We start from the raw sequence: 72,089 nt of genomic DNA on the forward strand, positions 1-72,089 counted from the left end.
GGTTGATCAGGTCCATAAGACACATCTTGATCATCATATGGATGGTCATCTCGATGGGACACGTGTTCTCCCTCATGTTCTTGTTCAATTTCCATCCCTGCATAGTGGAATACAAAATATACTTGTAAGTCAAGTGAATTATCATCATAAGACAAGAGAATAGTAAATATACATATTTTTATTTAAGAAATCACCATAGGTGGAAGGTCATCATATGATTTGATAGTAGGCAACTAAGTAGCAGAAGTTGACATGGACCAAGGGTTATAAGCTTAAACATGAAAAGAAAATGGTTCCAATGTCAAGGAAATATGGGTTGAAGAAGAGTGTAGCAGTAAAGGTATCAGTTCCTATATCAACAAAAAGGGTGATTTAGAATATGATGAAAGCTAAAATAATTCCTCCTCACTCACAAAAATCAATTTGGAAACCCTATGTTTCTAGTCACAAACCATAGGGAAAGGTTAAATGAAAAATAAGTTGACAGTTGGAAACTAGGTAGCAGAAGTTGACATGGACCAAGGGTTATAAGTTGAAACATGGAAATAAAAGGGCTCCAATCTTAGGGAAATATGGGTCGAGGAAGAGCACACTGATAAAGGTGTCGATCCCCATGTCAACAAAAATGGTGATTCAGACTATGATGAAAGGTAAAAGAATTCCTCCTCACCCAACAAAAATCAATTTGGAAACCCTAGGGTTCTAGTCACATGGACCAAGGGTTCTAAGTTGAAACATGAAAATAAAAGGTTTTTGACCTCAAGGAAAGATGGGTCGAGCAAGGGAGTAGGTCAGTAAAAGTATTGGTCCTTGTGTCAACAAAAAGGGTGATTCTAAATATGATGAAAGGTAAAATCTTCAAAATGTATGAAAGGTAAAATAATTTTCATGATAATGCGAATTATATGTAGGAGGCTCCTGAAGATGATATAATCCTTATGAAACATGTAATTAATGACAAGAATTATATTATGAGAAATGAATCATTTCGAAAGAAAGGAAATAAATCAACAACACTCAATACTGTTGCATTTGTAAAGACATCTGAAAACATACATTTTATTTAGGAAAATCAAATGAATCACATACGTAAGACAAAGTGAGAAATATATGGTTAATTTTCCCTTTAATTCAAATGTGTGAAAAAATCAACAAAAAGGGTTTATCTGAGGTTTTGCATATGAGAAAAATTCCAAAAAATACCTAATGCTTTTCTTCTTTAGTAGTAACTAGGCCTTGTGAATATTTTAGAATAGAGTACTCAAGCCACATCATAAATGTCATTGATGATTCTTCTTCTAGTGTACAAAAAACAACCCAACGTATGGAGAGGGTTATAATGGCTAAACATGTTAGGGCTAGGTCTCGAAAGAGTTGGTGATGCTTCCAATAACCTGACCAAGATAACCATAGGTCTAAGTTCTCTCACACCTCAACCTATAGTGAAATATGCCCTAAGATTCGGCCACTAAGTTACCTGTGTCTGGTGGGAATGGTTGAATCTCAGCTTTTGGTTGTCAGTTTTGGACCCAGAACCCCTACCACGTGTCAAGAGACAACACGAAGGTCTATGATAATCTGCCACCAAGGCCTCACCCCCTTCACATGTTTCTCTCCATGTACTGGATTTGTCACTGGATGATGAAGGATTTTAAGATCTCTAAAAGACAACTTTCTATGTTTCAATATGAAAAAAAGGCATGACGACTTATGTGTTGCCTGTCTCCATGTTCTTAGCCTAAACTATAAATTATCTTGAGGCCTCTATTGGTAATTTAGTGTGTTCATGTTAACATTTTTTTTACAAAGTCTTTGCTTCAGTTAGGGTGTGCAACAAAATATAAGCTCGATTAAATTAGGTACAAAGATTCCAGAAAAAGGATACCCTTTATAAAAAATTTAAGTGAGCTTAGTGTGTGGGGTGAATTTGAACTATGTGATGTTTGTTCCTTGAAAAAAAAATGATATATGGATGTTGGGCCACTTACTTCTTTCCTAGTTATACTATGTGAACATATGTTTGTGTGAAAAAATTCAAAGTAAAATATAAGAAATTACTCTACTTGTAATGGTTAGTAAACCAAATTTGTTAGTAGTGATGGTGTGTGCAAGGTGAATCTAGTGAACAAAGTGTTTGAATTGTAAGTATGTGGATATGTGGTTCATGATCCTTTAATACAATTCCCTTAATTACACTATGTGATGTTTCTTCCTTGCAAGAAAAGAAATGATTTGTGGATGATGGGCCATTTACTTCTTTCCTTATTATGCTATGTGAGCATATGTTTGTGTGCAAAATTCCGAAGTAAAATATAAGCCTTAACTACTCTACTTGTAATTCTTATTATAGAAATTTGGTTACTAGTGATGGTGTGTGCAAGGTGAATCTAGAGCACATACAAAGTGTTTGAATTGCAAGTATGTGTGAAATATGTATTATATACTTATAATGTGTTGTTAAATATATTTCTATAAAGGTTAATAAAATGAAATATTCTCAATTCTTTTAAAAATTAATTTGATAGATCATAAGAATATTGTCTCCATTTATTAAGTGAAGCATTTGACCTTTTCAAAATTAGTCCTCCTTAGCAACAATTTTTTATTTGTTCAAAATACTATCCCAAACTAAAAGTGATCCCTGTTGTAACAAGGAAAGTATTATGATACCAAACATTTTAATTATTTAAATCCAATGTCAAATATTTAAATCTATGCATTTGTATACTAATTTGCAAGGTCGTTGAACTAAAGACTAATAGAAATTAAGTTTAACATCTTATATAGGAAACTTCTAAACGTACATATTTTAGAGGGAATTATTAATTAAAGAACTTAATGATGTGGTGAATCCTTTGAATTTTTGAAAATGAGAGATTCTTCTAAAATCAAGCTAGTGATTACCAAATTCAAGGGAAAAATTTATTTCATAAGATAAAACACAATTTGTATCTATAAATTCATACAAATTTAATCAACTATAAGATAAATTGTGACTAATAAAACATACAATACATAAATACACACTCCATGATACAATAAGGAACCTTCTCAACTAATTTTTAAAGTATGTTAATACTTGAAAGCCTACTATACAATATCAAATAAGTTGGAAAAAATTGTCTTAATTAGAAGCACCATATCGCTTAATGTTTTAAAATGAGTAACTAAAATTAACATAAAACAGTAGTAAGAATATCTTTCTTAAAGGAATAACTTATCATAGCTATGATAATTTCACAATTCCAAATAAAAAGTGGAAGAAATGTAGGATGAGAAGGACAATGAAATTGTTGATAACCAAACAAACTGAAATCAAGAGATAGAGATTTTAGTGGATTTAGAGAACAAGGAAGATGCTTCAAGGTCTTATCAACAATGAATGTACATTTTTATCATTTGTGGTGAAGAGGGGAACAAACTATTTCATTGTTTTTTTGCGAGAATGTACATGGAAATTTTAGCATAACAATCAAGTAGGGCACAAGGATGGGTAAGAGGATTTAAAAAATTGTATGTTTCTACAAGGAACCTTTTTTTATGCACTTGCAAATGGATATATAATGTATTTTATGTTTTCAATTATTTTCATCAAATATTGGCAAAGTTTAAAATAAAGAAATATTTTTACTTTTGAACCATATTTTGCAATATATTTTATGATTACATATGTTGAGAAACAACTATATAAATTTAATCGACATTATATTGCCACAATATAAGAAGATTAACATTGTAAACATTTCTACCATATCATCAATATAAGGATGCTAATTTATTTTTTTTTCATTTATTATTTATGAATTAATAGTGACTAATAACTTATGTTATCACTTAGGGAAAACCTTAGCTATAGGGAAAAACCCTAAGGTAACCTCAGAACCTTTATTAGGTTGAAGATGGCACTTTAACCTGAAGAGGGATATCTCCGTAAAACTCAACCACCCTATGGTTGCTGTAGTAAAAGGTTTTGTGCAATTGAGTTCAAGTGGCCAGATTTAGGTCTAGGGATAAATTGTTTGGGTGATCTTCAAAAACATTGGGCATGGAGTCCAACTATTGAACAAATGAGATCACAACTCCAGTGAGCAGGTTGTACAAAGCATGGAAAGTCACAAGTCCTTTGACTGTTTAGTAGATTTGGAAGAAAGAGGACTGAAGGAAAACATTGTTTATGGATGACTAAAATAATAAATATTAATGACTGATAATTTAAGAGAGGAAGATTAATGAAATGCAATATCATAAACTATTGTTCTCATACATGGAAGAAAACAATTATATAACATAGTAATATTGACAGGGAGAAGTAACACATGGATTTCCTACTAACTTCTCATTAAACACTGTGAATAAATTCAATATTGCTCAAATATATTGGGACTACAAGTGTTTTTCCAATAAAAGGCAACCTCATTTGCATATTCATAAATTATTTTTATAGTGATTTACATAACAATTTGCAAAACAATAGTCAATACATAATTACAGAAACTAAGATATCTTAAATATATTTTAATTTCATGTATGCAAAGATAAACTTAAAAATATTCTATATTTCCTAGAATAACTATAGGAAAATATATTTGTATTTAGGAAAAAATTAATATCTATCAACTGCCTCCCTTGAAAGTAGAACAGGTCCCCAAACTATAGTTTAGCATTTCTGCTATTAGAACAAGTCCCTCTGCAACAATCCATCAAAATTTCTCCTTCGATCTTCTTCTCTTCGATTCTACAGAAAAATCTTTAACCTTTAAATCTAGAAATTGGTTTATTAATATTGATCCTCTTCTTTAGAATCTAGAGTGGTTGTAGTTGTTTTCGTAAAAAATTGTCAACTGTCCATTCCAAACTACCATTCCCCGCTTTTCTTGTGATTCAACAATTGCTGACCCATCCATCTGCTAACACTTATGCATGTTCTTATCGTAGAAGTTTCTGCTTTATTGTTTCATAGATAACCTTCAGCCCCTTATGTTTTGTACCTTTTGCCTTTATTTTGTTAGATAATTGGGCTAGTGATTATTGGCTTAATGCCATAAGATACCCTTTATAATGTAACATACATGAATGCCGATTTTATCCTAGCACCCTTTTCTTTAGCCCTTCCTGCATTTTTTTACCATAGGACTGAGGGTTGTGACCACCGGCTTAACCTTGAGGTGGTATGCATTTTTTTCACTGTCGAGGGTTATTTTTCCTTTATAAACTATTTAGCACCCGAGTTTCTTTAAATCTTAATTACCATGTGCTAGCCCCAATATCAGAGCCCCCTCTCATCAGAACTTTCCAATCGAATGATTTACTTTGGAGCTACGATGTTCCTCATCATACAATATGTGATCTCTGATATGACATCATCACTGCCACATGGCACCTCATGAGTGGTGACATGTGTCACCCTAATCTTCCCCCTTAGGACAACTCAAAACACCAAAAATTATTTCCACATGTCCTTATGTACCTCCACGTCATGATGACATCAGATGCCACGTAACTTTATCAGAACCAATCATATACTACCACGTGTCCCACTAGAGGAGAGAGAAAAGGCTTGTCCACCCCTAGTTTTGCAATGAAAATCTTTTGTTAACTTGTTTCGGCTTTCACCATTGGTTTAATGCTATTGGCACTTTCCTGAAAATTTTAACACTATTGACACTTGCGTATCGCCACATTCTCTGATTCGTCGATTTCTGATTATCGATTATCGATATGCCATATGTCATGGATCTGTGATCATCGATATATAGGACCTGTCGATGTGGTGATCACTAGTTCGTCGATTCACCAAGGACCTCCGATATGCTCTGGTTCGCCGATATGCAACCATCAATGTGCCCTGGATCTTTGATATTCCTTCCTTTCAAATGATTTCGAACCCTTAAACTTCAACAAGCCATATCTTTTGATCCAAGAGTCCATTTTTCGACTTCCACATATCATTGGAAAGCTCGTTCAAAGCACTTTCCAATGGAGAGGGTATGATGTAGATTTTGATTCCTTCTGGTGCTTTGAAAATGACTACAATATTCTCTTCTTATTTACTCAGTTTCCAAAAAATGTTTCCCTATTTATTAAAATTTTAAATACTGACACTACAACTCTGAGTATTTTCCAAAAAAGATTAAAAACTGTGAAATTTTTATTGTGATAACAACTGACTCCACGGGGATGTTGTCAATCAATGATGGTAGCAAGAACCCCCCATAGACCATTTGCCTCATCCATTACAAGATTTCGCTAAAAGAAAAACTAACTGAGAAATAGAACTTCATCTTTTTAAGAGATGATTTTACAAACTCTAAACTTGAAATTAGAAAATAAAATTGTTTCTAAAAAACTTCTGATTTTTCTGATGAATATCAACGGAACCTTAGGGCCTTCTCTTCGGGCTTCAAGTTTATTAGAAAATCCATCCATACCTACAAGATACTTTTCAAAAGATATGGATATGTACAATGGAACTTGAAAATCATCATGTGTTTAAGAAATATGGTTCTTCAGGAAACTTCCATTGACCACCTCTTGGTAAAGATTCCAAGATGAAACTATATTTTCCTCGAAAAGTTGCAAGTCTATATGGCCCTTTCCAAATATTCTCAAACTTCTCATGTTTACCTTTATCCTCAATGCACGCATCCCAGTTTAGACCCAAGTCTTGGCATTTGAAGTCGTCCTCTTTGGTTTTTTTCTCAAAAACCTTTTTTATTTGATCTTTTATTTCCTAAGATTTTTCATACACCCTTTCTATGGTTTCCTACACTTCGATTATCTGATTTATCCTTGTTTGTGGTTGATTTGTTTCTTCTTTTAACTCTTTCAAATACTACATAACATGCATTCCAATTAAATTAGGAAAGAATGCATCAACACAATATGCCAACTGGAAAGGAGAAGTATTGATTGACATTTTAGTGCTGACTCTATCCACCCATAAGGCAAATTTAAGCTTTGTGTGCCAAGCCTTTTTTTATCTTCTAACAACTTTTTAATAATTTTGACTAAACTCTTATTGGAGGATTTTGCAAGTCCATTACCTTGAGGGTAATAGGTTGTGGAATGGTTGAGTATGATATGGTAGTCTTCACAGAATTTTACTAACTTCTTAGACTTGAAACACTATGCATTATCAGTAATTATCCTCTTTGGGCAACCAAACCTAGAAAGAATATTTTCTAAGAATTAAATAACCACAATATCAATAGATTTCCTGCTTGGAAGTGCCTCAATCCATTTTTTAAAGTAATATGTCCCTGTCAAAGATCCATCGGTGATGTTTTGATGATGTCGAATGAATTTCACCTATAAAGTCAAGGCCCCATTGTTAGAAAGGTGCCTCTATAGAGATAGGTTTCAGAGGTAAAGGAATTAGTTTTGACTTACCCTCAAATAACTAACATTTGTGACAAGATGCTACTTATTTTCTAACATCGGAAAATAAAGTAGGTCATTAAAAACTATCTCTCAAGATTTTATATGTTGTGGCCTTCCAATAATGATGTCCTCCACATGCGCCTTCATGAAATTCTTTACTCATTTTCTTAGCTTCGTCTTCAAGCAGGTAGTTCAACAAAATACCCTAAGGATCATTCCAATATAGATAAGCATTCAAAATATAATAATTAATGGATTTCAATCTAAAAAAAATATCCCATGTCTTATCTATTCCTGATGGTACCTGTAAGCTCTGCAAAATGTAAACAACATCAACATACCATGGACATTGTTTAAAACAATCTTTAGCTTCAACCGCTGATTCTTCATCTGGAAAATCTGATAATTCAAAAAAAGAATTTATGCCAACAACATCAAGATTTGATTCATTCATTAGACTAGCTAGACTTTTTCCTTTAATCAACTTAGTAGGTTTGATTTCAATGTTGTACTCCAACATTTTAGCAATCCATGTCCCTCTTCTGCCATCACTGACTAGAGTACTAAAATAATCTTTATCGTAGCATCTGGTACATACGTAATCAAATGAGAATGAAAAATAAGCACTCTAAAATATTTTAGTGATTTGGTCAATGCATATTCCTATTTGTCTAGAATATTGTATTTTGGTTCAACATCCCTCGATGCCCTACTAAAAAATGAGATGGTTTGTTCTTGTTCTGCATCATTCTTCTGAAGCAACACACCAAACATAGTGTGTTCGGAAGAAAAAGAAAAAATTATGAAATATTTTGAAAAATATGGATAATGAGTAGAGGTTCTTGGTCTAAGGCTCTCTTGATATCATTAAAATAATTCTTCGCTTGTTCAATCCACTTAATTTCGCTCCGTTTCTTAATAATTCCTGTAATTACTTTTAATATTTCTTCAAAATTCGGAATAAAAAGACACAAAAAAGTTTAATTTACCTAAGAAATATTGCACTTCCTTTTTACTTCTTGGTTTTTCAATATTTTAGAATTTTCACTATGCTGAGGTTTATCTTGATGTCATCCTTTGACACTATATGTCCCAACAGCTTTCCCTCTCTCATGGAAAAATGGATTTCTTCGGATTAAGAGAAATTATGAATTTCCTACACTTACTAAAAATTGTTCTAAGATGCTTCAGATGGGAAAATTCAAAATTTTCGAAAATAATAATATCATCTAAATAAATCACCATAAACATATTTCTTTCGTTAGCAAAGGAGATGTCCATTGCACACTGAAAAGTATCTCTTGCGTTCATTTGCCTAAATGGCATCTTAGAATACATGAATGTACCCCATGGTGTGGTGAAGGCAGTCTTCTCTTAACCTTTTGTGTCAACCAGGATCAAATTGTATCGTAAAAACCCATCTAGCATGGAAATCCTCTCTGAACCAACCACCTCCTAGAGAATGTGATCCATTTTCGATAAAGGATAATTATCCTTCATTGAGACTTTATTTAAATTTCTGAAATCCATAGAAAGAAAAATTTACCCAGTTTCTTTCTTACTGGCACTAAGTTTGCTACCCAATTGGAAAAACTGAGTGGAATGGTAATTTTTGCAGCCAGCAACCTCTTTACTTCTTTCTCAATCAGTGGTCGTAGTTTCCAATTTATCCTTCTTAACTTGTGTTTGAATGGTTTCTCATTTTCCTTAAGTTGTATAGTATGTTGGCTAATGAATTGGTCATAAATCTTTAAATATTTGTACCTCCAGGTGAATATATCAGCAAATTCTTTCAATAATTTTGTGTACTGTGTTTTCTTCTCGTTTTTCAAAGTTCTAGAAACTTTGACAACTTTTGGGTCACTTTCGGTTCCCAAATTGTAATCCTCTATCTCCCCCTCAATTGGTAGAATTCTTCGTTTCAATTCTACATCATTAGAATCAAATAATATTTCTAAAGGTACTAAGCCTCTAGGAATCAACTTATTACTAGGCTAAATAATTTCCTTTCTTGCTACAGGATTTAAATAGACTCTTGTTTCAAAATTTTCATCTGCAATTTCATCTTCATGCCTTTCTATCAGAATGCTAAGGAATTCATTTGTTCTCTCCATAAATCTTCTGATTTGATGATCATCTTCAAAAACTTGCCAATTATTTTTATTATCTGGAACTGAAGGTCGATGTCTAACATTTATCTCATATTTTTCATTTGAATACAACGGAGCTCTGAATGTACTAGCAGCCTTTGCCAGAGCATCTACAATTCCATTCTTCTCTCTTGGTATCAATGAGATTTCATGTTCAACAAAGAAGTTAGAAAATAAATCCCAAATTTCATTTCTGTAAGCTCTCATTCTTGGATGCCTAGTTTGATAGACATATTTAACTTGGTTCAAAACTAGCTCTGAATCTCCAAAAATATGAACCTTTTGTGCCTTTTTCTCTCGTAACATATTTAAACCAATAACGAGAGCTTCATACTCCGCTATGTTATTTTTACACTCAAACAACAATTTAAAAGAATGAAATTGACTTATACAATCTGGTGGATAAATCCACATACCTGCTCCCGAACCCTTTTCACATGTAGATCCATCAAAGTATAATTTCCAGACTTCCCCTGAAGAAATTTGAACCTGTTCTTGTTGAATATCAGTTTCATTTGTTGTTGATGTTTCTCCCTCAAAACAACAATCATTGAAAAATATTTGTCATCCTAGTCCTGTGTCTACTGCATATCTTGGAGGATTATTCGGTTGCGTCTTGTTGCTCACCATATAGGCCATTTGAACTTCTCGGTATAGCCTTTTCATTTCACCAAATAATGATATATAAGCATACATCATGTCCATCTATAAAGTTCCTCCCAATATTTCTACCCAAGATAAAGATAAAAACATGCCAAATATAGCAGGCATGTCTGCTACTACTATATCGATCAAAACACTTTTAGTGGAAATTTAACCTAAGGTGAAAATTAAATCCTTAATCAGCCCTAAGCATTTTACTTTTGTGAAATCAAAGGAGAAAAAAACCTTATAGGGTGTAGTAATTTGAATTCCTAGATGGTCCATCATTGATTTGCTGATGAGATTATGTGAGGCTCCAGAGTCTAACATTGCATTATGAAGAATCATATCATATACATTTATAATTACATAAAATAGTTCCAGTTCATCATTTGCAGTTGTGTCGTGTGGGCCAAATACAAATTCAGGAGCATCATCATCTAGGTTCAAAGAATCTTGTGAGACTATGTTGACTTCATCACTTTCTGAATTTTTAATCATAGTAGAAATTATTTTCCTATATTACTTATTTCTTAAAAGTTCAACAAAAGGAATGGACACTTTCAACTTACTGATTTCAGACTCTGGATTAAAAGTTGAATGTAATTTTTCTGCATCTTTGATCTCCTTTCTTGGCTCTTTCAGATTGTCCTTCTTTCTCATCTAGCCTCTTCAATATCATTTTTTTGGGTTCATCTTGTAGTTTAGCTGATGTCTTTTGTGGCGGAGCTTTGACAGGAACATTCTAGTTTCTGAGGTTGAATGTCTTTTAAAGTCTTCCAATGCATTCTTGTACCCCTACTGATAAACAAATGAATCATAGAGATGAACACTATCTTTTTCTCCCAAGCATCTAGCAGAAAGGTCATGCTCTTCTTTGATGGAAAAAAATTGGGTCTCCTCGTCATCGAAGCACCCAATCTGATGGTCTTCTTCTTCATTAGTATCCTCATCTATAAATGATTCTTGAAAAGGAGGTCAAACAACATTTTGTTGTTCTTTAGGAGCTTTCTGCTCCCTCAGACGATTTTGAGCAATGTGGGGCCTCCTAAATTTCAGATTTTTGACTTGAAGTTGATTCTCACCTCGGGGAGGGGTCAATTTATCCACTAGTTTTTACTTAGTTTTCAAAATTACATCAAATTTCAAGTCGGGTGATGAAGATGACTCTTCTTTGAAACCTACTCTTCTTTCAACCTTCATTTTTGCCTTCTTTGCCAATAAATTGACCTCCACTCTAATTGCATTACTCTACATTTGCTCCAAAGTAGTAGGGTTTCCTTCATGGAGTTGATAAGCCAACTCAACATCAAAGAAGTAAGGATAATGTAACAAAGATAAACCGGGAGGGGGTTTGATTTTAGTTGGAATAGAATTATAAATCTTATTAAATCTGACTGAGAATTCTTGTACAGATTCTCCTATGTTTCTTTTGAGTGCATTATACTTAGCTAAAATCTGTAATGGGTTTTTATTCACTTCCCATCTAGCGAGAAACAACCATTAAAACTCATGGAAATTATTAATATTGGATGCAGGAAAATATCTGAACCATTTCTTTAACTCACCATACAAACTTTGTGCAAAAAGCTTCAATTTTATGTCGTCATGGTCAACTTCTTCTAGATCTATGAAATAGTTGAGTTTGTCTAGATGTTGTTGAGCAGTATAATATCCAGTCTCATCAAACTAAATAAGACATTGTCCATAATTCTATGGGAGATCATGAACCTGTTGTGGAAGATTTAAAGGTGCATATCAACCAACCATAGGTCTACAATGTGAATTTGTACTAACAACTAGAGTAAAGACAACATATGTTATAGGTACTAAGATTATTGGAATGGAAGTTGATGGAATAGGCTTTTGAAAACCTCCAGATGATAGCTGAGTAGTTGGGGTAAACAAAGATGGGATGAAATAAGGATAAGTTAGATATTTAGTAACAACTTCTTGAAGTTCCTGTACTTTTTATTCCAATTTCTGAAAGTGAGCCCAAATCTCAAAATCTTGGGGTAAAAGCTCTAGTTTCAAGATAGAGGGCCTAGAGGTAAAGGTCTTAAGATATATTGGATCTAAAACAGTGTCTGAAAAATTACTCTCGGACTTAGATCTTAGTAAGCTACTTTCAAATTTAATATATAGCACTAAGTCTTCAAAGGTTTCAAGTTTGATAGGTAGAGAGAAATATCTTTCTAAATCAACCATACATGTTTCCTTGGGACTCCTTTTCTTGAATAAATTTTCTGAGCATGAAAAAATATGAGTTAGATTTGGATTCAGGTTCCTCTAAGTGTGAACACCTGTATGAGTCTGAACTATGTTAATAAAAACCCTTTAGATCATAGTATGGAGTCGACAAAGAAAACATCTTGCAACCAATCTGGAAAGAAAATCTTTGTCTTACCTCAGAGATATCATCTTCAACAATAAAATAGTTAGGGGAGAAATATGCTTTTCATTCCCTGGCAACGACACCAAAATGTTATTAGTCAGAGAAAACCTTTGCTACATCAGAAAACACTAAGGTAACCTCAGAACCGCTTTTAGGTTGAAGCTATCCCTTGAACCAAGAGAGGGATCTTTCCATAAAACTCAACTTGTTGGCATTATGATATAGTTATGACACAAGTGTTGTCCTTGATGGCAACTCTCTCAGATGAAAGATCACAGTATAGCAGGTAAATAGCGAGAACGAAGAAAGACGCAGGTTCACTATATACCAAGCCGCGTATACACGCAAGTTCACTTTATACAAAGTCGCGTATACGAAAATGTATACGTATGTTCACTATATACCAAGTCGCGTATACACGTAGGTTAACTATATACAAAGGCACGTATATTGTACACATGCACTTTCACAGAAGGAAAGGCGCGTACATGTTGGAAAACTAAGTTTTGGTCTGTGGTATTTGGTCCGTGGTATTTGGTCCATGGTATTTTGATATTGGTCCATGGTATTTGGTCCGAGGTATTGACCCCAGGTATTGGGTCCAAGGTATTGGTCCTACGTGTTTTTGGACCATGGTATTGAGAGAGGCCTAAACCTATATAAGGAGAAGAAGATCATTAGGCCAAGGTGCAAGTGTGCAAGTGATGAATATCTGATGAAGTGTGAGATCTAGTATGCAGGTTATGGGTATGTGATGCTTTGTTAAGGATGCACTTATGTGGCGAATGAAGGTTGATGGACCAGGATCATGAAGACTAAAATGCATTATCATTATATGGTATGATCATGAATAGTTCATATATGAATACTGATGCATGTCTTATCCTTTATATCTTATGATCTGGGTATATCTAATGTAGAAAATTGTAGTGAAGGTATAAGTAATTATTTTCAGACCTATACGCTGGTTCCCTTTGGGGAAAGTGCATATACATGTCGTTTCAACACAACCAAGTAGCGTATACATTATGAGATTTGATATTTGAGGTTGTTGTTGGTTCTAGTGGTTGTCGTAGGGTTCTCGGTTCTCCTATGTGATCTGGTGACTGTGTTTTGATAACAGGGTTTCAGTGATTCAATGTTGGGTGATTCAGAGATTGATGATGCAGATATAGTTGATGGTTGTATTGCAATGGTGATTGATTTTGTGCTTTGATGTTATTGATCGATCCATTTTGAAAATTTATGAAACATGGTCCCTGGAAGAAAAGAGAAGGTTGTAGCCTTCTGTACGCTGGCGCCTACGTACTAGTAAATATATCGGCTAGTATAAGAGCTACGAGGTTGTAGCTCCCTTCCAGTAGACGCTGGAGAATGAGAGAAGGTTGTAGCCTTCTGCAGGTGGGTGCCTGCATACTGGTATGAGTCTGCGCCACTACAAGATTATAAACAGGTTTTTCTTATCTTAAAGAAAACAGTAGCAGGTGGTTTTTGTCTCGCATTGGATTTCCACCTTATATCATCGTGTTCATATGTGTCTCTTATGTGTGATGATCTATTCTATTTTTACTGCACCTGGTTACTGTTTCTATGGTTAATGATGTTCTGATGCACTGATTAAAGATCAACATATGATCAATTAACTGAATCATAAGTTTGTTGGATATTAGCTAGTTGCATTAAACACAGTTGTGTGTACACGCGAGTTCCCTTAACTGAAGTAGCATATATGAATCTGATTATGGAAATGAAAAGGTTATTGATTTTCTAATATTGATTCACCCTCCCCCCCTCTCAGTATTATTTCCAACACAACTACCCTATAGTCATTGTAGTAGAAGGTTTTATGCAATTAAGTTCAGGTGGCCAGATTTAGGTCTAGGGATAAATTGGTTGGGTGATCTTTAAAACCATTGGGCATGGAGTCTAGCTATTAAACAAATTAGATCATAGCTCTAATGACAAGGTTGTACAAAGCATGAAAAATCACAAGTCCTTTGACTATTTGGGAGATTTAGAAGAAAGAGGACTGAAGGAAAAAAAAAATTATAGATGTCCAAAATAACAAATATTAATGACTGATAATTTAAGAGAGGAGGATCAATGAAATCCAATCTCATAAACTAACATTCTCAGACATGGAAGAAAACAATTATATAATAGAGAAACACTGAGAGGGAGAAGTAACACGTGGATTTCCTACTAACTGCTCATTAAACACTGTGAATACATTTAAGATTACTCAAGTATATTGGGACTACAAGTATTTTTCCAATAAAAGGAAACCTCATTTACATATTCATAAATTATTTTTATAGTGCTTTAATAATAGTTTACAAAATAATAATCATCACATAATTACAGACACTTTGATATTTTTAATATCTTTCAATTTCATGTATGCAAAGATAAACTTAAAAATATTCTATACATCCTTTAATAACTATAGGAAAATGTATTTGTATTTAGGAAAAAATAAATATTTGTCAACTGCCTCACTTGAAACTAGAACATGTCCCTAAACTACAGTTTAGCATATATGTTATCATAACAGGTCCCTCTGCAACAATCCATCAAAACTTCTCCTTTGTTCTTCTTCAATTCTACTAAAAAACCTTTAGCCTTCAAATCTGGAAATTGGTTTACTAATACTAATCCTCTGCCTTGGAATCTAGAGTGGTTGTAGTTATTTTCATAAAAACTTGTTGACTATCCATTTCAAACTACCATTCCCCTCTTTTCATGTGATTCAACAACTGCCAACCCATCTATCTATTAACACTTCTATATGTTCTTATCGGAGAATATTCTGCTTTATTGTTTCACCAATACTCCTTAGCCCCTTATGATTTGTTCCTTTGGCCTTTATTTTGCTATACAACTGAGCTAGTGATTATTGGCTTAATTCTTGAAGAGCCCCTTTATAACATAACTTATGCGATTTTTGATTTTATCCTAGCTCCCTTTTCTTTAGCCCTTCCTGCATTTTTATACCATAGGACCGAGGTTTGTGACCACTAACTTAGCCTTGAGGTGTTAGGTGTTTTTTCCACTGCGAGGGCTATTTTCCTTTATAAATTGCTTAGTGCCCGATTTTCTTTAAATATTAATGACCATGTGCCAACCCCAATATCGGATCCTCCTCTCATTGAAATTTCCAATCAAAGGATTTATTTTGGAGCTCCGATATTCCTCATCCTCTGATATGCGATACTCGATATGATTTCATCACTGCCACATGGCACCTCGTGAGTGGTGCCACGTGTCACCTTGAGTTTCCCCCTTATGGCCCCTCAAAATGCAAAAATTTCCTGCCACGTGTCCTTCCATATCGCCACATCATGCTGACGTCAGAGTCCACGTAGCTTTATCGGAACCAATCATATACCACCATGTGTCTGACTAGAGGAGAGAGAAAAGACTCATCCACCTCTGGTTTTACGAAGAAAATCCTTTATTAACCTATTTCGGTGTTCCCCGGTGATTTAACACTATCGGCTTTTTCTAGACAATTTTAACATTATCGGCACTCACAAATCACAACTTTTAAAGGTTTTCACATTCTGTGATTTTGCGATTGTCAATTGTGGATTGCTGATATGCCATCTGCCATGGATATGTGACCGTTGATGTCTGATGTGTGATCGTCGATATATAGGACCTATAGATGTGTCGATCACCAATTCACCACGGACTTCTAATATGCTCTGGTTCACTGATATGTGATCACCGATGTGCCCCGAACCTCTCATATTCCTTCCTTTCAAAGGCTTTCGAACCCTTCAACTTCAACATGTCATATCTTTTGATCCAGGAGTCCATTTTTGGACTTCCACATATCATTAGAAAGCTTGTTCATAGCAATTTCCAATGGAGAGGGTCTGATGTAGAATTTGTGTCCTTCTACTTCTTGGAAAATTACTGCAAGCTTATTTTCTTATTTACTCAGATTTCGAAAAAATGTTGAGAGCCCTACTATCAAATTTTTTTTTCCTATTTCTTACAATTTTAAACACTGACACTACAACCTCTCAGCATTTTCCAAAAGAGATCAAAAGTGTGAAACATTTAATGTGATAAAATATTCCATGGATCATTATAGTTATATGAAATAATACTCTCATTTTTGTGCAAGCACGGATCTACACTACACTTTGTGTGTTTTTAAAAAATGTGTTCTTCTTAAAAAATTCTCATAACATTGATGTGAGAATTGAAAGAAGAAACTTGTGAGGTTTTCAAAGGTAGGGATAATCATTTAGGATTCAAAGAACCATTAAATGTTATATATAATGATGAATGTTATGAAAGTTTAATGTTGTTAAATATATGATTAACAGAGATTGTCTTCTCAGTTCATGCACATTGGAAGTAGGAATATTCTTACTCCTTGTAGACCTTGCCACAATTTCTCTCTTTTAACTCCTATTTTAAATATCAAACATTAATCAAACTAATGTTTATAGTTTTTGGAGCACTTATGTGACAACCATTTTTTCTAATCCCTCTTGTAAATAAATTTCCATGAATTGTAATTCATGTAAATAATATATGGAAATTAGTTTTCCAATGGTTTTCTTTGGTTAAATCACATCCTTAGTTTTTGTGGGTTATCTTAAACCGTTAAAATTCAATGGTGTTTCATAATTTTCATGAATCCAATAGGTTTCAAAAATTTCTAATAAACTATGGTTTCAAGTAGTTTTCAATCATTTTCATGGTTTCAAGTGGTTTTCAATAATTTTCATGGTTTCAAGTGGTTTTCAATAATTTTCATGGTTTCAAGTGGTTTTCTTTAGGTGTGGTTACATCTCATTTCTTAACTACATGGTATTACTTTCAATGCTTATGTTTTCTTAGTTTTATTGTTTCATTCTCCATTTGTTTCTAGTTTTCAATCATATTTCTTAATGCATACAATATGGAGCAAGTAAAATGAGAAGTGAGACAATTTGAATTACTTGTATTTGCATGAACTTTTTGTTCTCTCAGTGTCTGGTGTACTTTTCTCATCCTTTATCTAGCTCTCACGTATTTCCTTTGTGGATGGAAATTTCTTTCTTTTTCTAGATCCAAATCTCCAATTTCCCATGTTTGTTGTGAATCTTTGTGTAATTTCCACACTATGATATTTCTCTATGAAATAATGTTTGTTGTTTTTTTTGCACAATCAAATTTAAACACTAAGCTATTTGTTGACAGGAGATGCTCGATTAATCCCTTGATCCATATGGTTCACCATTAATACCATTAATAAAATTTTGTAAGGGCGCTTCCGAGTTAGCTTTTTAATGGCTTGATCGAGCCTTTGAGATTGATCAAGCCTTTGAGCTCGATCGAGCCACTGGTTAACCACATATGTCGCTCAATCAAGCAATTTGACTTTTGAATTTAAACGCTCAATCGACCTCTTGAGGTCCAAAAAATTATAGTTTCTGCACCTCTTCTGCAGATTTCTTTGCAACCCCATTTTGTACCCTATTAGATTTAGGGAAGAATTTGTCCTTAAATGGTGGAGATGATCACATTGGATTTGTGTAAGAATCCTCTATCCAATAGCATATGAATTTGACACTTTTGAATTCATATAATAGGTTTCATCTAATTTCTCTTAAACATGACACTTGAATTTTTTTTGAATAGTTTCAAAGGGGCTTAATAAAAAATCAATAACATAAAATATACACAAGAAAAGATTTTCAAAAAATGCCACTATCTTCGTTTACAAGTCCTCTTCAAAATGGTACTCTTGGTTTTTAATTTATTTAAATGGTTACAAAAATATTACATGAACACGTGTCTCCAAAATGAAATTGAAATATTACTTTGCCAACTTCGAAAAATAATAATAAATATTATTTTTCATAAAAAAATATATTTTTAATACGAAAAGCTTATCTCTCTCTATGTAGATCATGCTCATATATATATCTTTTAAAAATTACATATTTTACACAAGGTTATTATATGTGTACACACACATACGTCTTAAGTTTTGTGAAAAAAATGCAAGGACATATATTGCATTTAATGGAAAATTGAAAGATTATGCGACACTAATTTTTTTTTTTAATATCATTAGGACAACAACATAATTCTCCACATATTGTTGTTTTACTCTAAATCAAAATTCATAATTCTGATATGATTTTTGAGGGGGGTAATTCAATAAAAGAGGAAAAACTTGAAATTTTATCGCCACATTTGGCCCAAAAGTGTAACGATCTTCATGCATTCACCCACACACACACACACATATATATATATATATATATATATATATATATATATATAGATATATCATGTGTTTTCTTTATCTATCTAATTTTTTTTTGTAGTTTTTATTCCCTCATAGCACTTCTTCAAATTGTATCTACACATTGATGTTAGTTTTAGACACTAATGTTGCAATCAATACCACATATTCATTCTATTACCACCCTTCCCTCTTATAAACATTATTATAAATTGTAAGCTTTGCAATTAAAATGAAAAAGGACTAGCTAATATCAAGGGACACAAGCTCAAATCTTTGGGGAGGAAGTTTCCTGGGAAAATTGGACAGGATATATATTAAATTCCTAATATGGGGCTGACTGGTATGCCTTAATGGGTTAACCACACATTTACATATTGGGGAGGAAGTGTATGGGGTCCCCCAAAATGGAGGAAAATCCCATAGTCATCTTAGGACAAACCAACAAGGAAAAAAGGATTGTGTGTTAAGTGGAAGAGACAACGCTGACAGAGGGGACCTCCCAAAAATCAAGGGTAGTAATCCAAATCAGGGAAAAGAATTAGACAAAGAGTTATGGGACTAACAAAGGCACGATTGAGGAAGAGTCATGATTGGGGAGCTAGCATGACATCGCACCACCACCATACAATTACAATTGTGATAATGGGTAGGGGCGGCGCAAGGGGGATTCCTTAAGTCACCTCATGGGATGATGATTTCCATGACATGGAAGAAAATGGGAAAAAAGAATAAGAAAGACCACCAAAGAGGGGATAGGAGAGAGGGGATCAGTAGTGGAAGAAAGGCCACAATAGGGAACAATGCATAGGATCCAAGGAGAACAATGTGAGAGTTGCACATGAAAGTTGAAGGAGTAATAGGACTAGAGGACAACATGACAATGTGAAAGCGAGGGAATATTTGAGTGGGTATATCTTAAGTGAAGGACAAAGGTTCTATGAATTCCTGGTTTGTGGGGGTAGGCCATGTTTCTTTGATTTTGATCCATATAGAACCATTGGTGTCATCCTTGCTTCATTGAAGGAATGCCATTTATCCTTGTGAGTTCTAGATTCTCGTTTTAGGGTGGAGCCCTTAAAGGAAATTGTTTCCTAGATAGATAGGTGGATATGGACATATCTTCGAACCCTTGTGTTAGTAGACTGATTGGTTTATTTCCTTGGTGCACTCCTCCTCAAGTTCTGAGCCTGGCTTGGGGGTGATTAACTAAATAAATGCTACATTGTAGTCAATCTAAGGTTGGTTGGAGAGTTGGAGTCTCATTATCAGTTGGCAATTTCATCTACAATGCAAAATAAGTGGTTTTTTTATGTTGTTGTGAATGTTATTTCCTAAAATGCTTGTATTTTTGTTATATAGTATGTATGGTGAATGAAAATGCCATGCACAATGTGAAAATATATGAATGCTTTGATGCTTTGGCATTATATGTGTTACCATCTTGTATTTTAAAGGCCTGGGTAGCCTATTACTATGGCCTTGGATGCAAATCCTTTCTTTAATAATTGTAGGACTTCCTATGTGGTTGTGTGTTTAGTCACTTGTGGTATGCTAGACTATTGGTTGAATGGCGTGCTTTTATGTACTTCAAATAAGATGTGCATGTGGGTGTTCATTTGATATAATAAATTTGGGAAATCGTTGTGTTGATTATATCTATGTAGCATTATAGGATCTAGTTGAATGTTAAATGTAGATAAAAATATGTTGTTTTTGGTGTGGAATAGCATGGTATGTATTTCATAAATGTGGCAAGATCCTTTGTGGGTTAGAGTCTGATAGTTCAATATGATGATTATTTATTAACATGTTTCCTTGGTTTTCTCACCATGGATGGTTAGTTCCTTCTTGCTCATGGCATATAGTGCACAAGGTAGGCTAGTTTAAGTTTATAGTGGTTGTGATATCAGTGTGACCTTTTTTTGTTTTTGTTTCCTAGCATGATCATCCAATAAGAGTTTTTTGTCCCTTGTATGTATTAAATGATTGCTTGAATGGGAAATGTTCAAGAAATGGGAGCTTGAGACTCCTTGTAATCTATGCTACACTTATGAAATGGCTTCCTGGATGGTTTTATGCTTTTTTATGATAGTTAAGGGCACCCATATGTATAAATAATTATATAAGTGTGTTTGTGTTTATTTGTGTTAAATCTCAAGACGAATAATTCAATGAGGCTAAGTGTTGAGGATCTTACACTTAATAAAAACACACACACAAGTGTGTGTGTGTGTTTTGTCTAAGCTCAAAAGGGATAGCCCATATTCAACTAGGAGTCGAGGGTGTCCCTGTTAACATATACATATGCATATAAGCTTAGGAGGGACTTGCAGCAGTCTAAGATATATATATGTATGTATGTATGTATGTATGTATGTATGTATGTTTATGAATATATCTTAAGAGGAATAGGAACATTTTCCAAGGGATGGAAGAGGCACTTGCAAAATGGAAAAATCCTCTAAGTGTCGGGAATGGTGCTTACAAAGATTGGGGAGATAATTATAAATACATCTATATGAATATGAATGTTGAGTTGAGTTCTTCATTAATATCATGAGAGATAGGACAAAAGGAAATGTGAAGAGGGGCCTCAACGTTTATGTGTATAAGTTAAATCTCAAGAGGGATCGCTACCTCAACGAAACAAAGCCGAGAGATAGAGAATTATACACAAAAGATGAGAGAAACTTTGTCTCATCATGGCCTTGCAAAGTCAGCTCCTATAGGAAATGTGCACTTATATATCAAGCAAAGGTGAGAGACATTAATTAGATGTCATCTTCGTAGCTTTGGGTGTCATGTGTTGTGCAAGTCACAAAGGTCCAAGACTAATGGTTGAGGGTGACAGGAACATCTCTAATATATAATGACAATGGATATATGTCATGGACCACTAGGTCTGCCTTCAATCTTGTCCATTAGTTGCTAAATCACCATATCTATTGGATTGGAGAGGACTCTCAGGGAAAATTATTCCATGTTAAGTCTACAAGGGGGAGGGGGGGGGGGGGGGAGGGGGAGCCAAGTTAGATGGAGATTAATGATCAGAACCACCTAAACAGGCTAAAAAAAATATAAGGGAAAATTTTATTTTACACTAAGTGTCAGGAACATTGGGTCTTAGGCTAGGTGGCACAGTAACGTAGATTTGTGTTATCATGGTGCCTCAATCGCATGTCACATGGCAACCAAAATTGACCACATCAGAGGATTAAGGGGTCCAAAAATTGGTGACATGTTGCACTCTTGGAGGAGGCCACATGGATGGGATAACATCAGCATGATGTCATATCAGGACTTCAAATAGGTTGGTAATGTGCCTACCAAGACAGGGGTGATATTTACAAGCAAGATAGATAGAGACTTATCCTTGCAAATGATGGAAAAATGCACGTCTCAGGACACTGGGGACTCGTACCTTGGGGAAATCACGTCACAATGATATAATGTTGTGATGTGGGCAATATTGACGATACCGAATATTTTGAAGTATCCCATTTATTGATGTGAAGTCAAGTATATTTTGCCTTGGTATGTTTAGTGAGGTTCCATATGTAGAAAGCCAAGGAGAATGAACTAAGGGCCAAGATCATTTATAATATAAAAAGGCATCAAAATATATTGTAGATTTTGTCTTGTGGGACCACCCAAGGTATGATGTGACTCATGCCATGAGGAGCATAGCAATGATGAGATGTAATGACATGAAATGTCATAAGACATGGGGTTTCCATGTGGGCACCATGTGGGAGCCATATGGTAGTGCCCTACAGACATCGCAAGGTTTTATTGGTCAACCATTTGAACATCCATAACTTTTGATCAGTAGCGTGAATCAGGATGAAACTTATATCATTAGAAATCTCTCAATGAGTTGGACACAAAGGTGGTGTTAATTTTTAGATTTGAGGAAGTTGAAAAAACAGGAATTTTGTGACCCCATTTCCATGAAAGGACTATGGCGGTCACATTAAAAGAAAGTAACACCTTTCAGTTCCCAAGTAAGGTATAAGGGGGTGGTTGTGGGTGTTACAAAGTGGTATCAGAGAAGAAGGTTCAACATTGGAGCTCTAGAGATAGAATGTTTAGACATTAGGATAGTATAATAGCATATTAATATTTTATTACAAGGTAAAGGTAGAGCATCCAGGTTCAATTATTGGACTAGATGGGCTTAGGGGAAAAGGTTTTGTGCTAGTCCTTTAGGGCATAAAGTGCATATGTCTAATGACTACTTGCTTGAGCAAGTGGGCGTTGTTTGTAACACTGTGATTGATGGATATATATTTATTGCAGACTATGTATTGCGTGCATGTCCAAAATTATTTTATGAATGTGAAATAAAACATGATGGATACTAATGTCTTATATGGTTTTCTAACTCACCTTTCTAGATTGCAGATGTCATGACTTCTAGCCTTGCTAAAGAGGCTGAATTTAATTTTTGGTTGTTGTCCTAGGCAAAGAGGTTGAAATTAAATTGTTGTGTTGATATTGGTGAAGAATCTTGATCAAATTTACTGTTGTTGTCCTATAAAATAAGCATTATTTAATTGCTATTGTTGGCCAAGTTGGCAGAGAGGCTAATTTTTACTTAATGATGCTAGTCATGGTAAAGATGATTATATTTTCTCTCTAAAATTAAATAATGTCAATAAAATGGTTGATTCCTAAATCTTGTAATGGTGAGATTGAATGAAATTTGAGGCACATGCACACAAACACACACACACATTCTCAACATGACTGTAAATAAGTATATGTATACGTGTATGTAAATTTTGATTTTTGAAAGCATGTTGAGATATATAAATGTTCTTATTTATGTCGTAGGTTTTGAGAAATATCCCTTATCAGACAGTTGAGATGTGTGTGCAGATGCAAGTCAACATGCTTGGTATAGCATGGTAAGGTGATAGCTAGTATTTATTTTACATCGGTGTGACTAACAACTATTTGTACATGGAAGCATATGGGAATATTTGGTACAACAAAAGAAATGTAGCTCATGAGAGCTCTTAGGAACTTGAAATGGCAACATATAATGTTGGAGGAGAGGGGGAGAGGAGGGGGGATCCCTTCAAAGCCCTCTGATAAGCATTGGAGGATCCCTCTGTGGATAAATTGGAGGGGCACTACAATTTTTAAGGGCTTCCATGAAAAACCTGGAAAAGAATCGGTATGAGTATTTATACACATATGTTGGGGAAAAGAGAACAATTGAAAACACTAGAACTCATGGGATTAGGTTGATGTGGATGTATTGAATGTTTATATGTTTTACATTTTTGTTGTTGGCATAAAATTGGGAAGATTTCTAAAACTTAACACTACACGGCTGATCATTTACAATTTAAAACTACCATTTCAATTTTGTGCATGTTTTGCATAAATACAGGAGGTTTTCTTAACCTTTATTATATTTGGCATTTTTGAATGTGCATTATAACAATGGAAATGTTGATTATTGAATGAATGTATGAAAAATCCATTATGATTGACACTGTTTTGTTATGGATCATTATTGATAGTGTTTTTTTATGGATCATTATTGTAAAATAATGCATGAACTTAATGCACGTATGAATGGCATGTTTAGATAACATAGTGAATTAATCCAATGGGTTTACCTAGGTCATGTGAGGAATTCATTGGGAAAGAGGAATTTATTTTTGTTTTATGATTTTATTATCATGTGATTATGACATTCATGTTTATGTCATGGTTGTGAACAGGGAATGTTGAAGGTTATGTTAGCAAGTACCCTAACTGAAAAATTGAATCCTTAGTAAAAGGATGAGGCACATATGTCACTTTTGGATAGGTAGACCACCTGATATTGTGGGTTTCCTAGGCTTGTTAGTATAGTGATATGTGACATTGGGATAACCATGGACATGTTGAAGAAACCACAGATCGGGCTTTGGGTTGTGGGTGCACACGGTATAATGAGGATAATGGATACAGGTGGAGTATGTAATGTAAACCTTTCTTATGTAGCAGGTGGAGCTCAAATAGAGTTTTTGATTCATATTTATTTTGCTAATAGGTGGAGGCCAACTCTCTAGACTCCCATCGAGGACATCAAGTGGAATGACTAATGCACTCTCGATTCTTGTAGGAGATAGATGGAGCACTGGGTTTTGGATTCCTGATGTGCAAAGTAGGTCGAGACTATTGGGCCTCTGTATTCCTGTAGTTGGGTGGAGCACCATAATTTTTGGATTCCCTAAACGGATTGTGGGGTGGAGCTACAACAATTTTGGATTGCCTGATTCAGTTGTAGGGTGGAATTATAGGTGTTCTGGACTCCCAAAATTGATTGTGCTTGGGCAGAGACAGGGTAGTCTCTATATTCCCAGTGATAGTGGTTGTAAGCTTTGCAGTGGTATATCAATTTTATATGGATTCCCAGTACGGGTGGAGATATTGGAGGCGGTATTTCTTGGTTTTGATGGGTGGAGATGAGGCAGTCTCTGGATTTCCAACAATGGTTGATAAGTTTGATTTTAATTACCTTGAGAATTGTCGAGTGTTTTTTGCAATGAAGGAAAAGAAGGAAAGGTTGTGCTGAGTAGTATGAGTAGAACTAGGTGCTAATCTGGCTTGGAAAATAACTCAGTGTGTGTGGATAAAAGACGAAAAAAGAAAACTAATGCTAAGTATCATCTATTTAATTTATTGGAAATTCTAACTATGACCATGCTTTAGTTTTGTTTAAAGTTTTGAATTGCAATGATTTGAAATTATGAACTAATATGACTTCTTGTGATCTGAATTGAATCAAAATAATAAGGTAAAACTTGTGCATAAATCTACTAATGGGGTATGTTTTAAATTTGTTGCAATTTATTGATGATGAATCTTATAAAATTTGTATGCTTATGTTGTAGGAAGGGCATTGAACTGCCTGGTATTGGTGTGTGAAGCTAGCTGCAATTCAAACAACGGAAACTTTATTGAAAATTAGAGTACACAACAACATACAAGAGCTGAAAAAATCAAGAACAAGGCCATTGTGGTGACACTGGAACGTAGTATATTGGGTCCTTCCTGAGAAGGAATGAGCCATATTGTTTGGTGAAATAGAAATGAGTGTAGTGGACAACATCGTTGGGATTGGAGGTGGAAAACACTTCGAAAAACAAGTACAAAGACACTATGAACTGTAAGAGCCAAATGGTTTATTTAATGGGATGTTATATCCATTAGGTTGCTAAGTTGGCGATTGTGAAGGTACATATATTTTTAATTGAGTTGTATTATAAATATCATGGTTAAATTCATGTTTAGGAGAAGAACATCAAGGACAATGTTACTCCAAGTGGGTGGGGTTTGTGACAACCCTTTTTAATAAATCCCTCTTGTAAACACTATAAATTGAAATATTTGTAAATAAAATGAAAAAGGACTAGCTGAGATCAAGGGACATAGGCTCAAAGCTTTGGGAAGGAGGTTTCTTAGGAAAATTGGATGGGATAGACATTTAATGCTAGTCATGGGGCTAATTGGTGTGCCTTAATGGGATGAACGAACATTTATGAGCATTGAGGACGTCATGGTTACTATATATATATATATATATATATATATATATATATATATATAGATAGAGATCCCATATTCAACTAAGATTCGTGGGCATCTCAGTTAACATATAAATATGAATATAAGCTCAGGAGGGACTCACAACACTCTAAGTATTGAGGGCATTGATAATTGTATATAGATATAAATATATGTGTGTGAATAATACTTCAGAGGAATAGGAACACTTTCCAAGTGCTAGACGAGGCACCTGACAGAAGAGAAAAATCATCCAAGTGTTGGGAAGGGTTCTTACCAAGCTCGGAACAGATAGTTTTAATTACATGTATATGTATATGAAGGTTGATTTGAGTGCTTAATTAAGTTGAAGGGAGATAGGTTGAAAGGAAGTGTCAAGTGAGGCCTTGAGGGAACATAGCCTAGAGATGGAGAAATGTATGTAAAATGACAAGAGAAAGTTTGTCTTGTCGCAAACTTACGGAGTCAGCTCCCAAAGGAAATGTAAGATTATATATTAGGGTGAGGCAAGAGAAGTTAGTTAGACATCATCTTGGTACCTTTGGGTCTCAAACCATAGGGTAGCATGTGTTTCTCAAGTCTCAAAGGACCAACGCTAACGGTCAAGGATGATGGGAATATCTATGGTATATAATAGAAACGGAAATATGGCATTGACCACATGGTCTATGTTTAATCATTTTTGTTAGTTGTTATATCATCATAGCCATTAGATTGGAGATGACCCTCGAGGAAAATTATGCCATGTAAAGTCTATAAATGGGGGGCTAATCTAAGTTACATGTAGGCTAAGGCCAGGAACCACCCAAAAGGGCTAAAATAAATACAAGGGGAAAGTTAATTTTGCACTAAGTTTTGGAACTAGTGTGTTTAAGGCCAAGTGGCATAGTAACGTGGATTTATGTTAACATGCTACTATGGTGGCATGCCATGTGCTAGCCATAATTGAAAATATAGAAGGATTAAGGGGCCAAAAAATGGGTGACATGTGGTGCTCTCAGAGGAGGCCACATGGACAAGATAACCTCAGCATGATATAATCCTGGGTTGATGTTGCCTTAAGCTAACATCATCTTTGGACCTAAGTGGGGTTTGTAATGTGTCTACCAATATATGGGTGAGATTGACGGGCAAGATAGAAAAAGATTATCTCAGTAAATTATGGAAAATTGCACTTTTTAAGTCCTTGGGGTCTCAAACCTTCAAGAACTCAAATCGTAATGATGTAATGTTGTGAAGAGGTGAGATTGATGGGATTGAGCAATCGAAACTCTCTCATCAATTAACATGAATTCAAGCATGTCTCACCTCGTTGTTTTTGGAAAGTTGTTATATGCAGTAGGCCTAGGAGAATAAAAATAACAATATAAAAATAACACAAAATATGTTATGGATTTGGTTCGGTGGACCCAAGCGAGGTATGATGTGGCTTGTGCCACGAGGAGCATACCAAAGACCATACATGATGACATGGGCATTCTAGATGATGTGGGGTTGCCACATGGGAACCACATGGGAGCTGTGTGGCAATGCCCTGAATACCTAGTAAGGGCTTATTAATCAATGATTTGAGAAACCATAACTTTTGATCCATAACTTGGATCGGGATAAAATTTATATTTCTCGAAAGCTTTCAATGAGCCAGATCCAATGGTTTTGTTGTTTTTTATATTTATGGAAGGTGTAAAATGAGGAATGTTGTGACCGCATTTCCATGAAAGGACTATGGAGGTCGGGTTAAAATAAAGTAACACCTTCCAGTTCCCAAGTAAGGACTAAGGGGGTGTTTAGGGGTGTTACAAAGTGGTATCAGAGAAGAAGGTTTAGCGTTGGATCTCTAGAGATAAACATTTTAGACTCTAAGGCGGTATAATAGCATATTAAGTGTTTGTTACAAGGTTAAGGAAAAGCGTACATGTTTAATTCTCAGGCTGGATCGACTCAACGAAAAAAGTTCTGTGTTGGACCTTTGGGGCATTAAGTGTGTATGCCTAATGACTGCTTCCTCGAACAAGTCGGTGCTAGTTGTATCATTGTGATTTATGGTTATATATTAATTGCAGACTATGTATTGCATGTATTTCCAAGATGGTTTTATTAATGTGAAATAAAAGATGACATATGCTAATAATTTAGATGGTTTTATAATTGACTTTTTTAGATTGCAGATATCATGATTGCTAGCCATGGTAAAGAGGCTCAGTTTAATTTTGTGTTGTCGGCCTGGGCAAAGTAGTAGAAATTAAATTGTTATTGTTGATCTTAGTGAAGAAGTTGGATCTATTTTTTTATTGCAGGCTTGGAAAAGAGGCATAATTTTATTGCTATTATTGACCTTGGGAGGAAGGCCAATTTTTACTTAATGATGTTGGTCTATGTAAAGAGGCTAATATATTTTTTTTACATTCTCGGCGTGACTTTAAATATGTTGATATATACATGTGTGAAAATTTTTATTTTTGAAAACATGTTGAGATATATATATATATATAGATATATATATATATGTACTTATTTATGTCTTGGGTTTTGAGACATATTATTGATAAGAAACTTGAGATGTGTGTGCAGCTACAAGGAAACATGCTTGATATAGCATGGAGGGGTGGGAGTTGGTATTTTGTTTAGACCATGCTATTAATAGTTGTGTGTACATGGAAACATATGGGAAGATATGATACAACAAAACAAGAGTAGATCGTGAGAGCTCTTAGACACCTGAACCAGTAACATACAATGTTGGAGGAAAGGGGGAGAGGAGGGGGCATCCCCTCAAGGCCCTATGATAACATTGAAGGATCCCTCCTTGGATAAATTGAGGGGGCACTGGAAATTTTAGAGACTACCATGAAAAACATGTAAAAGACTCAGTCATAGTATTTATACACATATGGTAGTGAAAAAAATATATTAAAAACACTGGCACCCATGGTACTACTACTTTGCCTGTTGCTTTTGTATTGTTTTCATGGACTTCGAAATTTTTTTCATTTTATTCTTATCATTTCATTCTCTCTTTTGGGTCTTGGTAATTTTTGGGTATGGAGGAAGCAACGAAGCTCTGAGAAGAGATGATAGGAACCCAACATGGATTATAAGTCTTGGATGAATCTAAATGCATGAAAAAAATGGGGCAGTTGAAGGCAAGAAGGAAGGGAGTGATAGCCAAGTGGACTGGCTGGGTCCATGGAGTAAGTGGGCAGAAATATGAGAGGAAAATGGGTTGGTTGAGTACATGGGAATAAATGGATAGAAAAATGACAGCCATGTGAATGGCATGAGAGAGAGGGACAAACAGAGAGAATTGCATTCTCTGTATTATGTTGCAATGAAGAAATAAAGATGTTTTTTGGTATGAGAGGATTTTTGTAGATAACCATCATAGTAGTAAGACAAGTTTATTTATCTTTAAAATATTATGACTATGTGGATGGAAAGAAAACAATAATTGTAATTTCCATGTTTAGGTAACATGGTAAAGTTACTTAATGGGCTCCATGCAACATGGAATTCCATTGGGAAAATAAGAAGGAAAGTCCATTGCTGGAAACCATGAGTATTGGTGCTCCTGAGAGTTACAGTGGGCATGAATGAAGAAAAATATATGTGGGTTAAAAATTGACTGTGTGGATAGCATGAGAAAATAAATGTTTAGTTTAATAAGATGATTATTATTGCAATGGAAATAATATCATTTGATGGTGTTGATCATGGCTACAAGGTAAAATGTAAAAGGAATGGAATTGAGGAGAAAATTTCCTTTGGCTAAATTTTAAATTCAAACCATTACAATTCATAAAGAAAATTACAATGCACAACAACAAAGTAGAGCTGAAAAACTTAAGAACAAGGCCATTTTCATGACATTGGAACTCAGTATATTGGATATCTCGTTAAGAAATGAATCAGACTATTTGGTGAAAGAGAAATGATCACAGGGGACAATATCATTGGGCATTAGAGTCAGACAACCCTTTAGGAGACAAGCTATCAATTTGGACAAGTGTGCCAAAGGAACTATCAACTTTAAGAGCCAAATGGATAATTTAATGGGATATTATACCAATCAATTTGTTGGATTAGAGACTGTGAAGGTAAATGTATTTGTAATGAGATATATTATAAATATCATGGTTAAATTTATGTTTAGGATAAGAACACCAAGGATGGTGTTCCTCCAACTGGCCACCATCATACATTTAGAACTGTGATGATGGGTAGGGGTAGCACCGAGGCAAGGGTTCCTCAAGTTCCTCAGGGGAGAATGATTTCCACCACATTAAAGAAAAGGAAAACAAATTTAATAAAAAAAACCACCAAGGAGGGGACAAGTGAAAAGGGAGCAACAGTCAGAAAAAAGTTGCAATAGGGAACAACACATAGGAGCCAAGGCAAATAACTCAAGAGTTTCACAAGAAATTTGAAGGAGAAATATGCTAGTGGACATCATGACAATGTACAAGCGGAGGAATATTTTAGTGGGCATCTCTCATGTGAAGGGAAAAGGTTCTTCGGACTCCCATTTCTTTTTCGTGGTGGGGGGGTGGGGCCTTGTGCCTTGGATTCCTGGACATAATGCACATATTATTCCTGGATCCACTAAAGGAAATTGTTTCCTAGATAGATGGGTAGAGATGGTGATATCTTTGGAATCCCTGTGTTGACAGACTGATTGGATTATTTCCTTGGTGCGCTCCTCCTCAAGTTTTGAGACTAGAACTGGGGTGATTAACTACAAGAAATACCACAATGTATTCAATCTAAATTTTTGTGGATAATTAAAGTCTCAATCTTAGTTTCCATTTTCATCTACAATACAAGATAGTGAATGTTATTTCACTAAAATGATTCTATTGATGTTATATAGTATGTATGGTGAATGAAAGCATCCATGTGAAACGTGAAAATATATGAATTCTTAGATTCTTTGACATTATATGTGTTACCATACTGTATTTTAAATTCGTGGGTAGTCTATTACTATGGCCTTAAATGCACACTCTTTCTCTAATAATTGCGGGACTACCTATATGTCTATGTGTTTGGTCACTTGTAGTATGCCAACAAAGTTGATTGAATGGTGTTCCTTTATACATTTGGAATAATATGTGCATGTGGGTGTTAACCATCTAATCTAAATGATTTGGGAAATACATGTGTTGTTTGTATCTACATAGAATTGTAGGATATAGTTGAATGTTAAGTGTAGATACACATATGTTGTTTGGGGTGTGAAATCACATGGTATGTATGTAATAAATGTGGCAAGAGAATGTGTGGGTTGGAGGTTAACAATTCAATGTGATGATTATTTGTTAATATGTTTCCTTGGTTTGATTACCATGGATGGTGAGTGCTTTATTGCCCATGGAATGGCATATAGTGTGTAGGGAAGGCTAGTTAAGTATGTAATGGTTATGATATTAGTGTAATTGTTTTATGTCGTTAGTGCCCTACCTTGAGCAACCAATAAGAATATTTTGGTCCTTTTATGTATTGAATGAGTAATTGTATCGGAAATGCTCACAAAATGGGAGCATGAGACTACGTGTAATCTCTGTTACACTTATGAAAATCAAATTTTACTTCCTGAGTGGTTTTATGCTCTATTTTGATGGATAGGGGTATCGTTGTGCCCTAGCTTGAGCAACCAATAAGAAGAGTTTGTTCCTTTTACGTAACGAATGAGTATTTGAATGGGAAATGTTCAAGAGATGGGAGCGTGAGACTCCCTATAATCTCTGTTACACTTATGAAAATCAAATTTGACATCCTAAGTGGTTTTATGCTCCATTATGATGGATGACGATGTTCATGTGTGTGTGTGTGAATATATATGGTGTGCAAGCCTGGGAAGGATAGCCCATATTCGACCAACAGTCAAGGGCATCCCAATTCATATACATATGCGTATAACCTCGAGAGGAATATGAATATTTTCCATATGTTGAAAGAGGCACTTGACAAAAGAGAAAAATCCTCTAAGTGTCGAGAAGGGAGCTTACCAAGCTCTAAAGAGATAGTTTTAAATACATCTATAGAAAACTATCTATAGGTATATGAGATAGTTTTAAATTTGCATCTATAGGTATATGAAAGTTGAGACGAGTGCTTAATTAATCTTAAGAGAGATATGTTGAAAGGCAATGTCATGAGAGGCCTCATGCAAGATTGCCAAAGTACGTCAAAATATGGAAGAAATCCTATCTCACTATGGCCTTATATATTCAACTCCCAAAGGAAATGCGTACTTATATATTCGGGTGGGGTAAGGGACGTCAGCTACATGGCATCTCAGTACCTCAAGTTCTTGGACCTCGATGATGGCATGTGTTGTGCAAGTAACAAAGGGTCATAACTAATGGTCGAGAACAATGGGAATATCTCTGATATATATCGGTAAGGGAAATATGTCACGTACAATAGATTCTATGTTTAATCTTATATGTTAGTTGTTTGATCACCACAACTATTGCATTGGAGAGGATCCTTGGGGAAAATTATGCAATGTTATGGCTACAAGGGGGGCATGTTAAGTTACATAGAGGCTAAAGCTAGGAACCATCCAAAACGACTAAAACACATACAAAGGGAAATTTGATTATGCACTACATGTTGGGACTATTAAATCCTAAGTCAAGTGGTGTGGTGACATGGATTTGTGTTTACATGTTGCCATTGCGCCATGCCACTTGGAAATCAAAATTGACCATATTAAAGGGACCGAAAAAAGGGTGACACCAACTTGATTGTGCGTGGGTGAAACTATAGACTTTCATAATTTCCTTCATAGTCATGACAAATTTATACACTACAATTTCTCAATTTATAGGTAAATTTGATCTATTAAGTATAGGCATCCACAATTATTAGTGTCCCAAGCTTGGTTTTCTTCCTCTTTATCCCTAACTGTTAGCCTCCCCTATTTGAGTCAATGTCATGTATGGAGGACCCTTCCTAGGCATGTTACAAATGTATGTGAACCATTAAAAGAGTAAAAAAGATCCTCCAAGACCAAGCTCAATCTCCTCCATAAATTCAACCTTAAATGAAATAATAAAGCTACACAGAAACGATAGTCAAACACCTTGCTTCTTCCTCCTCGGCTATTCTTTAGATTTCGATCCCTTGATTCAACCATAATGGCTTCATTAGGTGAGCAATACCATATCACATGGGTTCATATTGGGAGGATATATATTGAGAAAAAATGACATAATATATTGGAGGATATAAAGGGTGTAAAGGGTTTTTATATTGGAAAGTATAAAATAGTGGAGCTTAAAGTTAATGAAAAAATATAAAGGGGTATAAAAAATGCTAATGAAAAAATGGATACCTATAATATCTAGTGAAAGTAGGGATTATTTAAATTGAGAAAGTGTATTGGGTTCATACTGATAGGGGGGTTAAATCACAGGGGCTTCACTGAATGAACCTTTAACATATCATGTGCATTCATGGCATATTAAAAAATACCCTTAATTTGATTACATATTGGAAAATACCCCTAAAAATCACATTATTTAACCCCCCATCAATATGAACCCAATATACCTTCACAATTTAAAAACCCCTACTTTCACTAGATATTGTAGGTATCCATTTTTTCATTAACATTTTTTATACCCCTTCATATTTTTTCATTAACTTTAGACTCCATTTTTTATACCTGCCAATATAAAAACCCTCTACCCCTATATATCCCCCGTTATATTATGTCATTTTTTCCTCAATAAATATCCCCCAATATAAACCCACATGGTATGGTATTGCTCCCCTAGTGAAGCCCCGCGGGTTAAATAATGTGATATTTAGAAGTATTTTCCAATGTGGTCAAATTAAGGGTATTATTTAATATTCCATGAACACACGTGATATGTCAAAGGTTCATTGAGTGAAGCCCCCATGGGTTCAACACTGCACTTTTTGGCCTTATTTCAGAAACCCTAGAACATGTGATTTGACCAACTTTGACCCTTGATCTTCCTCGCTCTAGAAGGAGACTTCTTCCTTGGCAATATAACTTGAGATCTTTTCTCTCATTCCCCAAAAACTCTCCTCTTAATAGACAATGTTGTAATATCACACATGTGTAAGAGATTACCCCCCAAAAAGATCAAAAATTGGTCGGGTTGACTTCTCTCCTTTGCTTGGTGATGAGGCTTCTTCCTTGTCTTTTTCACACCTTTTCTAGTCTATTTTTCTAAAGCAAATTCTTAGGTGCCAATTAGGATGTCTATATGAAGAAAAATTTGTTTGGGTTTTCCTCTCAAGTTGGAGAAGTTTAGCCAATTGCCTTTATTCGATGTCTATTCTATGTCTCTGGCCTCTTTATTATTTATGCATTGGTAGTTATTTGAAGAATAACACTATAATTATCTAGAAAAAAAGAAGAAAAAATCATAATCTAAAAAATTAAAAGCATTCACAAAGAGTTCTCATTACTGGAGAAATCTCCTAATCTAAATGCCCTAAATATCTCAACATAGTATAGAGTCTCATTTTAGTCACATAACTGAACAAGAAAATATACAAAATCAAATAAAATTATGCATAACCTAAATATTATTGAGTATGGATGCCTTTGGTTTTTTCCAAAGTTATCAAAATGTCTTTGTGAAATGGAATTATTTAACATGAAACTTACAAAACTTGAATAGCAATTTTCTAGATTGTGCGAAACGGAATACAATTATTTATACATGTTAGGGTAAACCTTAAATCCAACACAAACTAAGAACCAAACAATTAAAATTGCAATTAAAATTTGGTTTAAAAATTCAAAGTCAATTTGAGTTCCTGTTGCTACAGCACAGCTTCACTGTCCCAAAGCCTTCGAAAAAAACAAAAGGCACTGTACATAAAAATCTCTCAATCAATTTATGGCCTTTTCTTTTCATGAGGATAAGCCCCGTCCATGATACGCTGCAACCTATGTACATCCGCTCTCTGATGATAAATATCAAATTGTGGATTGTGCTGCCTCATATCCATCTCCATCCTCTCCTGATAAACATCGAGAGGTGCACTACGCTGCTTTATATCCACATCGGTTCTCTGTTGATAGACATCATATTGTGGATTTCTGGAACGGTACTGTAAATTATCTATCAAATCATTTCTTGGTGGTAATGATCTCATCCCATGGACGGACCCAGAGGATTCCAACGGTGGATCAATAAGTAGGTCTCTAGACAAAAGAGGAACAGGATTTCTTTCAACACCATACTGTATTGTTTCTCCCCCAGACATTGCTGCTGGGACTAGTAGGTCATAAAAGGAGCCTGGGGGATCACGAATGTGCCCTTCGAGTGGTGGAGGAGCTCGAGAAAGATGCCGTTCAACACTGTAATCTGGCATTTCTCTTTCAAGCACAACTGGATGAGGGCTATATGTCTGCAAAGAGTGGGCAGATGGGTTATATGCCACATGCCCAGCGTGAACATTGCCTACATATTCACTTCGCAACCTTTCTAATTCCCTATTCCTAGTAGCTTTTTCCCTCGTTAATAATCTGAAGCTTTCCTCTATATTTCTTGCAGCTGTTTCCCTTAACAATCTCCCCTCTTTCAACAAACAAATCTAAATTACCGCTATGTGCATGTCTCTCTTCTCTTGCAACATTCGAGTCAATGGAACGAAATAGGTGTGAAAGATTTTTCACCTGCAGATTATTAAAGACAAACGGAAATACAATATAATTAATCACCACATCAGGGATTCACGTTTTAAATTCTTCATGTTAATTATAGGATGATACTCACCTGCTCTGCACTCAGTTCAAACTTGACTTTGTTTCCTCCATCATCATAATTATCTTTGATGGCCTTCTTGAATATTTCCTCAGGCAATGGCCGACAATCTCTAACAATACGAAAGCGAACCTGCACATAGGGCAAATGGGCATTAGTCATATGTTATACGTCACCCCCAGCACTTCTAGCTCCAGCAGGGAAAATGGTACTCAGAGGCAATTAATGATGAAGCAAAATATGAAACAAATGGGTCTCGACATGTGCACTTGATTCACAGATTAGTCGTTAAAAGAGACTAGGACAGAAATTTATTTATCTGAGCAGGAAACGACTTCTTAGATCCTTTGAAGGCATTTGGTTCTAGCTCATTGCCACCGCGTGATGCAGCTTTATAAATGCCATACATTAATCTTAAGTCGGAGTCAAACAAGAATAGCTTCGTTCCGGGATGGACCTTTTGTACAAGCTCCATTTTGGCTGAAGGCATGCCAAAAACATGATATCGGAAACAATCCTGCTTGGTGGCTGAGTTGCACATAAATATCAACCCAGCAAATTTATTCTTCACGTGAGAAACTCAATTAGGGTTGCTTGCGTCTGCAACATCTATACGATCAACTTCATATCCCTCTTCATTTTTGCGCTCCTTTTGACTTTCGTTATTTCCTTGTGCGATAATATCACCTGCAACTTTGTGTAATCAATTTTTTTAAACCAGAATAGCAGTACGACAAAATTGTTCCGCTCGGCGAACAATGCGTATTGACATGCAAAACTGAAAAGAGAAGAAACTAAGTGTTCAAAATAAGAGTAATTATGCAGATAAACTTGAAGTTACCTCTTAGAATTGCAATGAAGCTTCTGCAACTTTCAGGGAGATTTGAATACGAAGCCGAATGATATAAAAATTGACCAAGAGAATCGAGGAAGAAGTTGAATATTATAAAAATTGATGACGATAATCCAAAAAGAATGTATATATATATAGCGATTAATATTGCCCAAAACAAAATTTTGTGCTAGTTGGCAAGTGGTCGGTTACATGGCGTGCAGGTGGGAGTGGAGTTCTAAATTTTGGTGGGTATGTTGCGTCTTCGCAAAATTAATGGTGTTCACGATGGCTTATATAAATTGATACAAATTATGTATGTGGATTTATATGATAATATACAATTATATAAATATATTGATATAATGTAAGATGGTTGCACTTTAAATTATGTTTTAATGTGATTTTTTTAATAAAGAAATATGTTAAGCAATTTGTAATTCATTTTATATATTTTATATTAGGGTGGGTGAACGAAGTTGATGGCCTAAAAAATGGTCATCACCATTCGCATAAAGGCATTTTTAAAATTTTGTGTGCATTTTTGAGTTCATGCGTGTTTTTCTTTAGCAAAGTCTAAGGTGCAAATTAGGATGTCAGCTAGGTTCCTAACTTGGCATGGCATAGTAACATGCATGTGTTTGTAGGAATACATACATGCTCTAGGAACATACATTTTTTTATAAGAATTTTTAATGATGCCCTCATAACCTCATTACTTACCAAATTGGGACCATGTGATGTATTTTTGGGAGAGAGTGAGCTAAATTATTTCTTCCCAAACAACCTCCCAACAATCTCGAGTGTAAAATCAAAGTCTAGGTAGGAATTATAATAGTTCTTTTTACTTTTATGGTTTTTTTTAGCTTAGTCCAAAATTGTAAAAACAACCATATTAACACCCTCAGCACAATCATTGTATTGAATTGTATGGAAATTAGATAATATGGAACCTAATCAGAACCCAAACTAAGAACTAAGAAATCCAAATGATGAAATCGATGCATCCTTAGCTACATTGAGGTCACTGATACAAGGTCTCCAAGACAGTAGAGAGTCATCACAATCATCGCTTGCAAGGTCATTAAACTCAATTGTATCATCCATCTCCAATGCCCAAAGCCATTTAACTAATATTCCTGATTACATGGCTAGAAAGTATGAACACTATAGAACTGGTCTAAATAAGGAGCAAATCAGAGACCTTAACATTACTAAAAAATATGTGTTGTCTATGTTCGTTGACCCAAGAGACAAAGAACTAAAACTGGTAACCAAAAAACACATTTGTATGGTGTGGTGCACCTACCAAACATTTCTAGATAATTGGATGGATAAGTGGTTTATGGTATTTTACAAACCTCCTTGCAATAATAGGGAGGTACCTCTGTAGTACTTAAGGAATTTACAAAATTATTTTAACATGGGGTAATTCTAGGGGGTGGATAGTGGATCTTACCAAGGTAGAAAAAATGATAGGTGCAACATAGTGCTAGCTCCACATCAACCTAGATGAAGGCTTAAACCCCCATGCCCGAAATATTTTAGTTACATATAGCAATGTTGAAACTTAGACGACGCTAGCTTCAATGACTTGCATGCTATTATAGCATGGAATCTTGGTTGCATCATCACACAAAGAGCCACCATCAGCGAATTTTGCGGATGGAGTTGGACCATCCAACTTTGAAGTGTGGCTTCACTAGCAAAGGCCACTTTGAGGCTCACTTGGGCTTCAAAGATGTACCAATTGCAGGTTGATTTGTTATATGTTTTTTGTAGTTGTTATTCCCTCGTAACACTTCTTCCAACTGTGTCGACACTTTGATGTTAGTTTCTACCATTGATGTTGCAGCCAATACCAGATATTTATTCTCTCATAGCCCTTCCCTCTTGTAAACATTATTATAAATTAAAAGCTATACAATTAAAATGAAAAGGGACCGATTAAGATCAAAAGACACGGGCTTAGAGCTTTGGGGAGGAGGTGGCTTGACAAAATTGGAGGGGGTAAATATTTAATTCCAGTCATGGGGATGATTGATATGCCTTAATGGGTTGACCACACATTTATATAAAGGGGAGGAAGTGTATGGGATTCCCCAAGAGGGAATACAAACCCATAGTCCTCTTAGGACAAGCCAATGAGGAAAAGAGGATTGCATGTTAATTGGAAGAGACAACGTTGGCAGAGGTGGACTCCCGCAAAATAAGATCAATAATGTCAATCAAGAAAATAATTAGATAAATAGAAGTGGGACTGACATAGGCATAATTGAGAGAGAGTCATGACTGGGAAGTCGACATGACAGCATGCCTCCACCATATGGTTAATTGTGACGATGGGCAGGGGCTGTGCAAGGGAGATTCCTTAGGTTCCTTAGGGGATGATGATTTCCACAACATGGAAGAAAATGAAAGAAAAATAAGAAGAAGAAAGACCACCAAAGAGGGGATAGGAGAGAGGGGAGAAGTGGTGGGGAAAAATCCACAATAAGGAACAATTCATAGGAGACAAGGAGAACAGTGCGAGAGTTGCACAAGAAAGTCAAAGGAATAACATGTCTAATGGATAGTGTGGTAGCTTGCAAGCAAGGGAAGATTTGAGTGGGCATCACTTAGGTGAAGTGGGGCAAAGGTTCTTCAGATTCCTGGTTTGGGGGGGTGGCCCTATTCCATCAATTCCTTTCCATGGAGCACCCTTGGTGTCATCCTTTCTTTGTTTAAAGCATATTGTTTATCCCTGTGAGCTTTAGATTCTTGATTTAGGGTGGAGCCATTGAAGGAAATTGTTGGCTCGAAGATGGGTTGAGATGGTGATATCTCTGGACTCCCTGTGTTGGTAGACTAATTGGTTTATTTTCTTGGTGCACTCCTCCTCCCGTTTTGAACTTAGCTCGACAGTGATTAGCTGCAATAAATAATAAAATGTAGTAAATCTAAGGTTGGGTGGAGAGTTTGAGCCCTGATCCTAGTTTCTAGTTTCATCTGCAACACAAGATAAGTGGTTTTATTATGTTGTTGTGAATGTTATTTCACTAAAATGATTGTATTGTTGTTATATAGTATGCATGGTGAATGAAAATGCCCAAGCACAACGTGAAAATATCAGAATGATTGGATGCTTTGGCATTATATTTGTTACCATCTTATATTTTAAAGGTCTAGGTAGCCTATTACTATGGCCTTGGATGCACGCTCTTTCTTTAATAATTGCAAGACTTCATGCATGTCTATGTGTCTCGTCTCTTGCGGTAAGCTAGACTGTTAGTTGAATAGTGTGCCTTTATATACTTGGAATAATATGTGCATGTGGGTGTTCATTTGATATAATTGCTTTGGGAAATCCCTGTGTTGATTGTATCTGCATAGCATTATAGGATCTAGTTGAAGGTTATGTGTAGATAAACATATGTTGTTTAGGGTATGCAATACCATGGTCTATATGTCATAAATGTGACAATAGCCTCTATGGGTTGGAGGATGACAGTTCAATATGATGATTAGTTATTAACATGTTTCCTTGGTTTGCTTGCCATGGATGGTCAAAGCCTTCTCGCTCATGGAATGGTGTATAGTGCACAAAGAAGGTTGGTTTAAGTATTTACTAGTTGTAATAATAGTGTGACTTTTTTATGTTTTTTTTCCTAGCATGAGCATCCAATAAGAATAGTTTTTTTATTGTATGTAGCAAATGAGTGTTTGAATGGGAAATGTTTAGGAAATGGGAGCATGAGACTCCTTGTAATCCATGCTACACCTAGGAAAATCAAATATGGATTCCTGAGTGGTTTTATGCTCTGTTATGTGTGTGTATATGTGTCAAAGCTCAAGACAGATAGGTCAATGAGGCCAAGCATTGTGGACGTTATGGTTAATGTGTGTGTGTGTGTGTGTGTGCATGTGTTGTGTAAGTTTGAGAGGGATAGCCCATATTTGTTGGGTTTTGTTATATTCTTTCCACGACTAGCTCCTCTTAATTAACTGGGGAGTTAGAGGGGGGACAAAGCCCCCCTTCATTGTGCCAATTATGCAACGGAGGGGTCACAAGGGGGCAATTAGCCCCCTTCTATGGGGGGGAATTTTTTTTGGATCCTATGTTAGGTGGGGTGAACCTACCTATAGTTTTGTGCATGTTTTTGGGCGTGATGGTTTTCGGTCCATGGTATTGGATGCTTCTTCATGTATATATATGTATTTTAACATTGAAAGGAACATAATAAAAAATCAAGCTAATAGTCCCAGTTTTTGGATCCAGGGGAAAATCTCTGTGTATATGTGTTATGCTCTTGCATTGTTTATTTTCTTCGTTTTAGAGTTCGTATGCAGGTAATTTTTGTATGGGGTTAAAACCTGCAATATTCAACAAGGAGTCGAGGTTGTCTCTGTTAACATATGCATATGCATATAAGCTTAGGAAGGACTCGCAATTGACTAAGTATAAAAGGCATTGATACTTATATATAGATATATAAATATATATGTTTGAATAAAGCTCAAGAGGAATAGGCACATCTTCCAAGGGTTTGAAGAAGCACTTCCAAAAGAGAAAATCCTCTAAGTGTCAAGAAGGGTGTTTGCCAAGGTTGGGAGATTGAATTTTAAATACATCTATATGTATATAAATGTTGAGATGAGTGCTTAACTAAGAGCAGGAGAGATAGGACGAGAGACAGTGTTAAGAGAGGCCTCAAATTATATATATATATATATATATATATATATATATATGTTAAATCTCAAGAGGGATCGTTACCTTGAGGAAATGAAGCTAAGAGGCAGAGCATTTTATGTCAAAATACAAGAGAAATTTTATCTCATCGTGGCCTTGCAGAGTTGGAAACCAAATGAAATCTTCACTTATATATTGAGGTAAGGTGAGCGAAGTCAATTAGACGTCATCTTGGTACCTCGGGGTCTAAGACATTAGGGTGGCATGTGTTGCATAAGTCACAAAGGACCGAGACTAATGATTGAGGCTAATAGGAACATATCTAATATATAACAAGAAGGGATATATTTCGTTGACCACAGGGTCTACATTTAATCTTGTTTATTAGTTTCTAGATCACAATATCCATTAGATTAGAGATCAGCCTCAAGGAAAATTATGCCATTTTAAGGCTACAAAGGAGGGGGGAGGGGAGAAAAGTTACGTGGAGGCTAAGGTTGGGAACCACTCAAAAAGGCTAAAAAAAATACAAGGTGAAAGTTGATTTTACACTAACTGCTGGGACCAATGGGTCTTAATGATGGTGGCACGACGACATGGATTTGTGCTAACTTGGCACCACCATGTCATGCCACATGGTAGCCATAATTGACCATATCAAAGGATTAAGGGACCCAAAAATGAGTGACACATGGCGCTATTGGAGGAGGCCACATGGACGGGATAACGTCAGCATGATGTCATCCTGGGCTGACATCATCTTGGGACCTCAACGAAGTTGGTAATGTGCCTACCAGGAGAGGGGTGAGATTGAAAGGTAAGATAGATAGAGACTTATCCCAGCAAATGACGGAAAAATTCACATCTAAAGACATTGGACACGTAGACCTTGGGAAACTCACGTCATGACAATATAATGTTGTGATGTGGGCAAGATTGACGAGACCGAGGGATGGGAAGTCTCTCATTGATTTATGTGAATTCAAGACTATTTTTACCTTGTGTTTAGTGAGGAGTCATACGAAAAAGGCCAAGGAGAGTCCACTGAGGGCCAAGATCTTTTATAATATTAAAAATGCTGCAAAATATAATATGGATCTGGTCTGGTTGGCCAAACCAAGGTATGATGTGGCTCATAACACAGGGAGAATAGAAATGGTTGGATGCAATGACATGGGAATGTCATATGACATGAACTTTCCACGTGGGATCCATATGGTAGTGCCCTACAAACCTAGTAAGGGTTTATTGGTCAACTATTTGAACAACCATAACTTTTGATCAATAGTTCGAATCAGGATAAAATATATATCGTCGGAAGCTTTCGATGAGATGGACACAATGACGATGTTACTTTTTAGATTTGATGAAACTAAACAATGAGGAATTATGTGACCCCATTTCCATCACAAGAATATGGAGGTCGGGTTAAAACAATGTAACACATTTTGATTCCCAAGTAAGGCCTAAGGGGGTGGTTGGGGGTGTTACAGAGTGTTGTCAGAGAAGAAGGTTCAACACCGAAGCTCTAGAGATAAAATGTTTATACTTTAAGACAATATAATAGCATATTAAGAGTCTATTACAAGGTAAAGGTAGAGCATCCAGGTTCAATGTTTAGACTGGACAGGCTCAGTGGTAGCGTTTTTTGTGTTAGGCCTTTGGGGCATAGAGTGTATATGCCTGATGACTACTTACTTGACAAAGTGGGCATTGGTTGTAGAATTGTGATCGATGGCCATGTATTGATTGCATATTGTGTATTTCATGCATGTCCAAGATGATTTTATGAATTTGAAATAAAAGATGATAGATGATAACACGTTAGATGGTTTTCTAACTAACCTTTTTAGATTGCAAATGTCATGATTTCTAGCCTTGATAAAGAGTTTGAATTTAATTTGTGGTTGTTTTCATAGGCAAATAGGTCAAAATTAAATTGTTGTGTTTATGCTGGTCAAGAAGCTAGATCAAATTTACTATTGTTGGCCTCGAGAATAAGAATAATTTAATTAGTATTGTTTCCCTTGGCAGGAACGCTAATTTTTACTTAATGATGCCAGTATTTGTAAAGAGAATGATATTTTTCTTTAAAACTAAATAATGTCAGTAAAAGGATTGATTCCTCAATCTTGTAATGGTGAGATTGAAGGAAGGTTGGGGCACATACACATACACAGTTCTAGCATTACTATAAATAAGTTGACATATACATGTGCATGTAAATTTTGAGAGCTCTCAAGCACCTGAACTAGCAGCATATAATGCAGGAGGAGAGGGGGAGAGGAGGAGGCATCCCCTCAAGCCCCTTTGATAAACATTGAAGAACCCCCTGGAGAAATTGGAGAGGCACTATAAATTTTAAAGGTTACCATGAAAAACCTGGAAACAAATCGGTGTGAGTATTTATACACATATATGGTGAGTTTTTTTTTTCTAGTTTCTTGTTTCATTTTGTTACTTGACTGTTGATCGCAAGCATAGTCATGCTACTTTGTCTATGGTTTCCATATTGTTGTCATGAACTTTGATTTTTTTTCATTTTCTTCTTATCTGCTCCTTCTCTGTTTTGGGTATTGCTAATTATTGGGTATGGGATGAAATAAATGGAGCTTTGAGAAGAGCCAAGATGAACCCAACAAGAAGTATAAGACCCAGAAGCCTGGTGCATGGAAAACAATTTGTGGTTAAAGGCGAAAAGGAAGGTTATGATAGCCAAGTGGGTTGGTTGAGTCCATGGAGTAAGTGGGAAGTACTATGATAGCCAAATGGGTTGGTTGACTCCATGGCAATAAATGGAAAGCAATATGACAGCCATGTGAATGGTATAAAAAGGGGAATATTTCTAAATTATACACACACACACAATTGCATTCCTTTTATTATGACGTAGTAAGGAATAAATATGTTATTTGGTATGATAGGATTTTGGTAGAGAACAAGCATAGTAGTAAGACAAGAAAAATTATCTTTTAAATATTATGACTATGTGGATGGAAGAAAAAAATGAATTGTAATTTCCATGTTTGGGTAACTTGGTAGCTTACTTAATGGGTTCCAAGTAACGTGGAACACCATTGGGAAAATGTCTGGGAAAGGTCATTGCTGGAAATCATGAGAAATGGTGCTTCTGAGAGTTACATTGGGCATGAATGAAGAAAAATATATGCAACATGAAAATTAACTATGTGAATAGAATGATCAAAGAAATGTTGATTCTAATAAGATGTTGAGCATTGAAATGGGAATAATATCAGTTCATAGTATTGCTGACTGAAACAAGGTAAAAGGTAAAGGAAAGGAATTTGGGTGAAGAATTCCTTTGGCTGAATTTGAAACTATCATTTCGATTTTGTGCATGTTTTGCAAAAATACAGGTGGTCTTCTTAACCTTTATTTTATTTTACATTTGTGAATATGTGTTATAACTATGGACATGCTGATTATTAAATTAATGTATGAAAATTCCATTGTGATTAACAGGTTGTTTTTAGGAATCATTTGATGAGGAGCTCAAAATTTGTCAAAAATTCAAAGTGTCGGGATTTTGATAATCTTCTCTTCAGATCAAAGAGCTTGTCATTCTAAATCCAATGGTGTGAATGAGACTCAAATCTGAGCTCGTATGCAGAAGTTAAATCTAGTCAAAGTTCAGGTTTGGCTTGCTCACACAGCAGGATTAGATGACATGGGAAAGCTCCCAGTGAATGGGGAAGCACCAAGTGGCAGGTTTCTATTGGCCTCCACATATCACATATCGAAGCAAAAGGCAGGTCAGCGTTAAAGAATCAGCCCCCAGCATAGTTTAGGTGTGATGCGATAAATCCCCATAGTTGTGATGCGATTTCACATATCGCATATCGGAGGTTGTGATGGATCACAATCGCACATTGCTTAAAGTTATGGTAATTTGCCCTTGGAATAGTCAAGTTGTGATTTACGGTAATCTCCAGACGCGATATGTTTTTAGAGTTGTAATTTATAACTCGTTGGGTCTGCTAGATCGTCAATCGCAGTTTTTGAAGGAGTTTTGACGTTCGTCTCTCCGCCAATGGCCAATTGCGATTATGATATCCGACAGGGCTACGAAACCATAGCCTTAACCATCGAACCACCACTCTACATGTGACCACTCGTCCCTTAACTGCGAGATAGGCAGGAATGATGGCAAAGCCGTTGGATTCGACGGAACTGTTAGTTTTAACTGTGGATATTGAATTTCACTAGCAGTAAGCTAGATTTGGAGAAGAAAATTGTGGAGAGACTGGCAGAAGTCATAACTAAGGTAATTTTCAACCAAATGAGTTGTAAAAAGAGACTAGATTGCCATTTTTGGGCATTCTGAACCCATTGGAACAGGTTTTAGGATCAAAGGATCACTTTTGAATAGGATTTTTGCAAAGTGAAGCCTATGGGTTCTTTGGTCAACCAAAATGTTGATTCAGTTGATGTAGGAGTTTGAAGATGGAGATGACCTTGCAGGGGTCTTCCAACCTCCATGTTCTTTCTGCAGCAGCCATTACAACAGTGTTGTAGCTTTATTTCTTCTTTTCTCTATATGTGTATGGAGAAAGAGAATTGTTTAAGTACTTCAAGTGGATTATAGTATTGTTTATGTTATTGGAAGTTGGAGTATGGGGTCCTGGTGTAAGATGCATGTGTTTGCTAAATATTTACGTGTTTAACTATAGGTTAACATGAATATGGAGTGAGAACTTTTGTAGGAAGTTATTTCTTTGAAGAAGAAACTAGCCATTCCATTTCAGCAGCTTATGTACTCTTATTTTCTTGATATTGAGCATAATGAGAAGGGGTCATACCTTTAGAGCTAACCAAAGAGATGTAGCCCAAAAGGGGTGAACTCCTTTATCAATGCTTGGTGTATTATTGTTTGATGCATGCATCGATTCAGTGTTTTGGTTTCATGTTTTAAGTTTTCTTCATGAAACTAACTTAAGTAAAAATACATAAAATTCATTCTTTTACTTGCTATTTTGGAGTCAAACCTCAAGCACATTTTTATATTATGATGAGAAGAATCAGCACAACATTACTAATCTATCCCAGTTTAGATCAAGTTGGTATTAGAGCTATGGTTTGATTTGTGCAAGGAGGAATTGATTGTTTTTTGCAAGTGAATGTGTTTTGAATTTCATTGAGGAGAAGTTTTTGGAAAGGAGAGTAATATTGTTACAATCTCTACCACCAAGTTCTACCTCAGATTGCAGTAAAATCTTCAAGAAAAGCATGTCCCAAGGAGGAGAGCCTGCAAGAATGTCAAAGGATGTGAAGGCTTTTAGAAAGGCTTTCTTAGACATGGAAAAAATGGTGAAAGTCCTAAATGAACAGAGGAATACCAAATTACAAGGTGAAAGCTCTAGACCTCCAAGAGGAGAATGTTTTCCAAGGGAAGAAGGTAGCAAGAATGGTGATAAATCACCATCATCTCCACAATATTCATGTTTTTCTACAACTTTTATTGAAGATGCTGGTGTAGAAAGTCCCTCAGAGAAAACAAATGGACAAGTATGTACCTTTTGTCCACATGATGTGGAAGATGAGGTTCTATCAACACCCAAATCCGAGGAGCTAAAAGAAGAGAGCAAAAGAGTCCAAGAGGACACATCTTGAATCAAAAGGGAAATCGAAAACATCTTCATGCTTCAATCGAAAGATAAAGAAAATGGTAATAATTTACATGCTTCTTCCTTATGTGAAAGTATTGGTGTAAATTCATTAGCAGCGTTTGAAAAACACAGTAAAGGCATTGGATCCAAGCTCTTGAGCAAGATGGGTTACAAGAGAGGAGGCATTGGCATAAACCAACAAGGCATTGAAAATCCAATTGCAGCCAAGGAGAGGCCTAAATACGAAGACTTAGGCTATGTTGCAAAATAAGAGTGGTCTTCTAGCGACAGTCCATGTATATGGTGTTCCTTTTGCTATAAGAAAGGACATGAGGAGGCAAGATGTTGGGAGTTGCATCTAGAAATGGTTCCAGCATGGTTCCTCGAGCATAAGTAGGACTTACAGTGCAGAACATCTACAAAGAGAGATGTAAAAGTTGAAGAAGAAGGAAAGACAAGTTATTCTTACCACGCAAGTTCCTCACGCATGCAGCATAAGCCAAAGGACAACAAACATAGGTATAACCATTCTGTTAATTCAAATGATGTTCATAATGGAAAACAATGCACAGATTTGAATAACATGTTGAGGAAAATGTTTTCATACGCCTTTTTCCTTTCATCTAACCATTGTGTAGATAAGTGCGATAAAAGGAAAGAAATCATCAGGAATATGTTTATGTCTACTGGAATTGAGACCGAAAGGAGAAAATCTCATCCAACGATAAAGGAAAGTGAGACAAGAGGAGCTTAAAAGAACTTATGTACTCACTGCAATATCAGTGGGCATTGGGTCGAGAAGCTTTGGAAATTGTTTCCACAACATCATCCTAGTAAGGGCAAGCAAATCATGCAAGCACCAGAAGAGGAAGCGACAGAAGAAAAAGTGGCAACTTCAGAAGAAGAGAAAGTTCAAATAGAGGGTTCATTTACCTGGTTGGGTAAGAAATGGGTGGACTATTTGTCCAACTGAATTCTGTAAATTTTTGTTTTTCACTCGCTGCATATTCAACTAGGGTAACTTGTAAAAGTGATATTCATAAATAAATCACTTATACGCAATAATGTTTTCTTTAAGCATTGCAATACTAGTTTGGCTTGTTGATAGTCAATTTGAATGAAGAAATTTGGGAGTCAAGTTTATTCCATTTTGTAAAATGCAATTCTACTTGTAGTTTGAAAAAGCATTTTCAAATTGTTGTATGATTAACTGCAACACATTTAGTATGTTCCAAATGTGTGTAGCACTCAAGTTATACAAGTATTCACTATGTGAAGCTTGTTTGGGTTCATTTGGCAAAGTCTTTTAGGATCTTATCCTTGATAAGGATTTTGCAAATAAGCAATTCCAAGATGCTCATCTTTTTGGAATTCTTCTTGGGAAGGATGTTGTTGTGGATGGCCATAGTGACATGGACAGGTCGAGAAGAACATCAAACTTGAATTCTCTGGTCGCATAGCAAAACATGTAATTTGCAATATATTGTACTACAAGTTTGCAGAGGATGTAGGTGTCATCTCATCGCTTATGGCTCCGAAGAACAAAGGTGAAGGAGAAGGAAGGATGACCTGTAGTACACTTGCAGTGTAGATAAAGTACATAACAGTTGCATATTATTTAATTATTTTGGAGACCAAAAGTTTTTAGTGGGGAAGAGTGATCAGAAGCTCAAAATTTTCAATTCAAAGTGTCAGAATTTTGATAATCTTAGCTTTAGATCTAAGAGCTCGTCATTCTGAATTCAACGATGTGAACGGGACTCAAATCCGAGCTCGAAAGCAGAAGTTAGAGGCAGTCAAAGTTTAGGTTTGACTTGCTCACATGGCAAGATTAGATGACATGGAAAAGCTCCCAGTGAATGAGGAAGCGCCAAGTGGCAGGTTGCCGTTGGCCCCTACATATCACATATCAGAGCAAAAGGCAGGTCGGCATTAAAGAATCGACCCCCCCGCAGAGTTTAGTTGTAATGCGATGAATCCTTGGAGTTGCGATGCGATTTCGCATATCGCATATCAAAGGTGGACGAGTACTGAAGAATCCGCCCCTGGCACAGAGCAGGTTACGATGCGATCACAATTGCACATCACTTAAATTTATGGTAATCATCCCCCGGAACAGTCGAGTTGTGATTTGCAATAAGTCCCAAACATGATATGTTCTTAGAGTTCTAATTTATAACTCATTGGGTCCACTAGATCAGCGATCGCAGTTTCTAAAGGAGTGTTGACGTTTGTCTCTCCGCCAATAGCCGATTGCGATTGTGATATCTGACAGGGCTGTGGAACCATAGCCTTCACCGCCGGACCACCACTTTGCATGTGATCACTCGTCCCTTAACCGCGAGATAGGTGGGAATGATGGCGGAACTATTGATTTCAGGAAAATAGCTAGTTTTAATTACGGATATTGAATTTAACTGGAAGTAAGCGAGATTTGGAGGAGAAAATTGTGGAGAGACTAGCAGAAATCATAACTAAGGCAATTTTCGACCAAATGAGTTACAAAAAGAGACTAGATTGCCATTTTTGGGCATTCTAAACCCATTGGAACATGTTTTAGGATTAAAGGAGCACTTCTAGATAGGATTTTTGCAAAGTGAAGCATATGGGTGCTCGAGTCAACCAGAGTGTTGATTCAATTTATGCAAGAGTTTGAAGATGGAGATGACCTTGCAGGGGTCTTCCAGCCTCCATGTGCTTTCTACAGTAGTCATTACAACAATGTTGTATCTTTATTTCTTCTTTTCTCTATATGTGTATGGAGAAAGAGAATTGTTTAAGTACTTCAAGTGGATTGTAGTATTGTTTATGTTCTTGGAAGTTGGAGTATGGGGTCTTGGCATAAGATTCCTATGTTTGTTGAAGGTTTGCATGTTTAACTGTAGGTTAACATGTGTATGGAATGAGAAATTTTGTAGGAAGTTTTTTCTTTGAAGGAGAAACTAGCCATTCCATTTCAGCAGCTTATGTACTCTTCTCTTCTTGATATTGAGCATAATGAGAAGGGATCATGCCTTTAGAGCTAATCCAAGGAGATGTAGCCTAGAAGGGGTGAACTCCTTTATCAATGGTTGGGGTATTATTGTTTGATGCATGCCTCCATTCAGTGTTTTGGTTTCATGTTTTAAGTTTTCTTCATGAAACTAACTTAAGTAAAAACACATAAAATTCATGCTTTTACTTGCTATTTTAGGGTCAAACCTCAAGTACATTTTTATATTCTGATGAGGGAAATTAGCATAACATTACTAATCTGTCCCAATTCAGATCATCATTCTTTTGAAATAATGATTGATTATGCTCGTGAATTTAATGCATGTATGAATGGCATGTTTGGGTAACATAGTGAAGTAATCCAATGTGATTCCCTGGTTGTATGAGGAATCCATCAATGGGAAAGAGGAATTTATTGTTATTTTATGGTTTTATTATCATGTGATTATGACCCTCATGTTTATGTCATGGTTGTGAACATGGAATGTTGAAGGTTATGTCAGCAGGTATCCTAATTGTAAAATGGAATCCTTGGTGAAAGGATGAGACGCATATGCCACTTTCAGATAGGTAAACCACCCAATATTGGGGGTGTCCTAGGCCTAGGAGAAGAGTGAACTACGACATGTTGGGACAAGCATGGATAACTCAAAGAAAGCACATAGTCGGGATTCGGGTTGTGGGTGGACATAGTACAACGAGGACAATGGATACAAGTGGAGCAAGCGCTTTGAACTCCTCTTATGTAGCAGGTGGAGCTTGAATAGAGTTTTGGATTCCTATTTATTTTGCTAATAGGTGGAGGTCAGTTCTCTAGTATCCCATGGAGACATCAAGAGGATGGTTAGTGAGCTCTAGGTTCCTGCAAGATATAGGCGGAGGCACTGGTTCTAGATTCCTTATGTACAAAGTAGGTGGAGAATATTAGGCCTTTGGATTCTTGTAGTTGGGGTGGAGCACCATAATTTTTGGATTTCTTGAACTAATTGTGGGGTGGAGTTACAAAAACTTTGGATTCCCTGAATCAGTTGTGGGGTTGAATTATAGGTGTTTTTGACTCCCCGACTTCATTATGCTTGGGTGGAGATGGGGTAGAATCTAGAATCCCAGTGATAGCGGTTGTAGGCTTCATAGTGGTATATTAGTGTACTCTGGATTCCTGGTATTGGGTAGAGACACTTGAGGTGGTATTTCGTGGTTCTGATGGGTGGAGACTATTAAATTATAGCAAGAAAAGACTTCATTTGGCTTCTGACTTAGAAAAAGGAGAAATTTGAATTTCCACATTGGCAAGATGACTTGAGTTGCAGTTAGCTAGAGTGACATTGCCAATTCACTTAGTTAAGCCAGACAATTCGAGTTTTGGGGAAAGAAGTAGAGTTGTGCATGGGTGGATTTTTGAGATCTAGCGATCTAGTGGAGTTATAATTAGTGAAACTCAGTTAAATATAAGCTCTAGTCATGAACATAATCAGTAAGAGTTCAATTGAGTAGTTGTAATTGTTGTTAACTCACTAATCTCTTAGTTAATTATTCAATTTACTAAAAATATCCCTAGTCATGCAAGCAATTCATATTTCCTAGTTGAGTGGAGGAAAAAGGCATCATTGTAATCATTATTGTATACTAGTGAGTGTATAATCTTTACATGTAGCAAGTGAGACTTTTCTCTTTGGAATTGTGCAAACAAATAGGAGTTTTTCCTATTCTTTGGGAGCTAATTTCCTCATGAATTGTGTAAGGAAATAGGAGGAGGAGGAAGCCTAGATTTGGCTAAGTATTTGCTAGAGCAAAATTAGGAGAAGGAGATTAGTATTGTACCGCAGGTTGAGCTTCAAGGATCGAAGTTGTCATTGTAATAGATCTCTTAGTTCTCATATGATATAATACAAATAGAGGAGGGTTTTTTCCCAGTTGGGTTCCCTAGAAAAAACATTGTGTTCATTGTGATTGAATGATTGCATGTGTTTATATTGTATTCTTTATTCCTTTCGTAAATTGAGTAGAAGAAATTTGTGTCTATTTTTTTTCAGTCTGAATTCATTATTAGCTGCAAATTTTGAGTTATTTCTATAGAGATGAGGTAGTCTCTGGATTTCTGGCAATGGTTGACTGATATGTCCCTATACTACTAGTGTAACCCCTTATTGTTATTAGTACAACCCCCTTATTATATTGTTGTGCCCATGTAGTCCCCATATTGTTATTATTGTGCCCCATAAAAGCCCACTATTGTTATTATTGTTCCCTTACATTATTATTGTTATGTCAGCTCTGATTATATTATGACCCCTTAGACTCCTATATATAGAAAGGAGGTCATGTCATTTGTATCATCTAAGAATTATTCATTTTTGTAATATAAAGGAGGTTTCCCCCTCGAGCTAGTTTCCCCCTTGAGCTAGTTTCATAACATTTGGTATCAGAGTTTTGGATTCTAGGGTTTCGCTGCTCCAAACAGGTCGTCGTGGAATTTTCGCTATAACGTTTTTTCTGCAACGTTTAAAAAGCTAAAAAAATAACCCATTTGAGAATAAATCTCTCCGAACCTTGGGTCCGAATTTCGGATCTTTTCTCGCTATATTTTAGGATATATGATCTGAAGAAGTTAGGGTTTTTGAAAGCTCTAGAATTTCATCTAAACTAGGTCATCATGGAATTTTTGCTATAACATTTTTGCTAAGAAGTTTCAGAATGTAAAACAAAAACACATTTGAGAAGAAAGTTATATGAACCTCGGATCCGAATTTCAGATCTTGTCTCACTATATTTTCGGATATATGATCTGAGGAATTTAGGGTTTTTGAATACTCCCGAATTACATCCTAAACAGGTGACCTTGGAAAAATTGTCATAACGTTCTCTCTGAGCATCAGATTGAAATTTCATAAGAGGTTACAAAAAGAGTACAAACTGTATTTTGTTTGGGTATAATTTTTAGAACCTAAGGTTGAAACAGTGACACATGGCACGTTGTACAGGTTCACTCTACTGAACTAGTCTATAATTAGGTCATCAAGGGAGATTGGGAATAGATCTTTCCCCAGGAATCTAATTGTGATCAGACCTGTGTAGTTAGAAAGAGGACTCAGAGGGCTATTACATACCAAAATTTAGAACTTAAAGATCTAAAAGTATGAAGTTACAGTCATTTCAAGATCGAGCTCCTAAAATCAAGAAAAAGTGAGATGAGGAAATTTGATGGCAAGGATCTGGTAAATTGGATACTACAGATGGAGAAATATTTTGATCTACATGGTGTACCACTATTACAAAAGGTACGTATTGCATCTAATTATTTAGAACAGAATCAATTTTTATGGTATAAAGGTCTTTTTTCTCATAAACCACTTGTCACATGGTCAATTTTCACAAAGAAAATGATAGCACATTATGAGGATACAAAAAGAAACACCTTGTTTAGCCAATTGGTAAATCTCAAACAAAAGGTTTCAATGGCAGAGCACATTGAGGACTTCCAAAAATTGAATATAAGGGTAAATGATATTCCAGAGAAGAAAATGGTTGATGTCTTCATAGGGACTTTAAAGGATAACATTCAACATGAGGTTAGTCTTTGGGAACCTGATTCATTGGAGAAGGAATTCGGATTGGTAAGAAAAATTGAAAGCGAAATTATGGAAACAAGGAATCCCACCACTCACGACTATAATTATGGAAGTGTTTTTTCTCCTAGCCTTCCATAACCTACAAGGTTTACACCACAACAATTGGAAGAAAAAAGAGAAAAAGGGTTTTGTTACAATTGTGATAGCAAATACACTAAAGGTCATAAGTGTGCTAAGAAGAAATTATTTTACATAGATTATGAAGAGGAGGAAGAAAAGGATCAAGAAACATCAAAAGAAGAGGATATACACCAGGAACCCACCCCATAGAAAGAAGAAATGAATCCGACGATATCTTGTAAAGCATTGGAAAGAATTAACACTCCTCAAACTCTCAAGATAAAAGGACATATCAAGAAGAAAAAGGTTCAAGAAGTGAAAGATCACATCGAGAAAGAAGAAATGAATCCGACCATATCTTGTAATGCATTGGCCATAATTACCATTCCTCAAACTATCAATATAGAAGGACCTATCAAGAAAAAAAATGTTCAAGAATTGAAAGATCACATCAAGCATCAAGAAATGAATTCGACCATATCTTTTAATGCATTGGAAGAAATTACCACTCCTCAAACTATTAAGATAGAAGGACATATCAAGAAGAAAAAGGTAATAGTGTTGATTGATTCGGGCAGTACCCATAATTTTATTCATTATAAGATAGCCAAGGAATTGAATTGCTTCCTATATCAAGCACCAGAGCGTCAAGTGATGGTTGCAAGTAGGGGAACCATAAATTGCTCTAGAAAGTGTCATAATATCAAGCTATCCATGGGAGAATATGTATTAAGTAGCCCAATGCTTTCCATTCCAATCGGTGGTGCTGATGTTTAACTAAGAGTCCAATGGCTACAATCTTTGGGTACGATAGCTTTTAATTTTCAAGAGCTTTTCTTGAAATCTTTTTGGGAAGGAAAGGAAGTTGAATTGAGGGGTATCGAAGGGAAACCTGGAAATATAATTAACTCTAACAGCATGACAAAGCTTCTAAATAAAGAAAAATGATGTGTAATTGCACAATTATGTTCACTAGAAGATCCCACATCGAAATCATGTATTTCTCCATAACTCCAAAAAAATTTGGACAATCATTCCAAGGTATGTGAGACTCCCAAAGGCATCCCACTTATTCCTGATCATGATCATGCTATTCATTCGATTCTAGGAAGTGTTCCTCCAAACATCAGGCCTTATAGATATCCATATGCCCAAAGGAGTGGGAACTCATTCAAAAGTTGCAGAAGGTCCCAGTTCAAACAGTATTGTGAGAACTTGACAAGGAAGGAAAAATCATATTGGAATCTGAAGCAGTCACAGAACCGAGAAATCAACAGCTACGAAATAGATCAATTTCAGAGTATCTTATCAAGTGGAAGAACTTACCCACTGAAGATTCCACATGGGAGGACAAGAATTTATACAGAAGCATCAAGAACTACTCAATTGTTGAGGACAACACTTTTTGCAGGAGAGGGGCATGTTAGGTCCCTATACTACTAGTGTAACCCTTATTGTTATTGGTACAACCTCCTTATTATATTTTTGTGCCCATGTAGTCCCCATATTGTTATTATTGTGCCCTATAGAAGCCCACTATTGTTATTATTGTTCCCTTACATCTTGTCATTTGTATCATCCAAGAACTGTCCATTTGTGTAATGTAAAGGAGGTTGCCCCCTCGAAGAGGCTTATTTCTGAAATAATTCTCCTTGGTATCCCAAAGTGCACCCAAACTTGTTCAAATAAGAAGTTTGCTACCTATTTTCCTTTCATCGTCTTTTCAGAAGGCATGAGAACACACCCCTTACTATACTTATTAACTACAACAAATATTTAGCTATGTTCCTTCATGTTTGTTAGGAAAACCCTCCCCCAAATATTAAAATGCCCTCCCAAGGTCTAGTGGGAACTTGTAAGAAATGGTATATACCTTGCTCCTTGTTATTGGGCTTGTTTGTATGAAATAGTATATATCCTCTAGTAAATCATGTTACCTTTCTTTGCATTATAGGCCAATAAAGATACATTTGTAATTCGGAATATATCTTCCCAAAACCATACCTTGCAATCATGGAAGTCAAAGCTTCTTTGATAAGATGCAATCTCTCACCTTTGGGAACACAAATTTTATCCAACCCATATAGAAACACATTATGGAGACGATAAGTTAGTGTTTTTGTCACCTTCTTCTACATGAATTTGGCCCAGTAGTTGCTAAAATACCTCCTTGAAGTCCTCACATTATGTAGATGTCCCTCTATGTGTGTCATGGGTGAAAGGCTCTATGTGCATCCTAGTTTCCAAAGTTGTACTTTTGGATGTGAGTGGACTTAGAAACATGTCTTCCAACCTGTTTGTACTTCCCTTATTATACTTGATGAAAAAATGAAATTGTTGTAATATCCCCATCAACATGTAGTTTTTGGTCTATTGTATCTTATTTTGGGCTTGTAGATATTGTAGAAATTGGTGATCTATGTTGATGATTATCTCATTTCCCATTAGAAAGTGTTTCCACATTTTAACAACTTGTACAAAGGAACATAGATCCTTGTCATAGGTAGGGTAGTTGAGAATTTGCGCATGAAATATTTCTTAATGCTAACATAAAGGCCAAGTTCCTCCTTGCATTAAATTTTTTCTCATTTCATACCCATTTGCAGCCATCTCTATTTCAAAAGACTCTGCAAGTTTGGTAATATGAGAAATAATGCTTGGTTGATTTTTATTCTTAGCTCATACAAACCATTATGCTCATTCTTCCCACTTTGGGAATTTTTTCCACTTGTTCTAATGCCATGGACCAGTGTCATTGCTACTAAAAATGAAGCTATGAACTTCTATCGGTATTTTGTTGCCCCAATAAAACTCCTTACTTTAGATAAATTTGTAGAAAGTGGCGACTTCTTGATGGCCTCCATCTTCATGAGATCTATCATAATCTCCCCTCAACTAGTCACATACCCCAAATATAGCAAAGACTGTTAGGAAAACTCATATTTCTTCATGTTAGCTAGTATCTGGTGTTTCTTCAAAGTATCTAGCACCCAGATAAGATGTTAGATGTGCTCCTCCTCGATGTCACTATAAACTAACATATCATCCAAATAGACTATAACCAATGATTCTAGATATGGGAGTAATATGTCATTCAATAGTCTCATAAAAATAATTGACCCATCACATAAACCAAATGGAATAACCAACCATTATTACAAATCTTGGATGGGTTTGAAGGTAGTATTGTAGTTGCTTTATTTTCTGACTCAAAGTTGGTGGTATCTTGATTTTAGATCAAGCTTCAATAAGTATTTTTCTCATTGAAACTAATCTACTATATCATCAATCCCAGGTAGATGGTATTGATTCTTGAACATAATCTTGTTTAATTCTATGTAATCGATTCACATTCACTAAGTTCCATTCTTCTTTGGTACAAAAATGATGGGTGACCCACAAGGTGATGTGATTTGTCGAATGACATGCTACTCTAGTAGTTATTGTAACTACTTCTTCACATAATTTCTTTTAGAATAGATTGGCTATATGGCCCAATATTTGGAAATGGATATTTTGGCAATAATTTTGTTCCATGTTCCACTTCCCTCTTTGGTGGTATTCTTATATGCCACTAGGGAACTCCTTTGTATTCCAATAGAAACTCCTAAAATTGATGTTTCTACTATTTAGTACACCCCTCTAGAGATGCTTTCACTCTTATTGACTCATCATCAAATTGTTTTCCTCCTAAGAAAAGTAACACATATTTCTTACTAGAACTAATAAGCTTCTTGGCTTGCTTAACACTTACCACTAAAAATATTTGACATTGCTTTTTGTATGTTGAATATGAAAGACTTCCCATGATGAGGTAATATCATTTGGATCTCAACATGAACATTTTGTAACAACCCTTGGTAAAAAGTTCATGTAAAAAATATAAGACCAAGGTCATAAGACATGTATTCCAAGATGAATGTTGGGCAAAAAATCCTAGTGGGTGTTCATTTGGTTTATTATTGCTAAAGGAAAATCGCAAAGGCAATAGAAAAAGTTTTGAAAAGGAAACTGGCATTAATTGGTATTTTATTTATGAAAATAATGGAAATTAGGAGAAAAGGAAGGTCAAAGGTCAAGGGATTCATGTGAGGAGGAAAATGAAGGAAAATAATGGAAAATTGAAGAAAATAGAGGCCTTGTTAATTAAAGTATTATGAGGATTAGTTGGTACCTTTTGTCAGTGCAATTTTGGAGCTCTCTTTCTATTCTCTCTCTCTATATCTCACTCTTGGACACTTATAGAATTCTTGGAGCACTCTAACATTGGATCAAGGAAAGAAAAGGAAGGACAAAGAAAGAAAAGGGAAGAAAAGATCAAACAAGGAAGAGCAAGATCAAGTAGCTACATCGGGATTACTTGCAGCTATTGATTTGCATGTATGATTTCCTTCCTATATTTGGCATGCATGGTACATGCATGTGAGTGTTTGGTTCTCTTTCTATCATTGGCATGGGTTTTTCTAGGTGTGATAGTGATTTTCAGCCTTGCCTTGCCATTTCTGGATAGCCATGGCGTGATGGGTTCTCTTTTATTTGGTTAAGTTGGATTTCCGGATGGTTTCAAAACTGAGTGAGTTGGACTCTAAAGAGGAACACAAGGCATAGGAATCACTAGACCAGAGAAGGTGGGATTGCTGTAAAGTTAGATTTTATGTACCTCGGTGTGCCTAGGAATCCTCAACAAGTGAATGGTGGGATATACAGTAAAGCCTAAAGGTGTGTGCCCTCGATCAGGCATAGGAATCCTTGGCTGCTAAATGGTGAGATATACGTTAAATCCTAGAGGGTGGAGTGGCGATTATGCCTACTGTTACACTAAAATTTGTCACCGTGACTATTTGCAGTCAGTATGGCTCCATCAATAAACCATATTGTCCTCCTTGGCAAGTCTTATACCTCTGCTCCTCATGTCACACTCCAAGAAAGAGAGAAAGTCTTTAAAAAGTCAATATAACTCTGGTTACGCAGTTTCTCTTACCCTTACCTGCGTGTACGCACCTCAAGTTCATAATACCTGCATACTTGTACGCTCTGTCTGTAAAGGGGTGGGTGCGTACTCCTGTAAAGGTCAAAAGGCGCAAGTTTTACTTCAAAAAAGTTACTTGTGGTCGAATCTAGAGCATTCTAGAAGATGGTTTGACATGGATTGAGCGCCTCCAGATGGTTCATGCATCCCAATGAAAGAGGAACTTATCCCATCAAGAGGGGAGCTATCCCATTGAAAGAGAGGCTTATCCCATTGATGGTGGACCTGATTAACTTCCTCCAAAGCACTATAAATATAGGCATTGGGCCAGAGGGAGGGGAGGTTGAAAGCTGAACATTCCTAAGGGTAGATGCTGCTGAAATTAGGACTCCCTTATAGAGCTTGAGAGGAGAGATTCCAATCCTTTCTTAGCTTCATTTGGAAGTGGGTGAGCTGATCAAAGTAGAGGAGAACTCTTGCTGGACCCTGGGAGGGACCTGCACAACACCAAGGCACTGGTTGTAAGGTTTCTTTTGTTTCCAATTAATACAATTAAGTTCATTTTTCTCAACAAGTTGTTATATATAATTTGTTTCATAAACTCCTTGGTCTTTATGATGAATATGTTTTATTATATGAGTTATTCAGGTGCTATGTAATCGTTTGCTTGTTAGTGAATGCAGGCTTCAAGGAGAAGGAGCTCATCTGGATCGAAGAGGCTTGGCTACTACAAACAGTGTTGGACTAAAGGTATGCCTTAAACACCTGGTTGCTTTCATTTTAAATGCATATTTAAGGAAAGATAGTGCTTGATTGTTTTGTTTGTCACTAGAAAGCCTTAGCTACTAGGGAGGTCGGTTTCGTCCGCAAAATTGACTCTTTCCGCATGACAAAATGGCGACCATACTGGGGAATCCATGGATTTGATTGATTTCTCTTTTGATTGATATTTTGATTTGAGAAACCTTGATTTCTTTCTAGTTTTTGACTGATTGACTGTGAATTTGGGTGGAATAGCTTAGGGTTGAGTTAGTTTTTGTTTTTCTTGATTTTGAGAGCAGTATGCACCCTCTACGTTAAGCACAGTGCGTACCTGTACGCACTTCTTCTTTGTACACAGAGCGTGGCCGCACCTGTGCAAACAGGCTGCCTGCATACCCTGTCAAAAGTTTAGAAATTTTCCATTTTTTCCTTTTTACCCATTAGATTTTGTTTATAGTTTATTTTTTGCTGCCCAGATCCACTGGTTACCTGTCAAAAGTTTTCATCTAAGCTTGTTTCATTAGCATCAAGGGTTTTAGTGAAGTTCATAGAAATTCTAGCCCTAGGTTTGATTTTTGTATTGGTCTTGTAGTGACTTTGGCTTTAGAAGTTGTAAAAACCTTGGATATCCCTGGTCTTTTCAGTCTTCTTAGGAGTCGGACCTTTCGTAAAATCCACCTTTGTGAGAAACCTACCTTTGTGTTGTCTCTTTGCGGAATTTCGAGAAGGCTTGTTGGTTAAGCTGTGAATTTCATTCTTAAGAAAAAGAACAAAAGCTTTTTATTTTTGTTTTTGACTGATTTATGATTCTGCATGAATTAGTCCTTGGTTGAATTGTAACTGAGTAAAACATCCTGGAATTATATTTTGTAGGCTTTTACCTCATTAGATTTGCTTTTAGGTAAATTTCTATTAGATTTGCTTTTAGGTAAATTTCTCTTAGATTTTCATAGATCTTAAAATTGATTTTTGTTAAGTAGTTTTACATGCTTTGTTAAAATAGAAAAAAAAAATACAAAATCTCTTTTGAAAAAGTTTGTTTTAGTAGCGTTTGAAGTCTTTGAAAAGAGAAAGGAAGTTTTCGTGAAATAATTAGTGGTCATTTGTTGTGTGCTTTGGAAAAGACAAAGAGAGTTTTTCTTTGATTTTCATTGTTAAGAAAGTTGTCTTTATAAATTTTGCATTCTCCAACTCTCTTAGCTAGGGAATTCATTGAAAAGGAAAGATTGTTTTGTTTCATCCTAGGTGCATCTTTTTAGTGGATTTGAGTCGAGTCTACACACCATCAGTTTCATCTCCGCTACCTTTTGTCCTAAAGAAAAGCCATAAAAATTAACGCTTAAAGTAAAATTCACTTAGTAACTTTTTATTTACTAGGGCTCTGATACACCAACATAGATCATGCTAGTGTCTTGGAGTAGGAGAGTAATTAACTCTCCAAGACAGTAAAAAAAAACAAGTAGCTTATCTTGTGGTAGGATAAATCCAACTGTTACATTTATGCTCTGGGAAAGCTCCTCTTAAAGGAGAAGCACGAGATCGTGTCCGAACCAGCGAGGGGATCAATCCTCCTTCATTGGGAACGACGCCAGATATGCACGTACTACAAACGGTAAACCTCGGATTAACCATTGTCGAGGAGCCTGGGGTCACTTGTCGGTAAACCTTGGATTATTGTCAAGGAGCCGGCAAGGGGATTGAGCTTGCTACTCTGCCCTTGCGTGCGTATCGGATCGTAGACTATTCCCCCAGGTGTATTTGTCTCAGTTGATAGCCTTAGTGACCATATTCTTTAGGATTCTTCCTAAGGTGACAGTGGTGGGAAGATCCCACTGTACCTGGAGCAGACGTCGGCTAGACTCACTTGGATTTTCTGGGGGGTTCACTTCACTCGAGACAGTTAAGTGGAGGAACTTGTGCCAGTCTATTCATTAAGCAGGTTGCCAGGGTAACTGTTCCAACCGCCATTTCTGTACTGAATTCTGCGATGTTGGATTTCATCACCAACTAGTGTTTTCGGTCCGGAAAGTTACTGTTTGTGTGTGGTTTGACTCCTAGATTTGATAGCGCGTGTTAATTTGTTTGTTTTTACTTTTAGAGACCATAGGTGTGAATTGTGAATTTTAATTGTTAGGTGTGAATTGTGAATTGTTAATTTTAGTTTTAAAATTGTTAATAAAATTCACTAAAGTTGAATATAATGGCAAATGTTCCAGAATTTACCAACCAAGGAATCCCTCTTGACGCTAGTACTTTTCCTTACTTTGGAAATGTTGGTCCGCCTTATATGGCTACTTTGTCATTACCTGGATTTACAATAGGTTTACCGATATGGTTATTTTCAACTTCGTTGACGCCAAATACTCCAATTGTTCCACCTCAACCGAATGCTTCACCTCAACAGAGTTCACCATCTCAACATCACCAACCTTCTGTTGACCCTTTACCTTCTTCGCCTAATTTTTCTTCCTCCATTTCTTCCTCTTCGCTTGGTAACAACCTTGATGCTAGTAACCAGGTGGCTAAGAAGAAGAAGAAAGGGAAGAAGAAGAAGAAGAAGAAGAAGCAAGATAAGAAAGAAGTCAACCAACCAACCACGACTGTAAGTGTTAGTTGTGTTGAGGAAAACTCCGACATGCATCGTAAACCCAAATACGCTTGCAAACTTTGTAAGGGTAACCACTTCCTTGTCAATTGTCCTGGTATTCCAAAGGTCTTGGAAGTATGGTCAGAAAACTCTCATCAACTTTCCATTGATCCATCAACCAGTGATATTCAAGTTCCTGGGAAAAAGGGTAAAGTTAGGTTTCCTTGTAAGTTATGCAAAGGGAGTCATCAAACGCACATTTGCCCTCACATGGATGAAGCCTCAAAATTGTTGGAAAACCTTACTGTTCCGCAGCAAGAATTTCCAACTGGTTACCATAAACTTTCTCCCAACCTACCGTTAACTGACGGAGTGGTCGATTCAATTTCACATTCGGTCGATCACACTCTACCATTGGACAGTGAAACTCATGTCACTCAGGTTGATGATCCATTAGTTGATCAAGTGGTCGATTCAATTTCACATTCGGTCGATCACACTTTCCCTTTGGAGAGTGAACTTCATACCGCTCAGGTTCTTCTTGTTACATCAGTTTCTTCTATGCCGGGGGGCATTTCACCTGTTTCTACATAACCCGTCCAAGTACTGAGGTCTTTTCCTTTGATTGGAATAGACTAACAGAACCTCGTCTTCCTTCCTCCATCCCTTTCCAAATCATTGTCAAGGCTGGTGGTAGGGACATACATCGTACTCAGGTAGATGAAGGTGCTTTTGTTAGTATTTTATCCTCAAATGTTTGGAAAGCTTTGGGTTCCCCTCAGCTTGCGCCTATTACGCAGAATCTGAAAGCTTTTAACAGAACCATTAGTGAACCTTTAGGGATCCTTCCTAAGTTTTCTATTACCTTGGAAGGTAAAATTGTCTGTATTGATCTTATGGTAGTTAGAGGTCCCTTGGATTTCAATCTACTCCTTGGGTGAGACTATGTTTATGCAATGAAAGCTGTCGTATCGACACTCTTTCGCGTGATGTCTTTCCCTCACAATGGCAGTATTGTGACTGTAGACCAGCTTTCGTTCCCTAGTCTTGTTTCAACTACCAATAATATGACACCCCTAAATGTTCCTGATTCTAAAGTGGTATCTACCCTACCACGGGTTAATTATGTGGAAATTGGTTCCATGTTTTCAGTCACCGATGTAAGTGAGCCTCTCACTGTTTGCTAATCTTCCTTTGATTTATATCCGGTAATTGACATGGAAAACTCTATGGGATTACTTGAACACGATGTTCTTATCCCTTTTCAGTCCCTTGAAATGTGTTCCTTCCAAAGAACTATTCTTCCTTCTTATGAAGACCTTTTGGAAGCCATGATCAAGGTGTGTCCATTGACATGTCTTTCTTCCAGTTGGAAGCCATGATCAGGTGTGAGGAAAGTTCCTTTTACTGTGTCAACCTCGTTAAAAAATGAATCAATGTGTGCGAGGATAGTTTGTTCTCGTCTCAACCTCATTAAAAAATGAAACTGGATGTAGCGAGGAAAGTTCCTGTTACTGAGTCAACCTCGTTAAAAAATGAATCAGGTAGAAAGTAGTTTTATGAGGAAAGTTCCTTTTACTGTGTCGACCTTGTTAAAAAATGAATCGGTGAGTATGAGGACAGTTCTTTTCCTACGTCAACCTCATTAAAAAATGAATCAGGGTGTTAGAGGAAAGTTCCTGTTACTGAGTCAACCTCGTTAAAAAATGAATCAGGTGCGAGGATAGTTTTTTCCTTTATCAAGCTTGTTAAAAAATGAAACAGGCTAGTATGAGGAAAGTTCCTTTTACTGTGTCGACCTCGTTAAAAAATGAATCAGTGAGTATGAGGACAGTTCTTTTCCTGTGTCAACCTCGTTAAAAAATGAATCAGTTTTAGGAGGAAGGTTCCTTTTACTGTGTTGACCTCGTTAAAAAATGAATCAGTTGGTCAGAGGACAGATCTTTTCCTGTGTCAACCTCGTTAAAAAATGAATTAGTTATTTGAGGATAGTTCCTCTTACTAAGTCAACCTCGTTAAAAAATGAATCAGGTATGAGGATAGTTCTTTTCTTGTGTCAACCTCCTTTAAAATGAAACAACTCCCTTTTCAAGTTAAATATTGAAAGTAAACCTTCATTCCATCCACCTGGTTGAATGCAATGAAGCCTGGGGGACATGTACCTTGCTTTGCATCATTATCCTAGGGGCATGCGAACTTCTTGAGCATAGTTCCTTGTCTTGCACCAAGCTCGTTAAAAAATGAAACAAGGAGTCTTGAGCATAGTTCCTTGTCTTATGTCAAGCTCGTTAAAAAATGAAACAAGGGTAGGTTAAGTAGGTAGATTGTAGAGAGTAGTTATGAGCATAGTTCCTTATCTTGTGTCAAGCTCGTTTAAAAAATGAAGCAAGGGTTTGAGGATAGTTCTTTTCCTGTGTCAACCTCACTAAAAAATGAAACAATTCCCTCAAGTCTTTCCAAGATTTTGAAAGTGAACCTTCATTTCATCCACCTAGTTGAATGAAATGAAGCTGGGGGGATGCGCTCTAGCAGTTATGCTTAGGGGGCATCAAGCACAGTTTTCTCTCTGTTTCAAGCTTGCGTAAAAATGAAACTACTTTGAAGCATAGTTTTTCTCTGTTTCAAGCTTTTGTAAAAATGAAACCTATCTCGAGTCAATTTCAGTTATTTTCAAGACTCGTTAAACTCATGAAAATCCCGAGATTATTTTGCTATCTTTCATTCTCGTAAAACAAATGAAAATGCCAAGTTCTTTCCGTCTTTTCTTGCTCGTAAATTAAATTGAAAGTCGGCCATATGAGTACATTTTTATCATTTTTTCGAACTCATTAAAACTTACGAAAAAATGAAAACCATGAGTACATTTTTATCATTTTTTCGAACTCATTAAAACTTACGAAAAAGTGAAACCTTAGAGTCATCTTTTAAGCCCTTTTCTGACTCCTAAAACATGAAAAGATTGCCGAGTGTTTCTTTTTAGCTCCTTAAAACGGAATTAAAAAGACGGTCCTCTTACAGCCCTTTTCTAACCATAAAAACATGAAAAGATTGCTGGATTTTTGTCGTTTCAAATTCGATATTGGAAATAAAACGACGTGTCCTTGATCACTTTCTACTTTTCAGATCAGAGACACTAATCATGAAAGTACTCCTTGGTCGTAAAGATCAAGCGGTTCTCTCAAGTATTATTTTATACTTTTTCAGGCTTGGGAGACACAAATTTACGAAAAAGGTCAACCTTGGAGTCTTCTCAAGTTTTTTCAGACTCTCTAAAATTGAAAAACCCCGAGTTTCTCCTATACTGGACTCGTTAAAATTTCACAGTAAAGGACCTGTTCGATTACAAACAGGAACGGACCACTCCTTCTTAGGATTCGAATCTAAACTAAGTTGGACTCATCCGAAGGATGAGCTTATAATCAAGCAAATGTTATCCTCCTCAAGCTTGTAAAAAAATAAAGAGGTACTTGCCAGAAATGGTGGGGGAAAAGAGAGAAAAATGAGCCTATTTGTTATCCTTTGTCTCAGAAAAACCTTATCACCACTCTTGAACACGACACTTTTCATTCACTTGGGTTGGGAAATCCTTTGCCTAATAGTAGATCAAACCACATTGAAAGTCTTCAGCCGGTTTCCGGGTATTAACTTTGGGTCAATTGTCACCAAGCCATCTGTTGTGTCGTTATGTGTTCAAGAGGTCACTGCCAATAAGCCATTCATCTGCAAAATATCTGTCATCCATCTTGACCATCCCTGAGTCAGTCCTTATAGCTACATTTCTTCAACTTGATTTATGATTTCGTGTTGTGGGCTTGCCTACGATGGATCGCTTTCTATCGACATCAGCACATTATCTAGAAAGATGATCTAGAAATCGTCAGTACCTTGAGATCTGCATGCCTCAATGGCAGGTTTCTCGCGTTTGACGACAGTTTACATCATTGACTTTCGATCAAGGGATTCAGTGACATGTTCGACATCAACACATCTACTCACATCTCATGGATTGTATTGGGTACTTTGAGAACCATTGACATCACTGGTGGTCTCTCTCACACTTGTTAACAGTTTACATCATCGACTGGTAATCAAGTGGTTTCTACCATGTTCGGCATCAACTCATTTATTCGCATGGATAGAATCGTACTATTTTGGGAAGTAGAAATGAAGACCCTGGATCTAGTTTCCGCCATCCAAGTTGCGAGGAGTTTTGTATTCATTATATAGTAGACTAATTATAAACAGATGGCTGCGTCCATACTGTGTCTACATGAGTCTATGATTATAATGTACTGCGAAATCATTCCTGTATCAGAGCAGTAGTTAGTTTGTTAGTTAAGTTTTTGATCTGAGTATGGGAATGCCTACCTCAGCGATGATATGATCTCATATATGTATTTTGTGTTGAATATTTGCAGGTTCCGACTGGGCTCTCCACAAGATAATCCTCGAAATGATAAAGTGCTTCACCCTTCCTAGATGATATAAAACCCTAATCTACTACAGACTTCGCACTTTAGGGGGCAATCTGTTACACTAAAATTTGTCACCATGACTATTTGCAGTCAGTATGGCTCCATCAATAACCATACTGTACTCCTTGGCAAGTCTTATACCTCTGCTCCTCATGTCAAACTCCAAGAAAGAGAGAAAGTCTTTAAAAAGTCAATATAACTCTGGTTACGCAGTTTCTCTTACCCTTACCTACGTGTACGCACCTCAAGTTCATAATACCTGCATACTTGTACGCTCTGTCTGTAAAGGGGTGGGTGCGTACTCCTATAAAGGTCAAAAGGCACAAGTTTTACTTCAAAAAAGTTACTTGTGGTCGAATCTAGAGCATTCTAGAAGATGGTTTGACGTGGATTGAGTGCCTCTAGATGGTTCATGCATCCCAATGAAAGAGGAACTTATCCCATCAAGAGGGGAGCTATCCCATTGAAAGAGGGGCTTATCCCATTGATGGTGGACCTGATTAACTTTCTCCAAAGCACTATAAATACAGGCATTGGGCCAGAGGGAGGGGAGGTTGAAAGCTGAATATTCCTAAGGGTAGATGCTGCTGAAATTAGGACTCCCTTATAGAGCTTGAGAGGAGAGATTCCAATCCTTTCTTAGCTTCATTTGGAAGTGGGTGAGCTGATCAAAGTAGAGGAGAACTCTTGTTGGACCCTGGGAGGGACCTGCACAACACCAAGGCACTGGTTGTAAGGTTTCTTTTGTTTCCAATTAATACAATTAAGTTCATTTTTTTCAACAAGTTGTTATATATAATTTGTTTCATAAACTCCTTGGTCTTTATGATGAATATGTTTTATTATATGAGTTATTCAGGTGCTATGTAATCGTTTGCTTGTTAGTGAATGCAGGCTTCAAGGAGAAGGAGCTCATCTGGATCGAAGAGGCTTGGCTGCTACAAACAACGTTGGACTAAAGGTATGCCTTAAACACATGGTTGCTTTTATTTTAAATGCATATTTAGGGAAATATAGTGCTTGATTATTTTGTTTGTCACTAGAAAGCCTTAGCTTCTAGGGAGGTCGGTTTTGTCCGTAAAATTGACTCTTTCCGCATGACACCTACGAATCCTCGACTGATGAATGGTGGGATATACCATAAATCCTAGAGGCTAGGAGGCAGAGAAATTCCTCACAGTGTAGGTGGAGAAATCTGGTGGCATTAATGCTTGTTTTGGGCCTAGTGGTATGGTGGGGATTGCAGTAAAGCCTAAGGAAACCTTATTGGTTTTGTTATGAGTCCCACATTCATGCTTGGAATATGGGGTGGGGATGATTGGATGAAAGAAATATTTGTTTTAGCCCAATCTATGGTCTGGTGGTACATGGAAGTCCCTAGCTTTGTTGGCTTTTTCATATGATAATAAGAGCTCTTTCCCTCTTATGTTCTATGTGTAAATGTACTTGTTAATATGTGGTTTTTATGGTTGTGTTATCCTTGTTATTATGTTGGTTACATGTTGGTTATAAGCATGGTTTATGACAGACTTTGGTTATGGATCTCATCATGTTTTGATTAGTAAATGAATGAATGATGAATGTATGACCTAATAGATGTTATTGCAACTATTATGAGAAGGCACTAGACCTTCTTAGTGATTTTCAGATAAGTATCAGACCCTATGTTCAGATGTGTATTTATGACCTATAGATTTCGTGTTCATGATATGTTTGATGGAATGTATGTCATGGATACGCCTTGTTAGGCCAATTTAATCTCTAAGATTTGTATGGAAGGATTTTTCCTTGTGTCATTCATGGTTCTGAAAAGTTTCATTAAGTTTTGGGCAAAGGTTTGGATTCTAGCCTGAAAACATGGTTTAAATCCTGTGATCGTAGGCACAAAATTGGGTGAAAAAGACTATAGTTTCTCCCTTGTAGGCATCATGTGTGTGACTCAAGGGTTTCAGTCAAAATCATGCAGTGTTATGACAACATCTAGGAGATCAGGGCACTGGAATAATAGGTTTAATTCAGGGTCTCGACACCTGGAAGGGTAGTTTATCCCCTGGGGATCCTATAACACCTAATAGGGAAGTCATTAAGGGTTTTGGTTTGTCGATTCTACTTCCTTAAGGTGATATACGAGGTTGAATCATGCCTTAGTAACTCTTCGTCACATGTTTACCCTGGTAGGTTGATAACTTGGGTAAATGTGGAAGGAGGGTGTTACATGTTTACCTAATAACATTTGGTTAACGAGATTTTTAATATTGTGTTATAAGCAATATTTAAGCTATCAGTCAATTGTTCATATTTCATTATTTATAATTATAAATTTAATTAATACTATTAATTATTTGTAATTTTACTAGAATGGTGGATTATCTATTTAATTTTCTGAAAGGAACCCTCAAAGCATAGTCGTAGTCTAATCAGACTGCTTTTTTTCCCTAAAAATTGTGGAAATTCTGGCAATATTTTGATTAAATATGACAGGGATTTTTGTAAATCTAGGTTACGGTTGTTAAAATTCAAGATTTTGGGTGTCTCAGAGGTGTTTGATGGTGTTGAATCCATTTCCACCATCAAAAACATGATTCAAACATTGCTACTGCAAGATTTGTTGAATTGTTTTGCCCCGATTCAAGCCACTTTTGGCTGTCCAAGCAATTCCTCCACCTCTGTAGACGACTCCCAATGCATATAACTTCATACAATTAAAATAATATTTTATTCATAATAAAATATCCAATGTGAATTATGAATAAAATATTTTAATATTAATTAATTTTGAAGTATACTTAAAAATACATTAATAACAAAGAACATGTTTTAATGTGCACAAATCAAATAAGTTTGCACTTGAAGAAATTTGATCCCTCTCAACTTATGTTAGCTCCATGCTTAATATGGATCTTTTATAATTTAAATGGAATAGTTAATTATCTCTGTAATTAGCTTAAAGACACCCACAATGCATTTCTATAACATAAATCCAAAAGAAACTGATCATAAGATTGTCTTAGGCTAGAAATACACACTTGAACATAACTCAATTCCGAGATGAGTTAAATGAGTTAAATCTCGATAGATAAAAGAAAAATATCAACCTATAATGAGATGTTATCACTAAAATTATGTCAAACTTCAAACTTGAAAACTAATAAGATGATCTCATTTAATTTACTAGAGACTAACCCAAACGAAACTCTACTCAAACCAAACCCTGTAATCCCCTATCTCTAAAATTTCCTAGACCCTATCTCTGAACTTTTTTTGAAATCTGCGTTAGACGTAAGGATGAGCCTCATTCTCGAGAGACCGAGTTTTCTACGTACAGATGGTTTTTCAATTAAACCCGGGATTACACCAAATATTTTAAATGATTACCAGAAAATGTGGACTTGTCAAGTTTCCAGCTTCAACAACTTATAAAGATGGCTCTGTTTTCTTTTCACTGTATGACCGAAAGCGCGGCACCAATTCATTCCACCACTGTAGTTTACCTAAATATGAGGAGGATAGTGTTCTGCATTCCAATTTAATATCCATGTATTTATCACTATCAGGTGTAGATCATCTTAATTTCGGATCTGATTCAGCACAATGTTGAACTATCCTCGATCAACAAATAAGATATTATTCTGCATTTCGATTTTACTTCCACCAGTGTACTCTGAATCTGTTAAAAAGTATCATTATTACCACATCCTGTTCAATTAAAAAGTATCATTATTACGTTTAGGTACGCGGCTACAGTGAGGAAATTATTTCTAAGGGAGAGTTTAAGAAAACATTGCAGAAGGCCCAAACAAAGCTCACTTTCAGCTTGGCAGCTGTAATCGACACTCATCTTCTGTTGGAGCCGTTATGCATCGATGTTGTAAATTCTTTGGTCCCTCGACATTTAAGCAGCTAATGGAGGGTTACCACTCTATATCTTTGCCCATCATCCAACACCTCAATAGTCGAGGTCTATTATCTCTGCAGCAGATTGGAGCTCAATGCCTGGAGGCTTCCCCTCAACCTAGTGGTTGTCTGTAGATGAGCTAGATTTGGGTCCAGAGCCATGCTTCGAGTGGGAGTCCTTCCGCACTCAGCTCATTCAGGCTGGAATCACCCTATTGGATAAAGAGTACAAACTCACTTGGGGCGGGCTTTCTTAGGGTGGAGACATCTTTTCGAAGGAGGCATATGAATATATCTCTGCTCAGTCTTTGTTGGACCTTTCGGACATTTGGCTAGCCCAAAGGTGGACGTGGGAGGCTCCTCCCAAGTTGAAATGTTTTACGTGGCTATTGGTCCACAATGGAGTCCTTACTTGGGATAACCTCATTAAGAGAGGCTTCCAGGGCCCAACTATATGTACTCTTTGTAGATCTGCTATCGAGGACGATGCTCACATGTTTCTGGAATGTCTCTTTGCTCTACATTTCTGGGAGAGTGTAGCTTTTCTCCTCAAGATTAGGCTAATTTTGGATAGACAATATGTGCTTACAGTGTTGGTCTTCCAAACACTTGGAATTCAAAACCTTCCTTCTCTACACTTTCTGGGGAATTTGGTGCTACAGGAATGAATATATTTTTGAAAATTTGTTCCCAAATTTAAGTGTTACTACCCTCAAAATTGTGGACTATTTCATGGAGATTGGCCCTTGTAAAGTTAGCTACAACATGGGTCGTTGGGTTCACAGGCCCCTTGACATTCGACATGGATTTTCTGCTCGGCAGCATTCAAGTATTCCCCTTGGCTCGTATCCTCCCCGCTCACATACTTTTGACTCTCCATTAAATGGTTGATCGCCCATTCTGGTTCCTTCTTCCCCATTATCTTCATTGAACTCTGATTTCCTAGCCCCCTCTAGTCATGTAATTCATTCTTGTAAACCCTATCTGGGATCAATCCACCTTGGCCCAGAACACTCGCCACCTTTCTCGGTGCCATACCTGACCCACGACATACCCTCCACCACCCAAATCACGTACGTTCCATCTTTGTCACCTTCCATTTTTGCTAACCAGAATAAAGGGCCTAGAACAAGTGTCACTCAGCCCAACTCAACACTGGACTCACCTGTAAACTAAGTGGGCAGTGACCTAGACTTTCTGCTTGATAGAAAATCATTGGACTTGTGGACCCTTACCATCCACAAGCCATCTAGCTCTCCTACCCCCCACATCAGCCCTACTTCTGTAGGTAACATCACTGTTCGACGAAAACAAAACCAAGGAAGTTGGCATTTTAGAGGACGTCCCAGGCCTAATCCTCTTTCCTCCCCTATGGACCGATTTTTGGTTGATGTGCCTATTGCTTACATCCCCCCTCACGGGCCCTTAGAGCACAACT

This window comes from Pinus tabuliformis, chromosome J (genome assembly GCF_031772625.1).
Source record: "Pinus tabuliformis cultivar Carrire ecotype Pingquan chromosome J, CPIR1, whole genome shotgun sequence".
Taxonomy (NCBI): domain Eukaryota; kingdom Viridiplantae; phylum Streptophyta; class Pinopsida; order Pinales; family Pinaceae; genus Pinus; species Pinus tabuliformis.